At 43.0% G+C, this 72,089-nt stretch overlaps 1 protein-coding gene across 2 annotated transcripts; it reads left to right on the top strand.

Moving 5' to 3' along the window:
* Nucleotides 1-30,310: 30,310 nt before the first annotated feature.
* On the top strand, nucleotides 30,311-68,716 carry tox3 (TOX high mobility group box family member 3). Of its 2 annotated transcripts, none has more exons than XM_028956539.1 (7): nucleotides 30,311-31,096; nucleotides 51,609-51,674; nucleotides 57,865-58,116; nucleotides 63,966-64,229; nucleotides 64,613-64,843; nucleotides 65,748-65,828; nucleotides 66,115-68,716. In XM_028956539.1, exons 1-7 carry the CDS (start codon nucleotides 30,995-30,997, stop codon nucleotides 66,898-66,900), a joined length of 1,782 nt encoding a protein of 593 aa, XP_028812372.1. In that variant the 5' UTR covers nucleotides 30,311-30,994; the 3' UTR covers nucleotides 66,901-68,716. The 2 variants fall into 2 exon arrangements, with proteins under 2 accessions (XP_028812372.1, XP_028812373.1); XM_028956540.1 differs by having other exon boundaries at nucleotides 30,995-31,096; nucleotides 64,616-64,843; nucleotides 66,115-66,900.
* The last annotated feature ends 3,373 nt before the right edge of the window (nucleotides 68,717-72,089 follow it).

The raw sequence follows: 72,089 nt of genomic DNA, 5'->3' as shown, positions 1-72,089 counted from the left end.
TGGCTCAACTCTCTTTGATATGAAGTCTTATTGGAATAAAATAAATTCACTTTGAATAAGAAAAGGATAATACATAATGAGGTGCACATTAGAGGAATTTCATGAATGACACAGACCCACAAGAAGCTTACAGCATGTCCCTTGCCAAGAATAATGAAAAGGAAAGTACCATGTTTACCGAGACTTAGGTATATTTGTTATGTTATTATTATTTATTTTTTCCATGATGAATCAATGTATGAACCTTCACCTGTATATTTATCCTACAAAACATTTCTCATATAGTTTGTATTTATTGCAGGCGTACTAGTGAAGTAGATAAAAAACTGTGGACCAACTAAAGGAATCTTTAATTCATGTGTACTTGAGCAAATGAGACTAAATGAATCCATTTCATGGTTGCATAACCAGTCTCATTACTGCAATTACGGGGCCTTTTGGCCAAAACAACCACTGGACTCTTTTTATGAAAACACACTAAAATACCTTACAGATATAATGGAGCAAGTACCACAGAGTACAGCTGGCATGGCATGAGACAAAACAGATTCCTTGGCAGTCAGACACTACAAGCTTTTTAAAAGTTTTCCATTAGAAAATGCAATCTTGACCTCATAAGTTACCATTTATTGACTTTGTCTCTGAAGCAGGTCGCCAGGGCCATTTTCTTTGTCATATAAGCTAAATCAGAATCATGAATTATTATCAGCATTTCAAAGTTTTTCAATTGAAAGTCTGTTTTGGGGGAAAACAGTGCATATGGGATTACATTAAATAAACCATTCTCACTTTCTGTGCGTAAATTATGTTTGGGCTTTCTGCCTGTAACCAGGATGAATGCATGTTTAAATGAAACCCTGTGACAGTTCAGTTGTTAGGACATGTTTTTGAACAGAATTCCGATAATGTTCCAAGATGCTTGAAATAACATTCACTGAACCTGAAAAGTAATCTAGAGGTAAATGCTGGCCATGATTGATGTTTCCATTAAAATGTGTTGAAACAGTGTCAGAATAAATGGTGAAGGCTGTAACTGAAATGAGGTGTATGGAAGAAGAGTGACATCACTGGGGAATGTTTGAGTGCATAATTATTCATGCAAACATTTTACACAAATACATATCCGTGAAACTATAACAACAGCAAGCCATTTTTTTCTTGATCTAGCCAATTGTGGCATGAGAGAGTTAGCTGATGTACAGTACAGGCCAAAAGTTTGGACACATGTTCTCCTTCAACTACATTACTACCTCTTTAAGCTCATCGAGAGAATGCCAAGAGTGTGCAAAGCAGTAATCAGAGCAAAGGGCGGATATTTTGAAGGAACTAGAATATAAAACATGTTTTCAGTTATTTCACCTTTTTTTGTTAAGTACTTAACTCCACATGTCTTTATTCATAGTTTTGATGACTGTCTTACTCAACACAGCACTGTACAACAATGTCCCCTATTATGAAAATTTCACTTTGTGAGGATTATTTAATATTAATACGAGTTCCCCTAGCCTGTCTGGTTCATGACTTCCTGTTGTCGCCAAACATTGTGGATTGTGTTGATGTCATTTCCGTGAATGCCCGCTTACCTCTATTGGCCCCTCTCCTCCTCGTCCTGCCTCTCTCCTCCTCATTATCATTTAAAGCTACAGACACTGAAATGGAGCAAAACCTGTTTTTCAGCAAATACTGATATTGTTCAATACTACTGAGTCTGGACTAGAATGTAATTAAGAAAAAGCCTATGAGCTGAAATAAGATGTTTTTTTCTCCTATCCCTCCTATTCCATTCCCTCATGGTTAATTGAACAGAATAGTTTAGTGGGCCAATTAATTATGATGTGGAAAGATGATGTATGGTACTGACATAGCATTGTGCACAATAATAAGAGAGATTTATTTGCTAGCTCATTGCAGACCCCCCCTGTTAAATTAATACACTTTTTCAGATTCAAATTATAAAAGAAAATAGGGAGGAAATTGCCAGACCGACACACAAAGAATCAATGTTGTTCTTGTAGGGAAATTGTAAATGTAAAACGGCAGGAATGAATCATGCTAATGGCATGGCTGACACTCCAGCTCAATATTATGATTTCAAAACCCTCCAAAGATTGATTATATAACCTGCTCTTTATTTACTGCCTGGAAGGGAAATGTATAGTCCTCTGAAAGGCCTCAGAGAGTGTGAGAGAGAGAGAGAGAGAGAGAGAGAGAGAGAGAGAGAGCAAGAGAGAAGGGAGGAGGGGAATTAAAAGAAGAAAAAAAAAGTCAAATTAAACAAGCAAGTTAACATGTGGCAGATGGAGGAAGAGAGAGGGGAAAACTTCACTCAGATTGACTCGGAGTGCCTCTCCACACACAAGCCCCACCAGCTGAACAGGTGTGGAGCAGAGTGGTCACTGCGAGATCAGCTCCAGTACTTTTCTGCACAATGCCTGGATTTTTTTTTTTGGCATTAGCACGTGTAATTTATTTTAGCTGAAGGCTGATTGATGTTTGTCTGTGGTACGTAATGATCATTATGATCACACACGCACCTGCACTGTATTCGGTATTGTGGAGCAAGGAGCTGGAAAAAAGGGAAAGGTTGTTGGGTATGGGTGGGGTGCGCAGCAGATGCTGCTGTTGATGTGAAAAAAAGATACATTATCCCAGCATTGTATGTGCAACTGAGAGTACTACACTGCCTGAAGCTGGTTGGATCTCATGCTTTTTTTTTGCATTTTGCATTAATTGGCGCTCTGCACAACATATTGATGTTTGGATACACTATTAGTGTGCTCAATACAAGTATCAATACAGTAATCTTTGTAGCAATATTTAATTTCAAGAGAATTAGTCCTCAATGCTGCAAAGCTTAAAAAAAAGTAAGGTCGCTCTAAAGGGCTATAATGTTACCAATACTACAGTTCACTGTATTTCAGAGGAAACCACATTTGTATCAGCAAATAGATGGCAGTGTGGAACACTACATGACACTGATGCACAATCTTTTTTAGATTAAACAGTTTGTGTCCCACATTGCTTTTTCCTTTATTTGATCTCTATGGGTTATATGTTGGCGGCATTATCTAAGACATTATGCTAGATCTTTTCAAGAATGTCAGATTGACTAGTTCACATTCAGAAGTCTTTAATAAAAGTGCTCCAGGTTTGGTTTTTGATAGTGGACGTATTCCCAAGATGATTGTAACAGAGATTGTGTCTGTGAACAAGTTTTATTAGTATAGACATCACAGACAAACAAAGGAAGTGGGAGAAGATAGAATCATGCATCCAGCGTTGCCAGATTGGAGAGATTGGGATTTATGGAGAAATTGCTTGTTGAGAAAAGGTATTGAGGAACTAATTTCTGATGAAAGATGTTATAGAGTCGTGTTAATAGTTTTTACAGTTTTTTGTGTTTTTTTTTTTGCCTTTTAAGGCAATTTTAATAGCAAACAATATCATATCTGGCAACGCTGCATTCTAAGCTTTGTGCAGGCGACTTATTGGCAAAATGGGTTTATATTGTTCAAAATGAGGAAGTGTGCATGATAGCTGTCAGAACTCACCCTGGTCTCCTTCCGTTGTAAACTATTTTTATAAAAACATGTTTTGGCAAGGGCAACAGTAGTTTGTCTCTCTTATTCAATGAACAGATATCTAGCAAGTTCTTTTCTTTTTTTTCTCTCTACTTTTTAATCTATTTATTAATATAAATCCTGACGATGCCTTTGCCTTACATTATGGAACAAGCCCCATGCATAATGTCTGTTAGATTGCTCAAATGTAGGACTTGATGTGTTGTGTTACCCATCTGAATGAGAAGCTTATGTTATGCAGTTTAACACAAAAACACTGTGAAAAATGGTGAATGCGTTGATTGCTCTGTAGAATAAGGAAGCGTTTTTTCCCCCATCCCCCTCTCTCGTGCTGTCTTCAGTTACCTTCCCCACCCCCTGTGGCTGTCACTCAATCCTTAACAGTTAAAAGCACCTTGCTCGGGGTGCGCCAGCTTCATTCACTAACAGTGCAGGAGTGCTGCCAATTTTGCTCATTGTTACATAAATGAAACAAATCCCCTCTGTGCTGAAAAAGAGGTGGATATGGGAAGGATGATATTACTTCCCCGTGAAAAACCTCATCCAAACTCTGTGAGCTTGTAAAAAGATTTAGTTTTTTTTCCCCCCTGACTCTGTTTTCCAGATACTGCTGGGTGGCAGAAAGAAAATTCAATATAGATGTCAGTGACTTCCTAATTTCTCACAAAAGAAACTCGACACGAAATGAACGATATAATTCTAATGTAACAGTAAACACCAATTTATGAGAACCAGTTAACCACAGTTGGCTGCTGGGATTTTCTCATGGCGCAACCTAAACACTAGCCATAAGTAAACAGATGTGAAATTGGATTTTGAATGGACGCTTGTCAGCACTATTTAATGCTGCGACTCTGCTGATTGAAATATGATTATCGCCCACTCCTCCAGTGTGCTTCTCAGTGGCCAGAAATGTTCGGCGTGAGCGAAAGATGAGGTGCCCGTGATGTGTGTTTGACTCCATCTGTTCCCGATGCATAAAACATTAGTCGCAGTGTTGCGCTCAACTCTCCAGTGTGCTGTACAGTATGACAAGCATAATGGAGTCTGGTGTCGGGTATTCATCTTCACCTTGGAATGTAGAATATATAGCTTTTGTTGGAGAGCCTTAACAATTAATAGGAAATATTCTACAACATAGAAAATATGACAGTCTCAGCAACAGACTTCTTTGTAAATATGTTTCGTATAGCAGTGTAGGTTATACATAGGTTATACATAGGTTTTTACAGTACAGGCCAAAAGTTTGGACACACCTTCTCATTCAATGTGTTTTCTTTATTTTCATGACCATTTACATTGGTATATTATCACTGAAGGCATCAAAACTATGAATGAACACATGTGGTGTTATGTACTTAACAAAAAGTGGAGACCTGGCCTCCACAGTCACCGGACCTGAACGTAATGGCAGTGCTCTGAAAAAAAAAACAGCATTAGACAATCTGTACCACTGACAAGCTTTAAAACTAGACATAGCAATAGTGGGCTGGTTAATAAAAGGTCAATAAAAATGCATGGGTGTGTGGTTATTTTTTAGCTGGTCTAAGAAAAAAACTTTATACAATGACTTAGCTCCTATAAATCAGTTTCTGGAGGCTGGCCTGTGACTTTATTCACTGTATATTTGGTCACTTTTGTCAATGTGAACCATTGGCAAATCTTTTATTTGGCCAATGATTATGATGCATCATTTTTAATAAAGCAGAGTGGAGTGAAACCCTATAAAGCCCCACTATTACTGTCTGGTCCCAGACAGACATCAGGTTCATGTTCATTTGGATTGGGGAGGATTGTTTCATGTGAAGTCAGGGTCCATATGGGCATTTTCACAGAAGAGGAAGTAAAAATACGACAGCGACCCAAAAATAATATCACACCACCACCCCCTTTAATAAATAAAAGTAATAAAAAAATCATATTTGGCGCCATCTATTGGTGTTGCGTTTTTTTTAATTTGCTATTTGATACATTATTTGTGAATTGTGTTCTTACTGAACATGAATTTTTCATAGACAAATATTACCATTGCGAAATGGTTGCATTGTACAAAGCATAATGGAACTGAATATATGTGTTTTAAATATACTTCAGTTTTGTAATTGTTATAGTCTCCATTCCCTTTACATTTGCGGCTATGGAGAGCGAAGGGTTTCGATAGCAATCTTATCTGAGCAGCACACAGCTTGCCTTTCATCATGACTTTTGAGAGCAGCAGAAATGGTTTTGCAGTAAAATGCCATTTCAGTCATGGGCAAAAAAACAGATGAAGGAGAGAAAGGTGAATGATGGCGGTGAGACAGAGAGTGTTCGATTCGTGCTCTGCATGTGACTAGCATGGGGGCTTTAACACTGTGGTGTATTACATTTTTGGGCAGTCCCAGTATCCCCAAAACCCCCCATGGGCACTCGCTGGCCAGAGTTCACACAGTGATCCTCTGTCCAGAGCATATGTCTAGCAGGCTGGCCTGAAATTTGCCACTAGCGATACCCCCCGACACACACATACACAAACACACACATGGGCTATTGCATGTAAGCTCAAAGTACACACCAAGACATCGTGGGCACAACCTTCAAAATGGCGCTAAGTGCTGCGCTTGTTCGCTAGTGTGCAGTGACATGGTGTAAATAAACAGATAAAACAAGAAAAAAAGCTCCAGGTAGATATCCGTATCTAGAGGTTTTGACACCCAAAGTACAATTTTTAATGATGGCTTGCCAGCAGAATTTTAAAATGAGTTCTCATGCACGCTTCTCAGTCTGGATGACTTAAACCCACGTCCGTCGGTACATCTCATCATTAACAACCATGTTTCTTTCTTGCTTTTACTATCTATTTCTGCAAATTTTGAGGATGCCTCTGACCTTGCATTAGTGCACCAAGCCCCGTGCTTAGCACTAAGCGCTAGCAACTGTTTCAAAATAGTGCCCTTTGACAGTGTACCATAACTCCAGAACAAAAAACTGTTAGCCTGATGTTAATGAGCACTAACTAAAATATGGATGAGATGCGATTGTTGCGACGATAAGGTAATGATGCTGTTGATTAGCCGGATAATTGGGAAAAGGGAGAGGAGAGGCGCTAATATGAACACAACTCGGTTGTAATTTCATGCGTGGGGGAGATCAAAGAGTTGTCTTGTGTTAAAATGATTTAGATACAGTTGTCACCGGCAGCTGCTGGGCTAATCACATTGCTGCAGTTGTCAGCTGATGGCTCGTGATGAGCAGCCTTTTGCGAGCAAAAAAAAACGTTCTAAGATCCCCATTGTGATAAATGTTATTTATTGCTGTCGAGCGGCATTAATGTTTAATTTGGTGGTGGAAAATGGGCAGCGTCGACACACACCACCCCGCCATTCACGGTCAGTTAGGACAAAAGGGGAGCAGCCGCTGTACACCAGCCAGATGAACTTCATTGCTCTGAGTGAAAGAGAGGGGACGGATAATGGCTTTAATTTGCATGTGTTTTAAAAGGGTAATGAAGTAATATGATGTTTATCTTTTCTGAGGAGTTTAATTTCTGCTGGCCAGGACCCAGCGGCCTGAGATACAGTGCAGCATGGGACGGCGGAGGACAACACATCCACACACACACAAATAAAGAAATAATACAGCAACTGACGGGTTTTGAGAGTTTGGAGTGGGGGGTCTGCCTGGGTTGATTAGTCTGTGTGTGGAGGGTAAAGGAAGAAGGGGTGAGAATGGGGAGGTGGGCTTGCTCAATGATTTATTCATTAAGAGAGCTAACTAGCAGCAGGGCCTTGTTTGTTTGTTTGACCCCTAATTGTAAGTCTCTGAGACATCCACTCCCTCCAAAAAAAGTGTGTGTGTGTGTGTTTATATATATATATATATATATGTGTGTGTGTTTGTGTGTGTGTACATTTGATGATGTAAAAAGGGTAAAACCCTCTTTCATTAAGTAGCAGATTGTGTTTTTATTCAGGGCTCTGACCCTGGGTGCAGAAACATATTTGGAGATCCTCTAATAAAAACATCCAATCATGTTGGACTTGTTCATTCTTCTCGTTTTTCAAACCTAGTGGAAAACAGTAATGGCCAACCCTGTGGAATTTTTCTGTGTCCTTTCCACAAAGAAAAATTATCAAAAATGCATTAAATGAATATTGAAATCCCATTTGTCCCACTGAACCTTCAAATATTTGCTTTGATAATGAACAGGATCCTTTACTCGCTGCAGCACAGAGCCCTTACTCTTGTGCTGAAAGGAATTTCAATTTGAAACCCAATATGGGGTGTAATAGCAGAAGAACGAAGGCTTTTAAAATACTTTCTCTGTCAAAGTGCTTTTCCAGTCCTTTTGGTGAACACTGGTCTTTAAAATTACAGAAACATTTCTTTAACTCCCTCTTTTATTAGCAGAACTTGGACGAAATGTGCTGGTTAAGTTATGGTTGCGGTTCACATGCAGAGAAATGTGGGACTTTTTAAAAAGAAAGGCTGAACGTAATAACGGGTAGAGAAAAGCAACATTGTTGGCTTCTGTTGGCTTGTCGGCACAAAGGGACAAGGCTAATAATTATTCCAGATGATTGGAATTGTGCAGAACAATTGTGCACTTAAGATCATCTTTGGGATACATTGGTGCCTGAAGATGTCTACCAACTCTCCCGATAAAGGGATTTTGATATCATCGAAATAGTGTGGCCCATTTGTTACCAGGTTACCAGCTATCTCGCATCAGTAATTGAGAGAATGCAGCTCAAGTCCGAAGTGTATCAACAATATAAAATGTTGTTAGCCTTCCATCAAGCTGTCTCCGAAGGGAATTAATAGCTATCATTTGAGTAGAAAAGAGACCTGAGAGTGAGCTGAATGGGGTTTTAGTGACAGTGAGAGATGGACTCAGTTTATAATTATTAGTGCTGTGGTGTGTGTGTGTGTGAGTGTGTGTGTGAGAAGAGTGTATATTTTACCTATGTATTCATTTTACTCAGGACGATTGGAATGGAAAAGCAGGAATTAGATTCATGTTCACTAGAAGATAGATATCATTGGCAATCTGTGCAAGTGTGTGAGTTTGTGTGTTTTTTCTATGCAACTTCTCGAATTCGCACTGCAGCTTGACACAACATCCCAGACTGACCTTGGAGTCAGTGCATGACACGCACTTGGCATGTGTTAGGGTGTGTGTTGCCGATTCATGATAGACACACATTTCCCTGCTTGTCAACCAATTTGCTCAACCCACCCCACCCCACCCCACGACTCCACCCCTCCCGCCTCCATTACTCAGATCCTGAAATGGACAGAGTGTGGAAGGGCAGAATGGAGTCCGTGACATACATCCGATCCTGACACGAGACGCTCTGATTAAAACTCAACTGTCAACGTTCTCTCGCGCCAGCACGGACCTCAGCTGCCACGACATCTCACATGCGGTTTGATGCAATCCTGTAATGCTAGAAGAGGGCTGGTAGAGTTTTATTAGGTTCAGCACAAGAGCCCTCATGCCAAGAGAACTTGGCACGTGCGTGTATCTGTCTGCTGGTGATAGATAATAAAAGCATAGCAGCGTTTGGAAAAAATGTGAGGTTTCAGCCTAATAATACAGATCATTCTTTTGAAATATTTGTAGATAGCTTGGTAAAATATTTTATTAAGCGGATCACACATGAATTGATACTAAAGTGGAACAGTCTGAAAATGTTTTCATCACCTAAACAGAGGTCATGTTCCTTTGTAGAACCAAATGTTCTTCCGTGTAATGAGAGGAATTTGACTCCTTCCCACATTTAAATAGAATATTAGAGAACAGGAATCAAGCCCAAGTCATGAACGTCCGCTAACACCAAGGCCTGTGTACAAGGCAAAAAAAAAAATAAAGGACCGGCACTTTCCTTAACTGTACTATTTAAAAAACCGGTGAAATCGATGGCGTGTGAGTACGCGTGTGAACGTGCGTGCACTCGAGGCGTTAGGCAGTGTGTTATAATGGGAATTTCAGTCTTGTCCTTGCCTGGAAGCTGAACGACTCCAGTGCTCTGCTTGTGTGAGCTCTAATTACAGCCGAGATTAGAGCGGGCAAATTAAACCGCTACCAGCCACTGTTTGTAATTGCTACAAGCAAATGTTTGTAATTATGAACAGATTGCTTTACTGTCGATAATTAAAACAACAACAGAACTTACTTAATGACTGTCTGGAGATGGCACTCTCAAATTGACAAAGTAACCACAGATGATGATTTTGATGATTTTTTTTTTTTATTATTCAGTTGGTGTTGCTTGCTCTCTAGCAACAAAAATAGAATTATATGCAGTGATGTGAACATGCAGCAGCACCACAACGTTTGGACACACCTCACTGAATGTCCTTATGACATTCAGTGAAAATGAATGTCATCCTGCTAGACAGTGTGCTCTTGTACAATATTATCACACCATTCACTGTATTTCTGATTATAACGATCGCATTGCGTAACCAATAAGATAACCTTCATTTAATGTACGTACCTTGACATGAAAACAAGTGTTTGTGCTTTATCACAAAATATTCATGAAAATGATCATGACAGTTGTTCAAAACAATGAAATTGGTCTCACTTGCTCCCTCACTCACTCAATATCCATTACTGCCTGTTTCACACTCCAACACCTATGGGCAATTAAGAGTCGCCAATTCATCTAGTCTGCATGCCGTTGGGTGGTGGGAAGTAGAGGTGTGAGCCTTCACTGGTCTCACGATTCGATTCGATTACAATTATCAATGCCTCAATATCGATGCATCGCAATGCATGCCATGAATGTTCTACATAGTCACACATAGTCAAATATAAGAGTTTGTACATCTGTGTGAACGCTTTGTTTTTTCTACAATTTGCTACTGATGCAGATCAACTCTCCACCAAACATAAGAACTGAGCAGACTGGTCCAAGCTCCTGTGGTCCCTTTATTATTTCATTTGGTATTTGATAAAAGCAGTATCATTTGGTACTGTAATGTCCCTGTCTAATGTACGAGCAGTTACCAACATTTACATGGGCGTGGCAGAATAGGCATAATAAATAAAGAGAATGATGGAAACCCCAGCAGCACTGTGAGATTCTCTTTCTTCCTGCTGGCCCTCCTTTGTCTGCATGCTTCACCAGAGTTTCCTCACTATACACAGAACCTAACCCATTACAAAATGAAGCCATAAACGGCAGCAAAACGGCAGGTTCAGACATCCATGACATCAGGTGAGCACGGACTCAACACAGACCATTCTTTTGCTCACTAGAGAAAATGTAAAGCTGCTTTCAGAAAAAAAAAAAACGTTGCCTATGCGGTTTTTCTAATTTTCTAACGATAATGTTGTGTCGTAGATCTCTGGACACTCAGAGACTGTTAAGACCAGCTTTTCCTTCATTCCTGCTCTGTGTGTTTGTTTTGAGGTGGCAGAAAAAACACTGAAAATTCTGAAAATTCGAGGAAACGCTTGTTAACACAGGTTCATCATGCAAACGCCACACACACAAAGCTGGATCCCGGATTCAAACTCACAGTCATGTTTATTGCCCATGTTTATTGTCATGACAAAATGTTTTCTAATATTTATATGTGGACCAGTTGTATGCAAATGCTTGTTCTATTACACTTTTTAAAAAGACTAACACATCTGAGCAGGAATATTACATTTACAGAGGATCTTAAATACGTTTTTGTATTCAGTGTATTTCAGTGCTGCCACCTTGTTAAAGATACTCAAGGACCCTTAGCCTGCATGGACACCACAGCATTTTGCAGCAACTCGTCTGGGTTGCACTTATTTGGGTCACAATGACCATCAAAACACGTCAAACCACTTTGAGACCAATTTGTCAAAGAAAGAGGTTCTGACCTGACCTCCACAGAGTGATCCATCCTAAAGCCAATAGAGGTGGTTTGGGGCTTAGAAGAACTAGGAGTTGATGGAAAAGTAGCTGACAAGTGCTCAGCATAAAAGTGGAACCCCTTCAGCATCCATCAGGGCATGATGTCCAGTTTAGTTGGTAATCTAGATGTAGTTATATGCACATTTTATTATATTACATACATGCATTGTATAATGTATTTATTATTAATACTCTTTAAAGTTTCTTGTCTGTGGCTGGTTTTACAGCTCTTACACTGCAGGCCAGTGTCAAAAGACAATGACAATGGAGTTTGTAAAACAAAAGTAGAGAGGTTGGTATTATTAATGTAGGTTCTGCCTGCTCACTTTTAGCACCTACGCATGGCCACCCTTTTACCCTGCTGCTCGTACCGGTTATTGTGTTTCGAGTGGATCACTACATCCCGCATTTGATATTATTAGCTGTGTCTAAGCCACCACCTGCTGCTTGATATTTAATATTAGCCACATGTGATGCAGCCTGCACTCTAAGGTACGAGCTCAAAAGCTACATGTTTACTTGGAAGGCCCTACGTCCTCTTCCACGCAGCAAGCCTTTGCTGCAGAGTGAATGTTGAGGGCCGTTATTAAAACCCATTTCTGCCACAATCTCGTGAGACTTCCCATGGCTTTTGAGGTTTGGAGGAGATTATTCCCCAGGGGCAATGGGCAATGAGCCACAACAGAGGCCAGCTAGGAACCTCAGTTGCTATCTAAGACTCATTGCCGAGTGTTATTTATATGTACAGTTTATTTTGCATCATTCATAGAGGCCCACAGTTCTGTTGCTAAAGGGCTCTTGTCCAGAGTTTGCCCTGTAAGCTGATATGTTTGCTATCTATTACATGCATCATTTGGTAGTTAACAAATTAATAAAGAGTAGGGAAGAAAATCTTCTAGTCGCCGGGGGGGGGATTTGATGACTTGAACAGTGGATGTTGGTTATTATTATAGTTGTTGTTATTGTTACTGCGTTGAACAGGGAAAGATGTTCTGTCACAGGGCTCAAACTGCTGCAACGGATCTTCTGCTGAAGGTTATTGTCTCAATGTAGAAGTGTCTCCAGTCACTCCATGTATATAATTCCAAATGACAGGGATCAGTGTTCCTCTCCTCGCCGTAAACCCCTGTTTGTTATCTTGGCTGAAATCCGTCAGCATGACATGTTGTATAAAATGGCTCCTCCATGCTGGAGAGCGCGGCAGGGCGTGGCAGGAGCCGACCTGCGAGGCAGACCACCATTCGCCCCTATCCGCTGATCACATTCCATTTCCTCCCGTATTCATTATCCTTATTCTCGCACTGCTGTCTGTTTGATTTTTATGTTCTAATAAGGCAGTCTTGATGTGATAACAGATGGTGCTTCATTTTACCCGGGCCCCGTAGCAAGAATGCTGCGAGTTTTGTGATGTGTTTGATTTTATTAGAGATGAGATTTAACGCATACATGCTACATTACTGCGACGGCACTCCCATCCCTCATCTGCAGGAGAAAATGAAACTGTGATGAAATGTAATATAGTCCCCCTCAGGCGAAACTGGAGGGACTGGGAATTGCAGCACAATAAATCTAATGGATATTACTGCACTCAGCCCCCTCTCCATAGACACACATGCACGCGTGAACACATACACACACACGCGCACACATTCACACGTGCACACACACATTTTGTCCCTGTCAGAGATGAATTTACATTTGGTGCAAGAACCTGCTCTTGCGTCCATGAAATTCACTTATATTTACCATCAGATTCATTTTACATCTTCTTAATGGATTTCAATTACTAGGTCTGAACTTCAAAGCTAATGAAGTAGATTCCTTTCTTTGCCGCAGAATGCATTTTAAAAGCATGACAATTTGGAAACATGGGATAACATCTATAATTCATTATCTAAGCAATGTAAAATAAATTGCTTTTTTCCACAGTCAAGGTTGACAGAGTGAAGGAGGATGTTGTGCCAAGAACACATTGTATCTGTCAGTGGCTTTGTTCTAATTTCCTATTCAAAGTGGAATGCCCCTTTATTATTGGGGTGCTAGTGGTAAGGGTGTGATTAATTTCTACACCCATTCCTGTTATGTTGTTCAAGAAGCATGCTTTTCCAGAGCTCCTGCTAAACATAACAGAAAATATATAAAACATATCATCAAGAAGAACATCCTTAAATTAGTCTCAGAAATTTCAACCAATAAACCTATTTATAAAAAAAAAACACTCATAAAACCACGTTATCTTAATTAAAAATCCATTTCTAAAATGCGAAGATTCTGATTTGCACATGTTTATGGAAAGTTAATCGAATGTTTTCACCAATTCTACTATGTATAATTACCAGTTTAATTTTGTTCATTATCAAAATTGCTTTCTACTCCATCAAAAGTAATGACAGGTTGCTATTGCCAGACACAGAGCTACATGTCTCGATGGGTTAAAAGGTCTCTGGGATTTCAATGTGTCATAAGCTGTAAGGCTTCTACAAAACCGCAGCAGGGTCCTCTGAGAGGCGACAGCAAGGCATGCATAGAAAACGTACTATGATCAAAAACAGCGCAGAAACAAAGCTGCACCAATCTACGTGTGGTCCCCATGTTACGGAATAAAATCATTATTACAGAAAGTGTTGTTATTATTTTGGAGTGAACAGCGACAGTACTCTTTAGAGAATCCGATCTAAAGTCAAAGCACAAAGTGACCAGAGAGACTTTTTTCTTTTGATGGTTGCCTAACTCTCCTTATTATTGACCGGTGTGTTGTAATAAACCAGAATCTTTAAAAACGTCCCTGGCATCGTGGAAATAGAGATATTTATCTGTGGTCCAAGATGTTTCCATATTTTAATTGTCCACAATATTGACACAAGAGATCCTCGCAGGAACCAGCCAACCCACCAAAGCCAGTTTTGACCTCATGATTATGCACTGGATCAATTTGGTGCAATAAATTGGGTTTAAATTTGAACTGGCCATATTACAATAAATGAAAACTACAATCAACATGTCTGACCCACTATGTCTCTTGCAAGAACTAACAGGTCCGTGGGAGAAAGGATTCAGTCCCACTATACATCCTCTCAGTTAGAATGGTGTAGGCCAGACCTGTATTATATTTCCCTGAAAATGAAAGAGCTAAGTTACCGTTCTGTGGGTTTTTGTTTCCTCGCGGGGAGACGACATGGGTTTGAGTCAGTGACATACAAATGACAAGGGCACCACTGTTTATCTCTGGAGGACCCTCACAATGCCACTGTCTGCTATGTTGGAGTCAGGATGCCGTGATGAAACAGACAGCAAGCTCTTTGTGTGCCGTTTCAAAATGCATTTCTGAATCCATCTGTTTCGTTTCAGGATTATAACAGTAATTCCAGTCTACTATAAAACATCTGAGATATATCTGCTTGCTGTTCTGTTAGATGGATGGCACTACAGTACAGGAAGTATTTGTTAACATATTGCAACATGAAACCCTTTTTGATGTTAATAATTAATCAATCGACGTTTGCTTAACACACAGTGACATGCCTATGATGCAGAAGTCAACTGGTCTAGAGTATATATAGAACAGACCGACCCCGGCCCTGCTGTGGCTTAGTGAGATAAAACAGAGCTGTAGTATCAGATTCATTGGGAGTCAGCTGCAGAACCTGGGGTTACTGAAATTGATTCATGCAAAATTGAAGCCGACTTCACTGGTGCAGCATCATTTTCAGCTCTCTAAAAAATCTCTAATTTAGAAGGCTTGCATATTGCTGTTGTTTTTTTCCCTTTGCTTTTTCCCCAATTGCATGCTGTCAATTACCTGATTTATAGGTAGGTCACCGCTATGGCACAGTCTCCTGAATCAAATTGAGAGGGCAGAGAGTAGCACATGGCACCTCTGATACATGTGTTGTCAGACGCTTCTTTTCATCCATGAATCTTGAGTGTTGCCAAGGGAACAAAGGACATCAGAGGAAATGTTTGTTCCCTTAGGTTCATTCAGGGCTCCATAGGTGCCCTATTTACAGAAGGAAAATGCAGTGGAATTGACTAAACCATCTCTTCAGCCTGTAAGAAAATCATGTTTCTGCAGGCATTCGTTTTGTGTTGGCAACATATACTGTATATAATAGACAATACTGCTCCTAGTACAACAGATAGGTCACAGATTAAACAGAAAAAAAAACAACTGACAAAATGTATTAGTGTAGGACATGACAGGGTGATTTTTAACCAGTTTTATTTACTTCCATCATTAAATAAAGGAATATGCTTGAATATGCCTTCATTGGATGTTGCAGAATTTAGACACCCTTTTTTATTTAGGCACACTAAATCCAAAACAGTTCATTAAATGACACCTTTTAACCTGTACAAATTCAAACCTATTCTTGAAATAGAGTTTTTTTAAATGCAACGGTCTCACATACATACACAGATGTGCAACGTTCTACCTACATCTCAATTACAGTGTACTCCTCCGAAGTAGATGTGAATCACCAGTCAATTATTAAAGTGGAAGAATGGATCAATCCCTGCCTCTTTCTGAACACCCTCCGCACAGAAAAATAAAAGAGCACGTCTTATTGTCGTGCTTATTTTAACAAGGTAAATCTGTCCTTTCTTGAGATATCGAACTAATTAATGACACAGGCAATCAAACATATGCTTCATTTCTAAAGCCCTAGAGTTTGAGCATGTCCACATTTAAAATGTTCTGGCTCTCCACATGGGAACAAAGACCTCAACATGTTCCTGTTTATGGGATGCACGTTGCCATAGCAACACCATTTGGCAGACCTTTGTATGAAAAGTGTTCAATATCTGCTGGTTGAAGTGGCTTGGTCTTTGATCACTGTTCAAGACCAATACTGATGTGCAGAATTGGAGTCTGGGACAATGCTCAGATGACAAAAGCTCAGAGAAACCTCTTTTGGAGGGGGAAAGAGGAGAAAAAAATGTCCTTTTTCTAATGTTTGACAAAAGTCTTTCCTTTGGTGTCTGGCTCCATCTGATCTCTTGTGCACTTCAAATGAGATGATATTAGTTTGGCCGCACATTTGCATCACCAAATGCAAAATGATCATTCATGTTCAAATCAATGAAAAATGCCCAGACATGAAAACAAAGGGTTCAAAGTGACTGCTGTGGAATAAAGTGTGCTGTATGCCAAGAGATGACATGCATATCCACTTCGACTCAAAGGAATCATTTTCAAAAGCATTACCGTTTGATGCCCATGACATAATCAGTAGAGCTGTTTGATTATCGATCTGTTTTAATAAATGTGCATTAGCTCAGAAAATTAACTGGCTTCCCGATCAATTTTTCTTTTCAGCAGTAAACTATAAAGGAATTGCCAATTGGAGCTTAATGCCATTTGGGGGTTTGATGAGATTCTGTCTCTGAGCCAATAGAAATCATTACAACAAGGGCAGGTTTAACCCTTCTGTTACCAGTTCCCCCAGTATGTATATGGACATTTCTTTGTATATTTTGTTATCAAGCTCAATTTAGAACATTATTGATTCTGTAGTATGCTAAAATGTGAAAATATTAGATATTATAGTTCAATATAATACAACATAATCTTTACCAAAAATAAAGTGTGGAAAAGAGACGAACGATTAAGCATTAAGACCTCATTAAGCATTAGAACATAATCTGCACTTGCTGTTAGGTAAACAGCTATCTTGTGTGCAGAGAGAAAATTGCTCATGAATCCAGCATTTATTCAAACAGGGACATAGTTATTCAACTAGATTCTGATTGATTTAAGATCGTAATCATACAATGTGTTGTTAGCATCAGGGTAGCATTTTGTGTGTCTGCAGATCTCTATGGGTACGTGTCATGATGTGGGGAAATAAAACACCATTGATGGTGTTTTTAGCAGTGAATTGCAGTAGTGAGGGATGTAACAATTTCTACTGCACCCAGCCAGCCAGAAGATCTGTGTGTTCCCTCTATCTGACACTGCAGTGATCACAATTGTCAGTCATTTTCCTGAGGCAGTAGAAGCACATTCTGTGGGAATGATAGCTCTGTGTCCTACTGAAACAGAAGATAGAAGAGAAAATATACGAGCAAGAATAACATGTTAAAAGGATGCGCTAAGTAGATGCTGGAAGTCAGAAGCTATAGACATTTTGCGAACAAAACGAATAGAAATATTTACTACACTTGTATTACATGTTGTATAATCTGTGTTATTAAAACCGCTGCAGAAATGTAGATTTTAATGGCACTACTCCTATTGTCCTTTAATGCTAGAGACAGCAGGTTAGTGGGCTGAACTACATTAAAAGGAGGGAGAAAGTCTGACCCAAAACAAAAGCTTTCACAGCCCCTTTCACATTTTTCACCATAGAAATTCTGTGAATGTTCGCGCTTTCTGAAGGCCATGCTGACCACACAGTTTAGGGAAAATGGCTATTTAGCCAGCAGCTCCCTGGATCTTTATTGTCATCTTCATTGTGTCACGCTGACCCCATCGTTTTAAAAAAGGGCCACATCCCACACCTTAGGTTAATGCCTCATTAGCTTTGGCAACTGGCTGTGCGCAGAGGCGGGGCGGCAGCCTTGTGTCTCTTTAGGCCCTGCCTCCTACACCCATCTCCGGCACCGGGGACACGTTAACCAACTGTAACTTAAACACCGTCACCGGCCATTTCTCACACTCCCATCAAAGGGCCTGGGGGTTAAAGAGCACCATTGATTTATTTGAATGTATTCTCATGTGCTAACTTGCAAGAAAATCCCCTTCCCTGGAAAAGCTCTTTTTTTCAGGAACTAGTTCAGTGGTGAACCTGCGGGTGTGAGTGATTCAAACCTTTATTAATCAACAAAAAACACAATTTACTGCTTAAGTTGCAACAACGTTTAGCTTTCTGCTCATTCACACCCTATCTTATGTGAGAGGCCAAGGCTTAAAACTTTTGCTGCCTAATATATCGCATGCATCTAGACAACTAGGGCAAGACGTAGAGGGGGCTTCTGAGCCTCCATTAAGACGGAAAGGCACATTACTCATAGTGTCTTGTTAACCAGCGAAAAGTATGCAGAGGATTCATTGGTACAAGTTGTATAACAGATGTTGAATATAAAAGGGAATTTTTGATTGAATTCCTCTCCCCGATGCATGCGAGGGGCTGCCGATGCAGCAGCCCATCAATTACGGTACATTTCCATGGATACGTGCGTGTGTATTATTATATAACTGTGCTGTTCTGTTTCAATTTTTAATATGCCAAAATAAAGTTCTCATTTATACTGCTCCCCGGCTGCTCTGCTGAGTTAATCATTTTCGGTGTTGTTTGAATAGCTTTGAGCCAGTGCTGTGGAGGAAAACACACACACACACACACACACACACACTCTCTCTCTCTCCCTCCTTCCCTCTCCCTCTCTAGTTAATCCATCAGGATTTTCATTTGAGAGATATAACTACAGCACAGCTCTCCGCAAAGTCATAGAAAAAAAGGGGAGGGTAAAGGGTTGTCCTTGCGCGCTTGGTTTCGAGGGGGTGAAGGATTGCGGTTAGTTTTTCTTACGGTTCCACTTCCTTACGGTCAGGATGGGAGGATTACATGTTTCATGGCCGTGCCATTGATCTGAGTGTTTAAGGCAACAATCATGGCAGACGGGTTTCTTTCATGAGATCTTATGATTATGAAATGTTAGAGTATGCCGTTCCCTCAACTCAACTCCCGCGTCACAGGATTATGTATGTCTCCATTTAATTAAGACCTGTCAAGGGCTAAATCAAATAGAAACCCCAGAATTGACAACGGGCCAGATTTATTCACATGTTCATGATCATATATATTCTCCTCGCTGATGTGTATTGATTGGACTCTGATCCATTGGACCAGGCTGAGCAGCTTCTACAGGCCTCTTGCTGGGCTGACGCTCTGTAAAGTGGGGAATAAACTGCATAAACATTCTTGCATTAAACTGTTATTCTTAAAATAGATAATCTATAAAGTCACTGCAATTATTTAATTATTCATGTTCATTTAATATTGGTTGCCTTTCAGTTGCACAACGCTAATTATACCAAAGCATGAAAATGTGCTGCATTTTGCTGTGTGGTGATGGCCATGCGTAATCGTGGGATATGTGAATAATAGCAAGCACTTCCTGTTCTGCTTCAACTGCAGGATTTCTTTGGTTGTGGCTGAGATGTTGGCCTTGGTGTGCAACGTGTTGGTAAGTTCAACCGCAAATGGAACGCTGCACTAGTTATACTCCTGTCTCACCAAAAGCGTGAGGAAATTCGGAACGTTTCTACCACCAGGGGAATGCCATGGTTAACCTAGGTAGGTCACGGTCCCAGATCAGCGATCTGTTAAAGCAGGGTGCACAACAGCAGGGAAATCCCAGACTCTTCGGCGCACAGAAAGACTCATGCAGGCTTTTCAGAAGTTTCCAGGTAGAAGCAAAAACTGGCTGACTTGGCTCAGACACCATTTCGAAGATGTTTAAAGTTTTATTTGGTCAGTTGCTTTCTCATGATACCACACCGTGGGAAACATTTTTGGAGCCTTATCGTGTATTATAAAAGAAGGGTACATTAAAGTCCATGCGGTCCCTGTTCCCAAAACTATGCCTTCAGTGTAACGTCCACATAGTTGCTGCCAAATGCAAAATTGTAGATGGAAGAATGTGTAATGAGTAAGGAAAGATGTTATATTTTTAAATATGAGGTGTCAGTTATCATTTGGCAAAATGGCTGCATGTTCACAAACCTCATATTTGACTCTGCGAGTAAATCCACCCACCCCACGCTTAATCTCTCCATCTAAATAAAGCAGAAATCACAGAGATTTGATCTGAAAGGACTGCCCCACTAATCCCCCTTTTTTCTTTAAAAAAGAGAGGAAAAGGAAAATAATCATGCCTCCCTTGCCCTTTCTCTTGTTCTCTGTCTCTCTCTCTTTCTTTTTGCCCCAAATTTCAGTCATTTGTTGTGTGATTGGCACTGAAAACCAACTGAATGTGTGTTAAAAGGGAACTAAGGAAGCAGTGAGCGACCTGCCTCCCAGCCAGTGGGAAACAGGGTGGCTGTGAATATGCTGGAGGGAGCCACACTGGTACAGAGAGAGACCTGTCAGGCCACAGACAATGGACTCCATCGCGCCTGATACAGCCTGACATGTGAATGACATGGTGAATGGTTGCCATGGGAACAAATGTGTAGAATTTATGCATGCGTTTTTTTTTTCTTTTCCACTCTCTTCTTCTTCCTTCCCTTAAGCGGGAGAAATTTGACTAATGGTGTAGTGTCTAAACATTGTGCTGAACAGCACTACACAGAGGGAGTCTCTTTTCTCTGGATTTACCAAACATTATACTCCCGGCTAATGCATCACCACAGTTAGTGCTGCTGCGTATGACACACGGCGATTTAAGTAAACAGTGCTTTTGACCAATGGCAAAAGAACTTCCTCCACTGATTAGGATATTAACTATATCTTATCATGCATTTTTTATTATGTAGATAATGCTTGATCAGTATTTTAATAATTGGTTGTCATGTGACTCTGGGAATAGTAGTCAGAATGCAATTGGTCATTTTCTCAAATGATGCATTCATTTTTCTAGGACATTGTCCTACAGAGCAGGTTCCAGAGCACACATTTAGATGGTGTATATGAATATGGAGCTCTGTAGTATTCATCCTCACCAATTCCAATCCCCCCCCCCACACACACTCCTTCCCCCTTGACTGTGAGCTGAACCGGCCCCAGGGCAGATTATGTGCTGTGTCGTCCCCCACAAACCTGCTGATGAGGGAATAGAATCGACACTCCAAGAACCTTTGTGTGTGTGTGTGTGTGTGTGTGTGTGTGTCAGCACCCACAAAATAAAGCAACAATGGATCTGTCAGCTCTGCATACAATTCCCCCCCCCCCCCCCCCCCCCCAACTCCAATTTTGCTTTTTATTCCTGCATGATAGACTGCAATTTCCAATGCTTGATTACACTATTCAGAATGACTGTCGTGTGCTATTGAGACGGCGCAGGGGAGAGGCAAAAAATAAAAGAAGAAGAAAGATATAATATCATTTTTGTATAACAGATGGGTTACATGTGATTTAAAACCCAATCGTAATATCAGATGAAAATTCAAATTTCCTTTTCATACGTATCCGTGTTGCGTGTGTGAGTAATGATCACTCTTGCACGGTCCAACAGCTCAAATCCATCATGCTGTTTCACAGAACCTCGGCACATTTTACCACTAATTTCACCTTTTTAGGGAGCAGATCCAAACGTCCCTCTTACCTTGTCTCTGTAAATTGTTCGTCAGCTTTCTCTTAATTTCCCAACCCTTTTTTCCCGCCATTTTGCCATGATTTGTTTACATGCTTTGTTTGCCGCATTTGTTTAGCCGTGCAGAAGAACGTGCAGCGTTATCATAACTTATGGCCGTCGCTATTGTTTACATGAGGCAGAGATGGAGGGAGAGGCAGAGAGAACACGCCACTGAATGTCCCAAGCCATTAGAACAAGGGATATTTCTGGTTGACTGAGCAATTCATTCTCGACATGTCACATTGAATTTCTTCCATTATAAAACACTGCTGCCTTCTCCACTCTTAAAGCAGATTGCCTGCACCTATTTCACTCAGTGAAATATTGCCTCTCCCCTCCAACATCTTTTTTTTTTTTCATCCCTCTCCCTTTTCTAAAGTTTCAAAAAAAAAAAAAAAGAGTTTGTGTTTCTTATCCAATTAAACTCTAAAGGAGACGGAAAGCATGAACACGATTTCCTTTCAAGACGTGACGCATTGGACATGTTCAGTTGTGTGCTCACTTAGTTTGGTGGCAGATGTCCTGAGATTTGTCCTCACGTTCGTGATATCCAGAGACTGCGTTTTATTAGGGGGACAGGTATTCAGAGGAGACTAGCGCTCAGCGTTGCCTGATTAGGAGCTTTAGAATATGACGTTGCTTGTTGAGAATAAAACAATTCACAGTTCATAGTTTCAGCAGGTGAATAATTGCATTGTTCTGTGCATGGTTCTAGCAAAGACATCTAGCAACAGTGCTTGCACTACTTTGCGTGTGTGACATATTGACAGGAAGGGGTTTAAATCATCTATAATGAGGATGTAGGGTGCGTGACAGCAGTCAATCAACGCAGCGTGCTGCTCCCATTTTAAATATGATTCCATTTTGTCTGCTGCGTGACAGAAATAATGACACACTGACAAAAGTGTAGCTATTTTCTCCTCTTTAAGATATACATAAACTGTCAACTTATTTATCTGTACGTCCTGCGGACCTAGCTGATGCAACACTAGCGAACGTGCTCCACATGCTACGTCCGTTGTGAAATTGAAGTGATTGTAATTCACAGCACAGCACACGGTGCACACAACAGAATGTGTCCTCTGCTTTTAACCATCACCCTTGGTGAGCAGTGGGCAGCCATGACAGGCGCCCAGGGAGCAGTGTGTGGGGACGGTGCTTTGCTCAGTGGCACCTTGGCGGATTGGGATTCGAACCGGCAACCTTCTGATTACGGGGCCGCTTCCTGAACCGCTAGGCCTCCACTGCCCCTTGTAGCGCTTCTCTTCCATGAAGAGTTTGGTCCGGAAATCCTATTTACTCACGCTGTTGACTGTGTTTATGACCACTCCCACCCTCGTACTGTTTAAGCAGCCTAATTTCTCGAATGCTCCAGGTTAGTGATGGAGCATTACACATAATACAGATAATCCATCTGCTACTGTCACACCATTTGGGGCTTTGCCACTAAAGTCTGTATTTCTTTTTCCCAAAAGCCGCTTCCTGACGCATGGCATAAAGGGGTGGATTGCGTCTCCTGTGTCGCCGCGTCGTGTGATCTCCCCTCTCTCATCCCCAGCGGTGTCTCGCAGTTTGCTCCAGCACTTCACAGAGGGCCGTGCTACGAGCCAGGTTTTGCTCCGAGAACCCAGACAGCTCTGACAGCACCCGGCAACACGGATTTATGTTGCCCAGATAGAAACGGCAGAAAGAATGGCAATTATGTCAGCCTCAGAGAAACATGTGTCTGTGTGTGGCGATGGAAAGCTCCCCCTCTGCATTGTTATCACTTCCAATAAGCCGAACTGGGCTTGTGAGTAAATTGGGCATCTGCAGAGGAAGGCGAAAGAGAGGTGCGTCTCTTACTTCTGCCTTCCACTTCCCTCTCCGGCGCTCGCACTCTTTTCCAGTCTGTTGAATCTTACACCATTGTAGCAAATAGCTTGGAGGCTCTTGCCTGTGCAAGAAACCTGGAATTCTGAGGAAAGGCAGCGGATTGTGGGGAGACCTGACTGCGCTGATTGAGTTTTACAGTTACACAGGAAGCATCATGAAAAAAAAAGGCTGTGGGACGCTGAGTTTGTGTTCAAGAATAGCAGCTTTAAAATTTGAACTTAAAGGCTAACCACAAAGTGAAAATAAGAGACTGTAACTGGGACAGTGGAAAAGTTTTTTTAATTCAAATGAACAGCATGAGACGTTTGTTGCCAGGTTTGCATCATGTACACATAACACATTGTATTTTGCAAATTCAGATTCAATATTTCAAACAAGAAACCACTAGATTGGTTTGAAGCTTTGTAATTATATTGATTAAGATAATGGAGCACCAACAAGGTAAACAGTAGGAATGAAACTGAAGATCCAGGGACTGCCGAGCTGAACGCATCTGTGCCTGTCCCTGCACCGGAGGACATGGCCATCAAGGGGACAGGATGGCAGGACCCTGGCCTGGTGCCACTTTCCCCTCCTCTGTGTAAACTGGCCCGCCTCCCAGGTCCTTTCTCACACAGCTTATTATGGCACACGGGGAACCATGGCAACTCCTCTGACCACATGTGTCTGTGAAAACTACATTGCTGTTATTATTACCATCTCCAACAATCACCGGCTCTCCAGACCTATGCTTGATTCGAACAATTATATGCCAGGTCATGTGACAATTTACATTTACGCCCTTATCCAGAGCGACTCACAATCAGTAGCTATTTGTGGGTTCTCTACATGCCTTGCACTACATGCCTTGCTCTCAGTGTGATTAGCTAGTAGGACATTTGATGGACGTTTGATTTGTCCCCCCCTCTGTACCCATCTGCATCAATGCGTGACACATTTAAAATCTGTTTTACACTCCTGTTGCTATTTAATCCAGCAGGTGACAGCCAAGGGCCCAGCGCCATTTTCAGGCTCTGGTTAATGTATTTGAACACCTCCAAGCCAAGATTCCATTGTAGATAAAACGGTCTTATGCATAATGTCTTGCGCAGCAAACAAGTCAGCGTCTGCCTCTCAATGGCCGATAATAATGTAGGCAAACACTGAGCCATTTCCCTCTGTTTATGACACCTTTTCCCATTCCCCACTGTTAATGCTCTCTGTTTCACTTTACAGTTTCCATGTCACATTTCCTGTGTTATCAGATGATATTTCCATGACGCCCTGGGACTGGATCTGTTGTACTACAACTGGCAGTGGCCATTGTGGTGGCCCATGAAAGGCGTACACCTCATGGCTGCAATCTTGAGTGGTCAACAATGGACGGGCGCAGGGCCCTTCCTGTCCTTAAACTGTGCAAGAATCCCACCAATAGGAGCGATCCAGCAAGCTTGTATAACCAATGAGCAATTTGTAAGGCTCATGGCGAAACAGCAAACAGCCCTCAAGCTGTGCTATTGTGATTTCTTTTTTCTTCTTTTCCACTCCTTTTTCTCTCTCTCTCCTCTGTGGTGCATAAATATTTATGAGTCCACATCAAAACTCATGATATAACCATCAGAATATGGCCACCGACAGTCATTAGAGAGTAGTCACATCGAATCATAAGAACGGGCCAAGATGCCAAAAGTTGTCAGCATTATTATCACCATTAGTACTTTTACAAGAGCTTGGCTTTTCAGCCGAGACCCATCAAAGTTTCTCAAGTCACACATTCATTTTAACGCCATGAGTGAAGAATCTCTATGTGTGAAATGAAGACCGTCACCCCAGCAACCTTCATTAGAGAATCGCTTGACTTGTTATTTGGAAGAGGACAAAACTGTCTGTTCGTATTTTGCTGAGACTCTGTCTCCACAGAGCTCGATCCACGGCTGAATCGGGAGCCAGCGCGGACATTAAAAAATGTTACAGGACCAGACAGGGCGCTGATGATGGGTCACATGAAGACCAGTTCAATGTCAATTACAGGGCTTTTCGGGAGACGCCGCAAATGTGAGGCGTAGGAGAGAGTTTCAGTGTTTCAGCGCTGTGAACGTGTTTGACAGACAGCATAATAAGAGTCATACAGGTGTGATGTCGGCAAAAAATAATCTCATTTAACGTGTCAAAATAAGGCTGAGAGAAAATAAATACCGCTGCATATTGAGACGAGTTAATTGGCTGTAAACAGAAAGTCAGGATGATTTCTTATTGCAAGGTATGTTGGGAAATATAACCCCTGTTCCCATTACTTTATATTATTGTGTACTATTAAATATGACAACTGAAAAATATGAAAAATAGACCCATGGTTGAGATATTTGTATTTTTATTTGGACTTTATGGACCCATTTAATACTTTTTATGAATCATAGCTTGGCATTTTTGTGGCAAACAGGCTCACGGACAATTAGGCGTGTTTTCAGAAACTTGTTAAAATCCGCGGGTTTGACGCTTACCTCAGAGCTGCCATTGGCTCATATTAGATGAATAATTAATGGTGCCACTGTAAACAGGCTTCCCTGGGAAAGGTGGCATTAAAAGTCATCAATGGAAATGTGCCACCGCCTTCCAATGCACAAGGTCGGCATCCAGGTCAGCGCAGACACGCATAGCCAGATGCTCTGGGCTGTCACGAAAAAAACAAACTCACACAGGATTCTGTCAGGTACACAAAAATAGCCGAGGGCACGTGGAAAGATGAAATTAAGGCAGGTTTGGAAGATGAAGAAGAAGAAGAAGAAGAAAAAAAAAAAAAACACTGGAGCATGTAATGTAATTACTTTCCGGGTTTCACAGAATGTCAATCACCGTCATATCGCTGCATCGTTTAATGGGATATTGAAATATCCTCTTCCAGAAAGATGTGATGAAGGTGCTCGCTAATTGGTATGAATTATGAGCACTAAAATGACTAATTCTGCGGAGGACAGGTTTTAATTGAGAATAATATAATGTAGGATCCTGCAAATTTTTCAGAGCACCGTGGCGATTATTCATCCTCCTGTTGACATTTATGAAAGGTGCTGTGCGATTATATTATTGCTCACATTCGGGGGCCTGGACAGACGTTGCTGCAGCGTGTCCTGCGGCACGTTTCCATCATGTGTCGTTTTTACTCTTCATATTTCAATGCACGGGTATTTTAAAAATACATCAGTCAACACAAGGTGCAGTCACATTCACAAGATAAAGCTTTTCATTAGCTGCAGTCACACTCTGTGCAGTAGTACTGCTCCAGTCAAATGAAAAAAAAAAAAAAAAAAAGCTGAGGGAGGAAGAAATATTCAGTCCGTCTGTGCGGCGCTGAAAGAAATTATCGCCGTTGAAATACAACAAACACCATCTTCGGGCCTCATCATCTTTCCTGCACACAGAAGGCAGAGCAGATCTTGTGATTCAGCACCGGCTGCATTAGCCAAATATGTACAATGCGGTGCGGGGAGGGCAGGGGGAAGGTTATGGCTTTAATCTTTAATCTCGCTCATCATTACCAAGTAGTGTAATAGAGGCAACGGCCCCCAAGGGCACCACATAAAATGCAAACACAGCGTGCAGCGCCTCCAAATATCCTACAGGAGAGGCAGGAGAGATACTGAGACACACCAAGACTTCCCCGCGAACACATAGGCAGTTTAGGAAAATGTCATGTTTGCCTGGGATGAGGGTTTGAATGCATGCAACGTAGCATCAAAACACATCCCTGATGCAGTCAGGCCATTAGTTTGTCCTCCTGAGGCTCATTTCTCCACATAAGAAAGGCAAAAAAAATGGAACCATTTCAAAACAGCTCAAATAAAGGTGTCTGATTGGTCTGGATAAAGAATTACTCACTGTCATAATGGACTAGGCAAGCATCTCCATGGGGGTTGGGCTTTTTCATCCCCTCAAGTGAATAGCTAAGGACCTTTCAGGGGGACTATTGGCTGGTGGTCCCATCACCATCTTCACAGGAGGTTTATGGTTGAGTTCCCAGTGTCCTTTTCTTCTGAGGTTTCATGCCTTGACTGGTGGTTTAGCCATGGCTGTATCTGCTGCATGATGCAGCTTCATCATGGACGCAAGTGAACTGTGAACTGATGGCTGGCTGACGCACATCCCCCTCCTTAGTGGGCTGCTTGAGTGATGGCCTACATCATAACAGTTGCAGGCCTCATTATAGCCTCTCTCTTTTCCAAAATGTGTTTCCTCGTACGATACCATGCTGACTTCAACTTTCGCTTCACTGGTTGAGTATTTATGGACAATGCATATATTTGCATGCAATTAAGGGGCATTTATTATTTAACTATGAACTAGCTATATAATAATTTCTGCATTCTGTAATAAACAGAGTAAATATCATGTGTTTATTATTTTCCCCGTGTTTATTTACTGCAGCTCAGACCCTGTTGTTTTCTAATGGTACTAATGTGGCTCTCGGTTGCCAGAGCAGGTTCAGATTCCACCGGGAGCGCATCTATACGCTAAAAATAACTCTCACACACTCATGTCACTTGGGATAAAAGCCTCTGCTAAATGAGTAAATGTTTATATCAAGGTATGAGGGACATTATCAGCTTATGGTAGATACTGAATAAGAACAGGCGGCAGAGATAAGAGCGCAAGGACCCACATACCAGCCATGGGTGCACGGCATGCACAGATCCATCAGTGGCGCGGCGATGGAGAAGCCACCACATCCTTAATCTGAAAGGGGCATAAATAAAGATTATTAGGTTAATTAATTATTTTGCATTTTATTATTCTCTTTTTACCTCCGTATAATTACTCTGTGCTAATATAATTGAATTTGAACCCGTGCCAGCGGAGGATAATTTGTTTTCAGGTTACCAAATGGTGACAGTGTTGCCTGGCTGAGAGGAAATGACACATGGTAGCGAGACATAATTCATCGGGCCGCTACTCTGACACCAAACCAACAAAAGGAAATTAATTCGGCTCCCATGCCACACTGAAAAACAACATGAAATACAGGAATGAATGGCAACATCCAATCACCAAAAACAGAATAAAAAAAACAGCAGATTCGCACAAATCATATCCAATATGTCCAATAAGAAGCATGAATAGACTATAAAAAAAACTATAACATATAAATAAAAGAGAGCAAATATAGTTGCATTCACAATAGCATATTCTTGATGCAGTTTGTAAGAGATTTTCTTTTATCATGCAAGCACATGCAGCCTGTACACAAATGCCTTCGGTTAGCATGGCAAAATGTATTTGTTGGCTCCATTTGCGTCACAATCCAGTGCCATATGGAATCATGAACCATATACTTGCGGTTCACCACAAAGAAAGCACTGGAGCATTGGAGCAAGTACAAAATGCGGATTATCGCTTATCTCCCAGCCTGGCAACTGTGCTCTGGTTGGAATGCTCCTGCCTGCCTTTTTCTTTTTTATACCTCTTTCAGATTGTACACATGCAAAAATGCACGCTGTGATCCCGACAGTGCCGAGTGCTCATGCCACCTTACTTCTCTCACACCCACTCGTGCCAGAGTCTGCTCAAAACCAGCGACAGCAAATACATACGGCAGCCGGTTTAATAGTAAACCGAACTAATCAATCTAAGGCACGAGCACCGAACGTCCAAAATCTTGAGCTGACGACTTTGAACCTTCGTCTGCACGGATCCGAGCCGCATGCCTTCGGAATCCGATCCGTGGGGTAACCAGAGAAATCTCCGGGGAGGCCAAACAAAGCAGCGACAGTAAAGCATCCCTGTGGCTTCGCAACGTTGTAAACTGTTTGTAAATGCGCCCTCTGTACTTTTTAATTCCCCTGCCCCCTGCGGTCACATTAGGGAAGGCCGGCGAGTTGCCCGAACAGAAAGATTTTTTTAGTTTGTTTTGGCTGGCGGGACAGGCCCCCTTTTCTTTAAGCCCCTTTCGGCTACTGTACACACCGAACTACGCTGGATTTCCAGCGCAGCGCCGTAGCAACGATGTTTCAAGACACGTCGTGTTTTATTTTAAAACCCTGCGCTGTGTAATTAGGCCATGTCACTATTCTGCGTCCAGGAAAGCGTACGCTCCGGCCCAAATTACAGGCCGTGCATGAGCAGAATGCCTATGCAAAACGCATTATATTTAACTTTATTATGTCGTGGTGGCACCGGCTGGCCCAGCAGACTGTCTTTGCTTTTTCCAAGTTGTGAACAAATGTTCTGTGAGAGAAGTTAAGATCGCGCCGTAATAGCAGCATTATAACAGCATCATTATCGCGTGGGTTTCTTCGAGGAGAAAGTAGCCTCGATCAGGAGTAGGACCCAAAAAAAAAAAACCACTTTATATAACTTCACTTTTGCAGCTTTACATCATCGTGGAATGGGGCGCTCGCTTGTAAACTGGGGTGCTGCTCTGGCCGCACCCAACTGTTGCGCCCGTGAAATGTGTTCGATTTAACACGCCGGATGGAACGATGGAAGAAAGGAGCAGAGTTAACAGGTCTGCAGGAAAGTTGCGTCCGTGGGAAGCGCGGATGGGGAGGGGGTGGGGGGGGACGACGCACGCAAATTCCACCTGCGTTCTGCGCGCGCACTTTCCCAATCCAGCCGATTTGACGGAGACGAGACACGTGACCCCCAGCCGATAAACCGCGGAGGGTTCGCGGGATTGAAGACGCAGATCGTGCGCAGGACGGTGTGGGACCGGGCTGAATGGGGAGTGGCGATCGGTGCCCGGGGAGGAGTGGTCCTGCTTCTCCTCCTCATTACGCGTGAGGAGCGCACGGGGCGCGCTCTCGACGGGAGTCGCTCGCAAACTTTTATCCTGCTTTTTCTCATTTTTAAAAAAAAAAAAAAAATCCTTTCGCTGCTCTCGTTCCCATCGGAGGGTGATTTAAAAAGAGAGAAGGTGCGGGAATTAAATGCGATTCAGCGAAAACTTCTCCCGAGTAGCCGAGGCGTCCGGGAGCGGGCGCGGACAGGGGGACACTGGTTCCAGTATGGGAGTCGTGTGAGACGCTCCTCCGTGGACTGCGATCGCTCATCCCGACCGTGGGCTGACCGTGGAGCGGCTCTTTCGGCTTCTTCTTCTTCTTTTTGGTTGTTGTTGTTGTTCGTGTTGCTGCTGTTCTGCGCGGTCCAGGTCCTAGAACCCCGAACCCGGAGTAGCCGAATCCAGAAACCGGGCAGAGGAGTATAACCCCCCTCCCCCTCCCCCCCCCCAAAAAAACTTCTCCACAGCACCCCCACACCCCCCTCCCCCCTCTCCTCTCCCGTCCCGGCCGACGGTCCGATCCTGCAGCGCCTTTCGGATCGCGCGTGGAAACAGAAAGCGGGTCGGATTCGGATCGGCTGCGCCGCCGCTCGCTTCTTCCCGACATGGATGTACGATTTTACCCGTCCGCCGGGGGGAACGTTATTCCCGGAGACCCGGCGAGCCTGGATTTCTCCCACTGCCTGGGCTACTACAGCTACAACAAGGTGAGCCGACCGCCGGAGCTGCGAAGAACCAAATGAATATATATATGAAAATGAATACATATATATATAGGCATAGATATCTTTACGGATGCATTAAATGTTCCGATTGCATTCGGTTCCGTGGCGGAACTTTTCGCGTGGTTTGTCTCTCGCGCGTGCAGGTGTACTCCACGTTAAACCCGGAGTAGCGCACTTCCACCCATTTACCACGCAGTGCAACTTGTTACCGACAAGAAGGGGCTGATTACGTGCGCGTCTGGGTATATATATCAACATGCATATAAAGAAAATGTCCAGTTCACCCCCCCATGTGATCGTAAAATGACACTTCATCTAAGAGAGCCTTTCATAGCCTATGCATTTAAAATCGATAGTTGGAGGGGAGCTCGCAAACAAAGAGCTGTTCGATATGGCAGTTATCAGGCGGCCAGAGAATAACAGAGGTGCTTTTGATCGGAAAAAAAACGAGATTTAGACAATGATGTCTCCTCTTCTCCGGGCTGCAGCAGCGCAGGAAACGGCTCTGGGTGAAGATCGCAACTTGAGGGGACGCTTTTCGGTTCACGGTGCACGTTTCTTGTGGCACTCGCACCCATGGCCGCTGGGATTTTGGCTGATCAGGACGGACGTGGTGTGGTGCAGAGCTCTGGTTGTTGGACTTTTCAGTGACTTCAGTCAGGAAGTCTTTGTTGTCTGGACTAATCAGCTTTTCTGGCTTTTTCTCACCATCTCTCATCATTATTATGGGGAATTGACACCGGCCTGGACGAACTTGTCCCGCTCCCCAGCACATACCATTCCCCGTGTTTACGCTCCCAGGCCACGACGGCGGCCTGTAAACATGATTCAGCGCTGGAGTGATGTGGGAGATAAAGACAAAAAAAAAAAGGTCCTTGTTCCCAACGTGACGGCGAACCGGCTCGTGCTTCCACAAAGAGAGGACTGTCCGAGCCGGAGTCATGTCACGCAGCGTGCATTTGACTCGTTTATGCCATTGTGGCCGGACTAACGTAGTAATTATGTTGTACACCGTCCCGATGTCCTCCCCACAGTGCAGGGGCCTGACACCAGGGTGGGAGGCGTGTGTACATGTGCCATTGAAAACCCTGGTTCGAATCACGTTATTCGTTTCCGTTAGGCCTGTTGGCGTTGCACTTTGGATTTTGGCCCGTATAGACTACAGTTAGCAGATAGACGCGTAACACGAGTAGTTGCGCACGTATTGTGGAGTTATGTAATAACTCACAATAAAATGCATAACTCACAATAAAATGCAAGGAAGTGCGCAGATGAAGAGGGTTCAACGTGGCTCATTCGGTTCGACCCCGTGAAATGCCTCCCTTTTAGCCCCTGGACAGAGTTTGACAAATCATAAACATTCAATCCGTCTTGAAAGTTTTGGAGGAGGAAGTCATTTAATTTTAATGACAGTCACGGCGATGGGAGCCAGGGGAAACTTCCAAACATCAAAGTTCCTGTTAAATCTGCAGGAAAATCAAAAAAATGATTGGCACAAACGTAATTAGGTGCCAGAGTCCAGAGGAATAAATCTGACTGTTACCATTTGGCCAAAAAAAAAAAGAAAGAAAGATGGGTTCCAGTGCGGCCTCGGTGAGACGCCCAATATCCAGTGTCCCAGGATGCGAAGTTCATTTTCTTCTCCCCCGTGTGACCTTACCGTGAGATAAGGATCCTCGTAAGAAAGTTTGCCCTTCTAACTTAATGGCTTGTTTTGCGAGTTAAAGACATAAAACATTGAAAGTTCAAATGCGTTGGTGTGTGTGTGTGTTTTAAACTTGAGTGCAGTCTTAAATTATAGCAGAACTCAATTTATCTGGATAATGGCTGTGGTTTTTACTGGCTCTTTGGTTTATACAGAGAACATGTGGTAGTAGTCAAGACAATTTACAAGAGAATGGCTTCACTTCTGAAATACTTGAAGGAATACTTGCACACATTCACTTCAGACGCGCTGCAGCCCGGCCTTTATTACCGGGCTGAAATGGAATATTTTCTACCTCTCTGTCTGTTGCTTTTCTTTCTTTTTTTTATTTTTTCCTGAAATACTATCAAAGGATGTACGGGGGACGTGTTTCTTTTTTTCCTTCTCGCTCCCTCTGCCCGCCCTGGTTTTACTTTATGGACGTTAAATAAATAAAAGGCTCTTGAGCTCGGACCTTCCTTTACGGCTGCATTTATTCTCCGCTGTTAGATTAACTGGAAGTGTTATAGTGGGCCGGATTCAATCAGGCCGGTGGTCCGAATGCTTTTAGGCTTTTAAGAGCCGCCCAGTCTCTCTCTCTCTCTCTCTCTTTCTTTTTTTTTATTAATCAGGCGCTGCAAAGCGATATAGGCCGGATTCACCCGATCTTCAGCGTGGCCCGTGGTGGTGGTGTGGGGTCGGGGTCTTACAGGTGGCCGTCCGGCCGGCTCCCACGACTGCGCCGTCTCTGACCGCCGTGAATTCGCTTATGCAACCGCGAGGACGCTTGTCTTTGTTGAACAGGTTCTCCATGACAACCTCGCTGGACTTTGTGTCAGGAAGTGTTCCCCGCTGCCGATTTGTCGTAGCAGATGGCGCCTGTTAAAAATGCGACAAATTGCCGCCGGTAACTCCACTCTTTTGTACCGCTAATGAATAAGCTAATATGAGTGAAGGAAGTTGGTTTCCTCAAATGTTTGGTGTCAGTGCGGAGATGTTGGTATTAAAAAAAAAAAAAAAAAAAAACCCACTCCTCTTTATTGTTGGGGGCTTTTGTGGAGGGTGTAATGTGTCAAAACGGAGAGTCTGCAGCTGTGATCATGGGGGAATTCGGAGAGGGAGGACAAAGGGCCGGTTGTGAAGAGTTTTTGCGATGCCATTGTTTCACGCCCCGGCATGGTTAACAAAGCAGCAAAGGAAACGAGGAGGAGACATCAGAAACGTTCAATTACAGTCTCTCTTCTTTTTTTTTTTACCAAAAAAAAAAAAACGAACCCCCCCCCCCCCTTTTTTTTTTCTCTCGAGACCCCTCCCCCAGCTCCCCGGCACCGGCCCTTCTCTCTCTCTCTCTCTCTCTCTCTCTCTCTCTCTCTCTTTTTTGGTGGAGGGTGGAACGAAGGGGTCAAAGTCCTCTTCAAACACGGCGCCGTGTGTGCCGTGTCGACAGTGTGCGCAGCTGGTGCCGTTTCATCACGCACGTTCTACACCCCCTCAAACGCCGCTTTAAACGGGGTACCCCCCACCCACCAGAACCCCTTTTCTTCTTCAAGTCGCAGCGAATGCCCATGTTGTGTGTGGTTTTTTTTTTTATTTGACCGATGGTTGGGATTATACAGGATGGACTCTCTCTGTTGGATTTGGATTTTTTTTTTTTTTTTTTTTGACTGACTCATGCCAGGGCGCTTGTGTGTTTTGTCCACGCCCCAGAACATCCTGTATCGTGATAAGTTCCATGACAACTGTCAAACAAGTCCGGATTCGGCCGTGGAAGCTCTCGGCATTCGGAGCTCCCAAAAAAGGAAGGACTGGCCGCCGCTGTTATGCTCAGTGACAGTGAACAGATACTGTCAACCTTTTAAAAAGGACGCCTTTCACGGGACTGACAGTACTCCACTAAATTGGACCTTCACCCACAGTCACGATGCCGAGACGCAGTAAAAACACAGTAAAGTCGGATGAAGTGCCGCTCGCTGCTGTCCGTATTGATCGGCCCGCCCCAGCGTGGGCCCGGCTCCTTTTGTTGAACCGGGTCTGTAATGTGATTGTCCTGTCAGGACACGGGAGTCATTCTTTAGCGTCCCCCCCCCCCCGCAGCCGCTCAGGCACATTTCTCGGCTGGGCCGCGAGAGATAGCCTCGCGCTATAGCCTTCCGCGGCCAAGGTCGTTTTTTTTTTGTGCACGGCCCAGTTTCATCGATAAGAGTAACACAGTCCTCCCGGACGTTGGTGCGTAGCGTGTGTACGGCGCGGACGTGGGTGTGTGTCCCGCCCTGCGAGACGATTTGAGCGTCGTTGCGAGGTGCTGAATATGTTAATCCCGGGATGACACAGGCCATTACCCAGATCAAAGCTCATAAATGGACCGGCGCCTGTCCGGTTGGCCCGGTTGACGCCGGCCCGTGCCGAGCTGCTCATAGTTGAAGTGCCTTTCGCGGCGCCTGCATCTGAACCGAAGATAAGAGGGGGCATCGGGGGCGAGGGGCCAGTGTCTCACCTGGGGTCGGGTTACAGTCATTTATCAGGGCGCACAATCGCCCAGTCAGTGCGGCGTTAATCACGTACAAACTGTCGCGCGTCCGTGTGTGTAGGTCACGAGGCAAACGAAAAATGTGCCACTTGGGAGAGACGGCGAGGCGAAGATGTGTGCACGTGCTCATGGTTTCTCTTTCATGATGTCCGCCATGCCCTACTGAATCTACGGTCAAAAAATGGCCTTTTGATTCATCTGTTTCGGGGGCAAAAATAAAAAATTAAAACAGCTCTGCGGTAATAGCTTTCTTAGTCACGGTGACCTTTTGCACAACATTTGACTTAAAATGAATCTCGACAAAAAAAAAAAAAAAAGGCAATCTTACAGCAGCAGGGTCTGCAGTGATATCAACCTTTACTCACACAGAGAATGAGAATTGCCTTTATAAATTAAACATTAGTATTCGTGATGGAGAGATCATCTGACCTGATCTTACAGTTCAACTGTGTGTGTGTGTGTGTGTGTGTGTGTGTGTGTGTGTGTGTGTGTGTGTGTGTGTGTGTGTGTGTGTGTGTGTGTGTGTGTGTGTGTGTGTGTGTATATATATATATATATATATATATATATATATATATATATATATATAAAAGAACACAGTTCACCTCTGCATATCACTCCAAAATGTAATGATGAGCCACATTCAGAAATAATTAACCCAAAAGGGTTAAACCATGTTGTTGTGAGTCTCCAGCCCCGGTGCATTGTGGGTATGACAATGCAGCAGGCTGTGCCTTCATAAAAATCTTAATGGCCTGAAAGAGTGGAATTTTATTGTTCTCTTCAGGATGTAACCGGAGCTTTAACAGCTTTCATTAAGAGAACGAGCAGATAATGGAAACTCACTCTTGCTCGCAGGTAACAGAATCAAGTTTTGACTGAATCTTCACTCGGCGAGTTTAGGGATTTTATTTTATTGTAATTCATTTTATTTCATGGTTTTTGGGGGGACCTGAGTCAGAAAATGCTTGTCTTGTTACTGGCATGGCTTGTACCTTGTTTCGTGTCTGTGACCCGTAAGTCTTAACAAGCCTCTTCTTTATTTCATGCATTAGTTATTGTGTTTTGCCGTTCATCTGCAAATGAGCATGACGCTGATCCGAGTCTCTCGTTAGCGGGGTAACGTTCTGTACCGAAACGACCAACTGGCGATAATGCGCCAGATGAAAGAGAATCGCACTGCTCTGATTATTCTATTAGGTCTTTGTTAGGTCGGCTGTAGCCGTGCTACACATTCCCATAATGCTCTGGGCCACCAGGTTGTCCTTTAGGGAGTGACAATGGCAGCAGGTGTGCAAATATTCATAAGGCTCGCTGAGCAAAGAGCCAAGATAATGGGGGTAAATACGAGGCCTATTTGAATGTTCAAACAGAGGCCATATTGAAATGAATCATGGCGGCGACAATTTAGTGTTTCTCAATAATAGTGCTGCTTTGTGTTTCAACTGTCTCCCTGTTATTGATGAGGCGGACTGAAATGGTCCTCATTTATTGGGCTTTGTCATTAATAATCCGCTCATGTTTCATGTTGATCAGTCCTCATCCTGCCATTCGGTGAGGTTTCCCCTACCAGAGAGGAGCTCCTGTAGCAGCTGGAGTGAGTGGAATGGAAATTGGTTAGTCATGTGTGTTTGCCATTAGCCTGAGAGGTCGCGTATGCCATTAGGTTTCACTTGCTCTTCCCTCATCATATATGTACATATTTGTCCAAGTGGGTTCAAGTCGAAAAAAAAAAAGACAAACTAAAAAGCAAAAGCAGTTGTGCTGAAGTGTTAACAGTTCACCATTTAAAGTCATTTTTGCCCTATAAAGTTTTATAGTCTTCACAAACGTTAATCAATGGGAAAAGCATCATCACACTCTACCAGATTTTAATTTGATCTTTAATGGAAGTGCGTTAGGGTGATAAGAGTAAAGTCCCTGGAATTTGCCGTAATTTACATTATATTAAATGTTAGATCTGTCGCATAAAGGCAGAGGCAGCTGCTGCTTTCAGCATTTTTTTTGGTTTGTTTTCCTACATGTTGAGTTTCACTTCATCTGAAAAAAAAAAAAAAAAAAAAAAAACTCATTATAATGCTCTCTGTTTACCTCCCGAATGGCATGCATGCATTCCCTTTCTCTAATAAACGCTCTACTTTTCCAAATCCGGTCTCTCGTCTGCCTGAAGGTAAACAGGCTGCGGATCTATTCTTCAGGCCCTTGGTCACATGGGCAGGCCAAGCTGCAAAATCATGCCTGGCAGAACCATCCAGAGCAAATAATCACCTGACCTGCGTACGGGTCAGGTACGGGCCTGTCAAGCCAAGCCTTTTTTCTTACGAAGCCTTTTTTCTTATTAGTGCACTTTAATAAACTGGTCAATTATAATTAAGAACCTGATTATTAAGGCATAAAAGTGTCGCAAGATTATGTTTTCTTTACCCATTTTGCCTCCATGCATTACATTTGGACATGTCTATTCATTTTTTTTCAAAACATTAATTCAAAACGTGCCAATGCGCAGTGGGGGGAAAATAGAGAACCAGATTCATTCTCCCTGATCCACCTCACATATGGTTCCTCTCACAGCTGGCTCAGCGCTGATATTCATTTCATACGCATATTAAAACTGGAGAGTGGTCTCTTTGCAGGCGGCTCCCAAAAATGGTACAGTGATTGCTTCATTCCTAATGTGATTTTTTTTTTATTGGCCTCAGAAGCATCTTTAACCCCCCCCCCCCCCCCAAAAAAAAAAAAAAAAAAAAAAAAAAAAGAGAAGCAATTCCGCCCTTTTCCTCCGGCCGTAATTGAACGTTGCGTTTAGGACGTCCTAATAAAGGTCCAATTAGAGCCTCTCTGCAGCTGGCTTCCATCTGGGCTCTTAACTGTTGTATTGATGTTGAGGGAGGAGACCCCCAAAGTCACCCCACAGTCGCCTGCGCCCCGTCTTTTATTCCACTTCGTTTCAAACTCTTCTGATGAGAGACTACAGCAAAAAGTGCAACGCAAGAGTCCGGCCACTGTTTCCAAACTGGTCTTCGCCGACTCTGCGCCCTATTTGCATCTCTCCCTTGAAGGATCCAGCCTGGCACGCGCCCGCTTTGCGGAGACGGGGAGATGAGGAGTGGAACGGGTTGGCTTTTATAGGGCATTCCTCCAGAGACGGCCAGTGACAAGTGCTTAGATTTCCTTTACTATAAAACTGATCTAGTTTCACTGCCAGTTGACAATAAGCCACCATTTTTCATTCTCCGCGTCCCTGTAACATGCGGAGCTCCCTTCTTTTCTTCTTCCCCTTTTTCAGGGAAGCGATATCTTTTTTCGAAGATATCACAGGCAGCTGATTAAAGCATTAGTTCAGATTTATCCAAGGTTAACTGTCCATAATGAAACACTGAACATGATGACACGCTGCCTGCTTTCATGGAAGCTTGTGGCCAGGGCTGTGCTGACCTTCACAAGTCACGCGAGCTAATCGGAGCGAACCCTCAGCACCTCGGTGCTTTTCAGGAACACTTGCACCGCTGCTGCTGTGTTTTGGCTGGGGATGATGGGTATGTGCTCTCAGGCCGTGGTTTTGGCCAATTTGAGGTGACAATATGTTTGATATACGTGATTCATTCCGGGGCCAAAGCCTACCCCGACAGCGTTCGCTTCGTTCGAGGAAGGGTCAGCGGTGCGCCCGGGCCTCGCCCCTCTGGAGTTGTGCTCCGAAGCGCCCGTCTGCCGCCGCGGAGGTCACCGTCGCGAACAGCAGCCCATCTGTAATCCTTGGACAGTAGCTCGGATCATGTGCTCTGTGGTATTTCCAAGGCCCCTGCAGCTCAATGGGGTATTGTTTCAGAGCCATTACACTGCAAGAGCTACCTAATAAACCACCCTCATGAACACACTCATCCCCTCCTGTTTCCTTGGCCCAGATGTTAAATCACAGAGGGATTAAACAGCCCTGTTTACTCAGGCATGGTGCACGGGCTCCAACCTCAGGCACAGCAACCTCTGCGAGGTTTGTGCAAGTAAGACCAGAAGCACTATTGACCGAACAAAATAACCTAAAGAATAAATCACAAAAAAAAAGACAAAAAGCTAAATTATATAGGTTCTGCAAGAAAAAGACATAAAAAAGCTCTTGGAGAATAAAGTTAAGCCACATGTATAAAGATTACAGGGCACGACTCTTTACTTTTTGTGGTGTTGTGTCTGGGAGCAAAGAAGGATGAGAACAAAAATGGGACTTGACCAGCACTTACGGTTACAGTTTGTTCGCTTATGCTCTGCTTTGATGGAGTTTAGTATCTTCTCTCCATAGAACGTTCGAAGCTCATGCACCTCTTATTATCCATACTTCATAAAAATATTTGCCCACATTTTTAGCAAGTTTATCAAAATATAATAATTAAGTTCGGTACAATGTTGAGTTGTTCTCTATAAACTGGATGATTTCATAAGCCACATGAATGACAGGTCATTCCGGCCAATCGAAAGCTATAGCGACTCGCAGAGCGTCGCTGTCTTTATTTCGCAAGCGTATCTGTTAGGTCCAGAGACGTGGTTTTCGCGGTTAGTAGAGCAGACATTATCGTATTAAACGAGCATATGCTCCCCCTGCTTTTTTTTTTTTTGCCCGGTTCATAATTTGGTTTAACTTGTTTACTCGGGCAGATGATGGGGTCTGCTGCGCTTCACCAGGAGCGTGGGCCGGCCGCGGGACGGTGTTCGGGGTGATGTCGCGGTCCAGTCGGATTGAGGGCTAATTAGCGCTTTAAAAGCCCATCAGCTTCGTGTGATTACCGCTAGCGATTTTTGAAAGCCGGCTCGCCTGAGTCTTGCTGGGGGGAAGTGATCTATATAAGCCCCCTTCCGCTCTCGTTCTTTAACCGAAATGTTATTAGTTAATTAACAAATATGACCACATTTCCTCATCCACATTTTTACAATATAAGACCCCATCGTGTTAACCGAAGCCTCCAGCAGGAACAACAAAGCAATACGCGAAATCAATGGTTCTTTATTTGCCAATCTGGACCCCCTGGGAGAAAAGCACAGTACTTAATTAAAATCTAGAAGGCTCTCTTTGTATGTGTAGGTGAGCAGACGATGAATAACAATTTCGCTTCGTGCCCCGGAGCGTCGGCTGTATGTTTTGGAACGTGGGAACATTTTTTTTTCTCCCCCCCATTCAGAGTTTCAATCTGAAAAGGGGCCATTCGGTGTTGACTTTTGGTGGTTTCAGTTTAGCTACTACTGCTATTACTGGCGTGAACTCCCACCCCGACGAGGGCCAGAATATTCACTTCAGACCGACACGTGTGGGATTACGTGGCCCACGACGCCATTTATACTGTTTTTCTTTACACAGGCCAGCTAATGGTGGTGTATTTTTATTTCAGACATGAATATTCAATGCAACTAAAACCCAGAATTAAACCTCTGATCTGTTAGAACCCGTTCGCTAGTGAAGACCAACATTATCCCTGTTTTTAGGGTCATTTCCGGGGTCTGATGTTAATGACCTCTTCAATTAGGCCTGGACTAGTGGGCTCCGTGTCCACGTCCCCGTCCAAATGACTGAATGATCACAGAAACGAGTTGACGGGGTGATGGCCGAGCCGGAGAACCGGTGGAGAAATAGCCCGTGGACTGGCTGACGTGCCACGCATGTACTTGCCATTCCTGACAGACCAGCAGTGACCGCTGGCGCGTCGGGCCCCTCGACAGGGAGCGAGTCGGGGGCTGCGGGCAAGATTCGGATAAAGTCATTTCAATGGGGATGGCCTGTAGTGGTGATGAAATTCTTGAAAACCTTCTCTTTTCCCTCCACTCGTTAGCGAGCGGCTCTCGTACGGGAGCCCATAAAAAAGAATAATACATTAAAGGAGACACTTGTAGTTATCAGCAGAAAACAGGGGCGAAATAAGAAGCCGCTCAATTATGGCGTGCCGGAGACACATCCAAGGGCGGCCTATCCTACAGCCAGTCAGTCACGCGGGCTGCCGAGGAAGAACGTCCAGATGCTGTGTTTTATATATTTATTTTAAAGATGCGGTTTTCGCGCTGTTGCCTACACCTGCTTCATGATATTTATGCTAGCGGGAACCATGGCGGACAATTCGCTTGATTGAAAAAAAAAAAAAAAAAAGTGGAGAGCTGACAGTCAATTTGCCGGGGTTAATTGCTTCAGTTTTTTTTTTCTTCTTCTTCTTCTTTTGGGTGGAGTTTAATTCCACGTACGTGTCCGTCGGATCCAGCGCTTTGTCTCAAAGTAAATTGCCGTTGCAGGATTTCATTGAAGCGGTCTTCTGACGCGCGCCATCACTCCACGCGGTTCCGGCCCGTTTCCAGACTGACATGCCACTCTTCGTGGTTGATTGTCTAACCCTTGCTAAAGCTCCGAGGAGATCTGGCCTAACGGTGCTAAAGGATAAACACCCGCCCCCCAGCAGACCCTTACCGTGACGGAGATGTGAAGATGCAGGTCAAACGTGGACCTAATGAAGACGAATGGAGGGAATGGCGCTTACATGAGCCCGGGTTGTAGAACGCGTGGTGGTGGACGGCGTGGCACCCTCTCATTTATTGTGGTGCAGTAACTCACAGCTTGGTTCCCATTTGCCCTAAAATAGAGGTCATGGCTTAAATACAGCATGTCAGTGACCTTTTTTCTTGTTCTTTCCCCTTAAAAATGGGATAAATGTCTACTGAGGCACTGTCTGTGCCGCTTGCGGTGGTCCAAAGGTGTGTGTGTGTGTGAGTTTCGTATACGTTTTATATACCAGTGAAGGACAGATATGACAAAGGGCGTATACACCCATTTCCTTTTAATATAGATTATCCTTTCATGCTGTCAAACCCATTTCTATGCAGGGTGCAGATAAAGCAAACAAGATTTTATGGGCTCCAGAAGTGTTTGGCAGGGGGACATTTTTACTGCATCTGTGACGTTTAAGTGGGAAAGTTGGTGAAATATTCATGTCCTGGTTTGCGGTTCTAATGTGTAATTGAGGAACTGGCTTCATGATTTAATGTGATTGGCACATACTTGTGTGCTCAGCTATTTGTTTTTCTCGGAGAAATCCACATTTGGATGCGTTTCGGCCCGGTTAGCGGTTTTGATATTTTCACCATTTAAAAATGGCAGGACAAAAAAAAACAAACAAACAAAAAAAAAAAAACGGAGAAATGTCCTTTCTTTATAGTTTATTTTCAATGCTTTGGTCTCTAAGATGAGATTTTCTTTTCCTCAAAAGAAACATGGCCCAAGTCCAGTAATTCTAAAGACTCTTCTTTTTTTCCCAGGTGCCTTTGATCTCAGCACTGTCACCCTACATAGGAGGAATGGAATAATTTTTCAGCATATCTGAATAAATCCTCAGTACGCCTTTGTTCCCCAGCTCTCTGAATGTCACTGTAATGATGGGGAATGAATGAGGGAGATGAGTTATTGTAATTATTCAACATTGGTATCATAATCTTCACCTTCTTTTGAAATGTAAAATGTTTCAAACGACATTTTGGGTGTAAATAGTAAAAAAAAAAAAACGGCAAAAGCAGTGCACTTACCAATGATTGTTCTTGTCAAAAAAAAGCAACACACACACACTCACGCACAGCATCTGTTAGAAAGAGGTAAGTCTATTCTGGTGTTCCCTATGTCCTGTTGTTCGAGAATGCCAGTCAGGCTGATGAATGGTAGGTAATTGCCAGAGATTGGATGCTTGGAATAGTTAATTATCTGTAATGTTTAGGTAAGAGATCAGAAGCTGTCTGCTTCTGCTTTTTTTTTTTTTGTACCCACAGCTGTCCCTGCATTTGGAAAAGCTGCCTTGCATAAATGACACGTGTGCTCATGCCCATGCCACTTCCTCCGTACGTACTTCAAAAAAACGAAAGGAAAAACACGTCGGGTTGTGTGTTGGAGCCTAAAGAAAACACCCCTCATACATGCATTAGAATAATTTAAGCTAATTTGCTCCGGTCGTCCTGTTAATCTCCGGCGACCTGTTGATCGGCAGTTTCCAGACACATTTCTGGAGAGCGGCCCAGCAGTGTTTGCAGCAGGACCTCTGTCAGTAGCGCCATGTAACACAGGCGCAGATTGGAATGTGGCGCGGCTCTGGGAAGGGAGCCAGGATTTAAATTAGACAATAACCTCTGCTCCCTTCTTCTGCCGTTCCTCTCCAGCTGTAGGCACATCCATTTGTTTAATACAGTCAGCCCTGTAGTGTGTAATAGACTGATATACGAGTCAACGCTCAGCATTTTGCGTTGCTCAGATTTACAGAGGCTGGACAACCGCTCGAGCTGTATGCGCTTATCAAACTGAAAATGCATGGAAAGGGAGCGCTGACCTGCCAACAAGTAGAGGAAACAGATCCCATTTAGCAGGCCAGGAGGTAACACGTAATCAGCCGTAATTGAATTAATTTTCCATGTGGAGTAAAATAGTATATGTAAATATGTAATATTATATAAAGTATTCATTGTGAAGGTATTTGTCTATATTTTCTTTGGATGAAGAAATACTATAAAGCACAGGTCAAAGCACAGGTCACTGAAATCCCTGATTGCGGGCTAAATCAAGTCATACACGTATGGTCAAACATGGCAACTAGCAAGCAGAAATATCTAGCATGCGAAATATCTTATCTAGGCAAAGATGAGGTACAGCCATTAGAGCACTGGACACAGAAGAAATCAATCAAAATGTTGCTTGCATTTCTTTTTGCATGTTTATGTAACTCATTACTGCATGAAAAAAACCTGTTGTGTTGTCCTAGAGGGTCACATCATTTCCTGGGTCAGTTCCCAGACAAGGGTCAAAGATCATGTCCCAAAAGTGATCTAACTACTTTGAAACAAAATCTGAAATGAGTCTATTATGCTGTTATTTTTGTTATTTATATATATATATATATATATATATATATATACATTAGGATATATAAAGAGATATATAACTCTAACCCTTAGGATGTATTAAGATGTAAAGATATCCTATATAATTAGGATATATAAAGATGTCCTAATTTGCATTCACATTGATTCGTATGCTGTTGAATTATAATTTGAACATCATTTTCCTAGAGGACAAGAAGGCCCGTGCCTTTTGCCATTGTGGGAACTCCACTACTCCATGTTTCTGAAGCCTTCTCTTATGACTAAGCCCCTTTGTGGCAGAGTTCCAATGGCTTTGTACCCAGCCAGATCAAAGATGAAACTCCAATCAGCCTGGGCTTTCTCTCAGGATTTGCTCTGAGGAGCACAGCCGTGACTCCATCCTTTGGACGGTTTTAGGGGCAAAGCGGGGGAAGTTTTGTCGTTAATCTACAGTAGTAGACAAGATGCTGTGGACATGCAAGAAAGCCGGGCCAATTAGACATTTGCAACAGATCAGCCGTTTGGTCGCCCAAAATCATGCCTGTGGTTGTAGGTATTGTGCAGATTTTCAGCATCTGGCTCCGTACGCCTACTTCAAAGTCTTCATCACACAGAGGTATATGACAGTGTAACAGCATGGCTGCATGCTGGCCAGTATGATTATTATTATTAGTGCTGTATTGTGACGTTACTTTTTTTTGGTTTCCAATGTGCAGTATGCTTTTTGACCATGAGTACGGAAAGCTCTGCTGAAGACATCCAATCCTTTTTTAACTCTTTTTTTTTCTTTTTTGCACATTCACGTTTGAAATATATGTTGTCTTACACAGTGTTGCTATGCAAGATTTTTATGAATTTTGTTATAATATGATTATCTGTTATTGCACCATCCTTACTGCAATCCCTCACCCCAAAACTCATTTTGTGGGTGTGGTGAAAAGGGAGCATTTGATACAATTTCTTTATTTTTTTGCTATTTCACAGCTATTCTGCTAAATCTGATGGTGTTAGGAGTCGGTGTGAGTGGTGAGAATTGCAGGGCAACATGTGAGCACGTCAATGGCGTTCTTCGCGTTGTGAAAGGCAGAGGGTTGCATTTTTCAGCCTTTTTAAAGGCTGTAACTGTAATGGTTCTGAATACCCCCCCCCCCCCCCCCCCCCCCCCCCCAACAGCAGGCTCCCCCGACACAATGCAGCACCAGTGCGTTTAAAAAGTGAAGACAATCAGGAGCTGTGCCGAATGATTCCAGGTTTCTGTCCTGCTGAAGAGTTTTAATCATTCGCCTTGGACAGTTTGAATGAGAACGATAGCGAGGGAGAGAAAGAAAGAGTTCTGCACTTTCGTGCCGGTCTCAGCGGTCCCGAGACTAGCGCTCCGAGGTTTTGGGAAGTGAGTGAGGGGTGCTGGGGTGTAATGATTTTAGCTTTAAACTGAATTTTTACCAATCGATTGTGTCTGCAGATCAGAACACAGCTTCGTAGCCGGCTGTGCGAACATGCTGTGCTACAGAGCCTGTTTACAAATTGACTATCATACTGTGTGTGTGTGTGTGTGTGTGTGTTCTGGGTTTCAATAGCTCCTGTGATAGCACCGGGGCAGCTGTCAGGAGTTTACAGCAAATTGGGTTGTAAATGAGCATACATTTGGTGAGAAGTGCCCAAGGAATTGAAAGATAGCTCCCTCCGAGCTGGCATTTACCCATGCTGCAACGGGGCGGGCTATTTGTAGTTTCATCCATTTCATCCGACGACAACTTAGACTTTATGCCATATATCTGAGCGAACGGACGAGTGAGCGGCACAACGCTGTGGGCTGCTTCTGGTTGACATCGCAGACCTCTGCTGCTTATTCTTGGAGGAAGGAGCGGAGAGCACGTAAAACCAGAGCGCCGTGGGTCCCGGGCTCCGCTGTAGTGTGGCTTGTCAGCAGCCATGAGCGATCCCGACTGCAGTGTCAGGCGCCTGTAGCAGCATGTCCGCCATGCGTATGAACTGCCACCGCGTAACTGTGTTTAACTAAATGTTAGACTTCAAAAGAATTCTTTATTTAGTGTTACTGCTGGCCAGCTTGCGTCATATAGCATTGCACGGCATTATCAATATGCGATATTTGTTTTATTGTGAATTTACCAATGGGACAATGCCCCTGATGAATTACTAAAGTAGTGACAGTTATAAATTACTATAAAATAACTATGATGTGATAATAAATAACTCCTATCACAAGTGCTGCCTATGTGAACGTTTATATCTCAACATGTTGATATGTTGTCAGTGTATTGAATTACCTAATTTTATATTTGGATTTGAACCACAAGATGTCATGTCTACAGTATAAAATGTGTTTTAGTGCACAATCAGGCTTTTAGGCTTTAAAAAAGGGGCCTCAAAAGCACTGAAAGTGTGCAAGATGTGTGTTATTATTATATAAAGAGCATTTTCACTGTGCAGTACAGCAGGCCATCTTTCATGCATTACTTTCCTTCTGATGTTTAAAGCCTTTAAAGCTTTATCTCAGTGCTGAACGCGGCATGTTCTGTGGTCAGTGTATTAACTTGTGTTAACTCAGTTGGTGTTAGTTGGCAATGTGAGTATAAAACATGTTGCGTAAATGTGCAATTTTCTTTAGTACACGGACAAGCTGAACTGGCCCTTATTGTTCACTATTTCCAGGTCAACAAATCCCTGTCTGGCATAAATCCAGTTTGGCATAAGTCCTACATAATTATTGTCAGATAAGACTGATTTATGATGGCCAGAGTATTATGTGCATGTCTCTTCTGAGATGAAATGTTGTCTTTCTTTTAATAACCGGTCAAATATGAGAAAAAATGAATGCTTTTTAATATTTTTTGCACATATTGCATTCCGTCCTATTAGTGTGTTAACGGGTATGCAGGCTTAACGTGTCCATCCGATGTTTACTGATACTATCAGTCTGGCCTCTCCCTCATATTCAAGGGTGTGCTGGGGTCACACTTGTGTAATATTGTTTGCGCCCTAAGGTTGAAATAATTTTGTATGTTATAATAGCTGCCATGCGGCTTATTTCCCTTCGGGCCCATTCTCATAATAATATGCTTGTGTTATGGTTATGAGGTCCTGTCTGGTTGAAGTATAAATATTGAAACGAAACCAGCATCAATCATGAACTGGAGTATGACATACAAAATGATTCTGACCCATCTGCCTCATGCGAGCTAGTGCTGTCACTACACGACTTATTCTCATGATGAGATTCTTCTGGCCTTCATAGCTTTACTACATCACTGAATCTTAATGTTGTATATTATAATTGAAACATAACTGCATTGAGAATGCATTGTTTTTTTTATTGTTATCATATAAATACACGTATTTGGATCTAGGCCTGGGGATGTAGTCAAAATGTTATCACAATGAACAAAATCAGTTTAAAATCAGTTAATATCAAATTTCAGATTTCCAAATGTGAGGTAGAGCTTTCAGAATCAGTATCAAAATAGGTCAACGTCAGTATCAGTACATTTAGCAGATAATGATGAACATGTTGTTTTATTGGTAGTAATGGTGCATGTGACAACCTTGATTGAGAACCAATACATTTATGTAATATTTATAATCATGAAATGATGTTCTACAACATTTCACTCCCAATTTTTTTTTGCTTTAATTGAATGTGTGCAATTGTTTTATAAGGAAACAGCCATCCTTTGTAGCTATCATAAAAACTGTTTCTGGGAGAAAATCTGAGAAAATATTCTCTGTTTATACCCCCAGAATGGTTTTCTTCTTTTTTTTTTTTTAAGCACATTTTTGCGTGACCTGAACCTAAATCAAAGCCGAAGTCTGGCCAATAGGCCTTTTGATTTTCAAATGGTTTTCACAACACTGAGGCACGAGCTGAAACGCGCTTTGTTTTTGAACCGACGTCTCCATGGCTCTCATCAGCCAAACAGAGAGGTTAACGGAGTGCATACACACTCCCGAGATGAAAGGAGCCCCAGAATGAAAGCAAGATTACTTTTTTCCACATAATTTTATCATTTAGCCTGGAAAATGCTCATGCGCAGTAGGCGTTTCTCCACAATCGAATTTCCTGGTCTTGCTTCCTGCAGCAGGTACGAGGGCGCATGTTGGCCAGCGGTGCACGCACCTCCCCGTCCACGGAGCATCTCCGAACATAAAAGCCTCCTGTCCTATTTAAAAGCGCTCTGCTCAGCACTCTGAGCCTGTTATCTTCTACCTGATTCCTCACCAGGAGAGAGAGAGAGAGAGAGAGAGAGAGGGCACCACTCATTTTCCCAGGCATGCATGCTGAGCTAATGCACTGTGTCAGTAAGGCCTGCATGGCTGCTGCACCTATGATGCCAACGCTAATGCTGAGTTAGAGATCAGACCCCAACCCCGCAACAGACCCGCCCAGGCCTGATTTCAGTGTGCTTGTTTTATTCCGTTTCTACCCCCCCCCCCCCCCCCCCCCCCCTCGCTAACGAGGCGGCAGCAGCGATATCCCGGCTCATCTCATCTTTTTAATTACAGAGAGCTCATTGTCTGCGCTGACCCATTTTAGAGCAGCCACTGCCGTCAGCTGCACAGACCTTCCAATCACACTTAATTTCATTTGGCGTTTGGCTCAGATGGGCCAATCGTGAGCACAAACCGTTCAGAAATGAACTGAAAATAACCACAGACGGGCACTTTTCCTGTTGGTGTCCCTTTCCAATCAAGACAGTTTTTTTTTTTGGTCCTCATCTTGTGTCATGGCTTAGCTGCTGATCAAGGTTGATGTCAGTAAAAAAAAAAATAATAAAGCAGCGGGAGCTTTAGCAAAAAAAGTTGACTAAGGCTACGATTGGCGATTGGTACGGGCCACCCTTGACCCCCCCAGCTAGCTCCCAGCTGCCCCCTCTTTGTAGCTGGGTGTTTGATATTGTAAGCATTTGTTCCCTGATGGAGATCAGTTAATATTCATGAGAGCGAGGACTGCCATGTGCTAGGAACATGAGGCCAGGCTGAACACGGCAGGTAATTGGATTGTGGAGGGCTGGATGTTGGTCAGTGTTAATGAACAAAAGCCCAGAGCCCGGCGGCGGGACCCTGCTCCTCTTTCATGTGTTCTCTACAAAATGTGTTGATGTTATCATTCGGAACAAAATGAAGAATTCAGAATTCAGGGCCTCGAGGCTCGGAGACAGTGGTTGCAAAACCAAAGTGATATTGCGCATAATACGAGAAAAATGTATTATCGCCTCTGTCCAGACACATCACACCATTTATTCAGGGAAGTTATTTATGGGGTAGCACCAGCCTACCTCAGAGCCGCGCATTCATACCTTGCACTGCGCCTCAGGTTCTCCGAGCCTCCCGTACTGCTCGACTGGTCCCTCCACCGCTGGAGGTACGAGGAAGACCCTCATATAGACTCTTCTCTGTCTCGGGCCCTCGGTGGTGGAATGAACTTCCTCTCGAGGTCAGAACAGCACAGTCATATTTCAAATGGCAGCTTAAGACCTTCCTCTTTAGAGAATACTTTGACTAGCTTGTAACTTTCTTATAGTCTGACTTATGCAAGAAAAAATAAAACAGAGTGAAATAAAATGTTTGAATTCATGGTTTGAGTCTTAGCGAACCAGAACTGATTACTTCATTAATGGTAAGTCGCTCTGGATAAGGGCATCTGCCAAATGCCATAAATGTAAATGTAAGTCGTGTGACCTGTAAATGCAGTTTTTCCAAAATATGCATGACATACCACATCATGTGCGTATATAAAAAATATGTAGTGTTGAAGTTAAGGGTTTTGAATGTATGTGTTAGTGGAACCGTACCTAGAGAGAGAGAGAGAGAGAGAGAGAGAGGGTTTGACAGCTATTTTTGTTTACCAGTCTAAAGTCTTATTCACATCCAGAGGAACACAGAGGGAGGACGGAGATGATGTGGAACATCGGCTCAACCTTCCCTGTGTTTAAAGAGCGAGGGACATCTCACAGACTCCAATTTGCAATCTACAAAGAAAAAAAAAAGGGGTGGGAGAAGGGATAGCACTCGACAGATAAGCACCCCCCCTTCCCCGTAAGGTTAATTACTACCCAGCTACTTCACAGAGCGAACGGCCGAGCGTCGCTGAGGTGCCACAGGGGTTGGTGTGTGTGTGTGTCGGGATACAGGCTCTCCAGCAGACAGATGTTGCTCTGCTGAGGTTATCTGCCCTGTGAGGCGTAGGTAGGCCCCAGCTCGGAGCTCTGTCCCGGTTTCGGGGTGGGGGGGGGGGTTATGAGTCCAGGTAAAGGGGCCGGTGTAACCACCTGCTCTGCCAGCTGGCAGCGGGCTTGTGGCTGTTGCCCGTCGTAGCGTTACGCTGTTAACACCGCCACCAATTCCGCCGCTCATTCTCTCTCTCTCTCTCTCTCTCTCTCTCTCTCCAGGGCATAGACTAATTAATGGATACCATTCGCAGTTGATTAGTCGCAGTTCCTTCGGTAATTACATTCGCATACTAACCACTCAGAAGAAAAGGAGAAGAGAGGAAAAAAAAAACAAAGGGGTGGGAAAAAAATAAAATTAATGCACTTCTCATTCTGCTCTGATCTTAATTTGTTTCTGCTATTGTTTGGACCCAGGAAAGATAAGAGATTTTTTTTTCAAACGCATGTTGCTTTTGCATCCATAATGTCTTTACTTTGTAATAAATACACAATAGGAGATTAGTTTAGTAGGACTTGGAAATTTGAAGGAGTGTCTTCAAATGGAAGAAAAAAAAAAAATGGAGATGCAAAATGCCAACATTCTCCTTCCACTCTCCCCTCCGTCCTGCCGTTTATGTTCCTCGGTCACAGAGAGGGGCATTGTGCTCCAGGGCCCAGCTGCTGGACCATAATTCTTCATTCTGTGTCCCATTGTTCTTACCTGTCAGTGCATTTGTGTCTCAGAAGAAAGGAAGTGGCTGCCATTCTGCCAGCAGGGTTGTGTGTGGGTTTACCAAAAAAAAAAAAAAAGTGTGTGGAGGTAGAGGCCGGTGGTTAGGGGTTCTATCCCGAGAAGATCATGCTTTTCCTCTACTACTCGCTCAAGCTCGTTTTTAACCCCACTTGTGCCAAAGCCAAAACAGCCTGTGATCCAGTGACACTCCCCCCATCGTGGTTTTGTTCCTCGGCCACATCGTCCCCTTGGGTTACTTGAAGTTAATAACCTGCCGCTGCATCATGATACTTTGCATTGTGATGCAAACCCATCCTTAATTGCCATCCCATAAGGCATGAATAGCAGGCCTAGATTCTCATTACCTTGCAGTGAATTGGCCGCTGCTCTCATCCGTCTCTTTTGGTGACAATAGAGTAATGCGGTGGCGCTTTCTCGCGTGAGCAGAGCCAGGGGTGAAGCCAACGTGTAAACGTGGTTGCATAGACTGGAGGTTCTAACATCTGCTCTGTTTTCTCTTGCAGTTCGGGAACAACAACAACTACATGAACATGGCAGAGGCCAACGGCGCTCTGCTCGCGGGTAGTGACGTGAGTATCTTCTTATTTTTCGTGTAATTTGTCCACGTCGCCGATGCTGCTCTGTACGTTTTGTTTGGAACCTGAATCAGGGGCCCGCATTTGATGGGGTCAAGAAACCTCGGGCAGACAGCAGGACATGGAGCGATGCTAGCAGTGTGGGTGTATAGAAATGCAGACAGGAGGAATGTCAGCAGCGGCCCTTTGTCGGCGAGACATAAGGCCCATCGCCATGCTCCGCCATCTGCTCTCCTTTCTAACATGATGACATGTCACCGTGTCACAGGAACGAAAAAAGAAAAAAAAAACTTGTATATTTCATATTATTTTCATATGTAAAAACAAAAATAGAAACAGAAAGAAAATAAAAAGCTGAGTCATTGGATGCATCTCTGTGAGCTTCATGCTAAGCTAGGTATTAGCTATTTAGCATTGCGCTACGCCGTTATTCCGCGCGAGCCTGCGCTTTTTTGTTTTACACAATACTCACTCAGAGTTGTCACATAAAGCTACACGGAATGTTAGGAGAGTATTATCTTCAGTTCATGTTCACTTTCTCTGCAGTAATGTCATGGATTTTGAAAAGCGGTGTGAAACATTTATCTTGACAGCATACGACAAGCCAAGGTGATGTCCTAGAAGGTTCCTCTGTAAACACCTGTTTTCAAGCCTTTTTTTTTTTTGGAGCAGATGATCAAGGAACCTAAGCAGATGCAAGTGCCATTTGCTTTTTTAGCAAAAAAAAAAAAAGAAAGTCAAATCTTTTTCATTTTTCGCCAGCAGTGACACGTCAAATGCCATCTCGCCTCATTAGTGATGATTCTGAATAATAAATGTGTTCTGTAAATAACTGCTTAGATACATGTAAGATAAAATGGAACAAGGATTCTCTCTCTCGCCCTCCCTGAGGTCATGTCCTCCTGAGGTTGGAATGAATTATGATCCAACTGTGTTCAAAATAGACTTGTTTGCTCCCCATCGGCCTCTGCCTCTGCTCTGTCATTGAGGCTGGAATTGCGACAGAAACACAGGCCTTCATCATTCCATCTCATCTCTGCTTCGGGTGGCCTGGCCCGTATGGTACCCTTTAAAAAAGATGATCTTCGAAGGTGCCATCGAATGGGTTTAATTCAAGCCCTTTAGTGGCCTGGAACCAACGCGGAGAAACCTGCCAGAGTGTGGAGCACACGTCAAATTTCCCTTCCTCTTCCAAAGCATTTCCAATGCAAATCTCAAGTGGACAGGCCCATGGCTCCCGTGAAGCCGAACCTGACGGGGGAATTTTACCCATATTAGCTTCAACTGGCTGCATCTTGGAGATCCAGGCCATTATAGAGAGGATGGTGCTGAGGGCGAGCCAGCCCGGCCTGTTCAGATACCATGCAGGCCCAGCTGTGAGGGCCCCTTGTGTCAGGGTGGGGGGTTGGTAGAGTTCCATGGAGTAGGCCCCCCTCTCATTTGCATTTTATCAAAAGGAACAACTGTTTCCACTGCCATGGTGCAGATGGCATTGCACTGTAGCACACATTTTGAAATATTATAAGTGCAACAGCGGTGCACAGGGTTTTTTTTTCCCAAATGAAAGTCAGAGGATGAAAGTGAGTGTGAAGTATTGTAACCTGAGCCGAAGTGATGTTAAAGAATTCCACTCATACTCCTGTAATTTTACAAAGAAATGAGTTTTCTCTCTGCTGCAACGCTGTATTAATCTGCTTAATGTGTCAGCCTGAGGCTGTGGGTGCAGCGGACAGAGGGAAAGCCTCTCTACTCGCGCCCAGCCAAAATATATCTGACACTGTGATAAACGAGCAGGTCTGGCGGCGACTGCATTCTAAAAAAAGCAAGAGAAAAAAGAACTGTGTTGATGTAGTCATTGTTTCCCCTTTAAAAGACATCAGAGAACATACACCTTTGTCTAATTTTAAATCCACTGGCAACGGACCATTAACGGTAGGCATCAAGTGGCAGAATCATTTGTTTACTCGTTGCTTTTTTTTTTTTTTCAGAATAGGGCAGAGAATAAAGCGAAATGCTTTAGCATTAGATGGAATGTTTGGATGTTTAGTTTATGTGTATCATATATCGCTGTCTTACGCACTCGGACTAGCCGATAAGATGACCTTGGCCTTCCTGCCTAAGTGTACATTGAGCTGAAGAGGCTGGCTGCTGACAGCTCTCAGAGAGGAAAATGATACACGGAGATTGAGTTCCGCGAGTATCGCTTGTCTCACGCAATCAAATTAGACACGTGTAACCAGTTATAAATATGTTGAAATGGATTTGCGATGGCACCGATTTGCAGTATTTTGATTCCTGGACCCCATGATGTTGTCATTTGAGCAGAGTCGCGTTCCACTCACCGAGATTAGAAGCTTAGCCTCAATATCTTGGCTATTGATCTTGGTGCCCATTATATACTGTAATTGCATGGTGCTCCTTCTAACAAGTTCAGTTATTGCATTGTTGAATTGGATTACGAAGTTTTATTGTGAAACTGAAGGTATTGCTTCAAAATCTTTTACAGCACTTTCTTTTGATAGAGTGGAAAGAGATATTTGTGTTCTGGGTTTAATGCAATATCTTGCTGTACGGTGGAAAAGAATCATATGACCAAAACACTGATTTACTGGCCTGTAATTGACACAGACAACAGGTTAAGACATCAATCGTTTATTTTTCACTGTCTTAAGCCGGGATACACTGCATTGTTTTGGGCCATTCCAGATGAAAGATGACAATCCTGAAAGCATTGTGGCTATATCTTTTGTTGTTGGTCCTAAACAATAGTACAAAAATGTTCAAAGACAACTGTTATCACACCCTTGCAGCCAAAGATAGCCTGCAGTCTTCTAGGGTGACCATCTCTATGACCTACTGCATATCCAGTAAAAATGAAACATGAATATGCTCAAAATCCAAATAAAACAGAAGCAAAATGACGTGATGGAGGTACATTAGAATAGCAGCAAAGAAGAAATGCTTGTGGAGTTCATATTCCCTTTCTCTCTGCCACCTCTTTTACACACACACACACACACACACACACACACACACATAAAATAGGATGATTTCCAATTCATTATTAGGTCCTGATTATCTTTTGTTCCTCTATTCATTCTTGCATTGTAGCCTGTGTATCAAAAGATGTCTTAACCAAGCTTAAAGGTCCCCTGACATAAAAATTTAACTTTGTATGATTTTTTAATATTAATATGAGTTAATTAATACTGTATTAATATTTGTTCGTGGCTAGAAATGGCAATAGCTGTAAAGAGTGCTTTGGCCATTCTGCCTCACCATTAAGAGAGCGGCAGCTCAGACGGCCGGTTCTGGAATTTGTCCCCTTATGTCATCAAAATGGAAATAATTTTAGTCTGGAAATCACTTCCTGTCTGCGGCAGAACATTGTGGTTTGTGAATGGTCTTGATGAAGTCAACACCCCCCCCAACTTCTATAGGCCGCTCTCCTCCTCATCCCACCTCTCTCCTCCTCATTAGCATTTAAAGCTACAGACACCGAAACTATATGTACTGGCAACTACATGTCCCTTATTGTGAGACTGGCTCAAAGTCGCTGTAATTCTGCACCAAGGCTGAATTTTGGAAAAAGACTTCATATACAGTATTAGGGGACCAATAAGACCGAAATAAAAGCAAAAAAAACATGTCAGGGGACCTTTAATAGATCCATGTTGCACCGCATAATATGCCGAAGGCTTAACAGATAAACTAGGCTGCTTTATGGGAAGTAGCCAAGGTTAACTGCTCGATTACTTTTCTCTAAACCTGACTATGTTAAATGATGAGTTTCCAAGGCTCATAAACAAAAGGTCCAAACCTTCAAAACAGTGTACATTTTTAGAAAAAACAGACTTGTTTTTTGGGGAAAACTTGCCATGGAAGGTATGATGATGATATCCCCTTGACGCAAGCTTCACTGAGTGCTTGAAAAATGAGCTTCAGTAACCTTATTAACTTAATCCCAATTGAACATCTGTGGAACATTTTTGAGTGACACCAAAACACCAAGTGAGGGAATATCTTTTGGAAGAATGGTGTCAATCCCTCCAGTCTAGTTATTCTGCTTTGCCAGTACACTTTGTGGTGGTTTCACTGTGATTTGCTCCAAGATCCAACATCTGGTCTGGTACTTGATCGCACCGAAGCTTTCCAAATAATTCAAGAGGCTAATCAAGTTGCTGACGTGAATGAAAGAAGATGGTGCATCTCTTAATCTGGGATCAGAATCTCCCCTTTTCCACTCAGCCTACCCCCTCACCCAAGCTGTTCCTGGTTCAGACTTTATATGAAGTGACACCAGGCAGGGCAAGTTCTGCAGACCCGCCTCGGCAGCACCAGGCGATCCCGGTCTGGCACCTCATCCCAGTGGAGGAGACCAGCGCTGACAGCTGACACTTTCCATATCCCAGACGAGCCCTGACTTCACGTCTCAATTTACGTTCCCTGTGCAGATGTTAATTTGTATCATCGTTAACAGCGGGAGGGGAGGTACAACTGCAACTGTTCCTGATAGCGATCGCGCTTCCCTGTCTTCTCCACTCTCTTCTGGCCTTCTTCCTCCAACCGACCCTCCTGCCATAAACCCGTCGGACTGCTCTGTTCTTTTGGGGGCAGGGCTTTGTGGAAAAGGTCACAGCCACGTTTGTTATGCTCTGATTTGAAGTGGAAGGGGCTCACCTCAGATCACCTTGGTACCGCTGCATGATGTACTGGATCTTCTGAGCCAGGCTAATGTTCCACTCTTCTTATTACTCCGTTTGTAGATGACAGGGAACATGCTTCCATAGCAGGTCCAATTTCTTGAAAAAGGTTACAGAGTTAAACGAATGAATGTGATTTTTGTTTATATTGAGAGAGTGACACTCGGTGCCGATCGGCCTCGGGCCACCTCCATGAGATGCTGTGTGTGTTTTGGTTTGTGCCCAAAGAGCTCTATGTCTTAGCAAGTTGCTGAAAGCTGTTGTGGTGTGAGGGAAAAAGATGGTTTTGGGAGCCGGCAGTTTAATGGGTAGAAAACGGTTCTAAAGTCAAGAGCGGATGGTTTCTGTTTCAAGTGCTGCTAATTTATCCCGCGACCTGAGGGCCCACGGGTGGAGTGGCGATGAACAATCCACAGCTCCAGCAGAAACTGGGCCTCAACAGTAAAAAAGTTAAACACTGGTAGGGGGAACCATAAAAAAAGTTAGAAGAGATTAGAAATAATAAAAAAAAAATATGTCCGTATTAGCTGCCGCCACTGTTGGAATTCATCAGGCCTCGTCAGGGAGGCAGCTCTGAGTAGGCAATGAATTAGTTTCAAGTGTCTCTGTGCTAAAGCAAGCAATGGGAATATTAATACACTCTAATCAAGAGCCACACTGGCATTTTGCCTCTTCTGCTTCATCCATATTTCCTAGCTTATGCTAGTGAGAGAAAGAGAGAGATGATTCAGCCCTCGGGCTCCTCTGGTGAAGAGATATGTGGATTAATGGTGGTCTAACACTGACCCGTGGGACAAAGGATGTGTTCATGCCACACTCTGGAGGAGGTATAAGCAAGTCTTGTGCTTCTACACCTATAACACTCAGTGATGTGCCTAATACTCCAGATAAGAAAAAAAGCAATGCATGGTGATTATTACTTTTATTATAATTATGATTCTTGTTCGTCATTGTCTGGTTGCTGTTGCTCGTGGAGTCTCGTGGAATTTTGCAGTTGGAGACAAGACGAGAGTAGGTGAGCGGTCCCCATCTCATAGCAGCTAAATAAGTAAATTAAGTGTGACCGAAAGCTTTAATTCGACAGCATAGGGATTAGCGTGTTTGATGAGCAGATTTAAGGGTGCAAGCGAGGGGAACAAAGAGAAACACTTCTGGCTAAGAGTAATAATCGGGGAAAACGTTCTTTAAACCCGTGCATGTGCATTTTCTCCGCACGGCATCTTCCAACTCTCAGATTAAAGACTTTTATCATATTTCCCTTCTCTTGTGATGTTGAGCTGATATTTGAGAGTTTAGAAATTTTTTTTTTCAATGTCCTTATTCAAAAAGGACATTTTTGTTGAAGAGTCAAGCAGCGGCTTCTTCAGTCTGTGATAATCCTGATGAAGAAAGGTGTGGGTCGTCACAGGATCAACCCCAGACGTCTGTGCTATGAATAATCTCATTTGTGATTTTTTGCCCCTTTTCTTCTGTCCCCATAGACATTCCACACCCCCAGCCTTGGAGATGAGGAGTTCGAGATCCCCCCTATCACCCCTCCTCCAGAGACAGAGCCCAGCCTGGGTCTGTCAGAAGGAGACTCGTCCTTCCCCAGTTTGCCCGAACCTCCAACCCAGCACAGAGGACCGTTCACTCCCCAGTTCCCTCCTCAGAGCCTGGACCTGCCCTCCATCACCATCTCCCGCAACCTGATGGACCAAGAAGTGGGCTCTATCAACAGCAGCTTGCCTGTGGTGAGCTAATTCCCATGCTTTAAAATTACAGCTTGTAAAAATTAAAAAGCAAAAAAAAAAATCAACACGTGTAAAATTTTTGCTGTGGGGTTGCGAGCCGTGCACTTTCTATCCCCGTGCGTTGTTTGTGCTGCTTCCAGATACATGGCTTGTATCTGCAGTCACACCAAGCGTTATGCCACTGTTTTTTCAGCCCGCTGACTGCATTTACACAGTATTGTCCAGGCAGCGGAATAATACCTACAACACATCCCCCCCGCCAGTACCCAGTACTGTTCCTACCATTACAACCCCATCCTCCGACTTCATGAAGGCATTTCCGATGTAACCTTTCATAGCAGTGACCCGCATGCCAAGTAATCACTTACGTCGTAACGATAATGTCGTATGATATAGAAATTTTACGGTTATTGATTTAAAAGGAGAAAGCTTCCCTAAATGCCACAGACTCATAAATGCATCGAAGAGAAAAGAGGAAAATGTCACAGCCTGACTAGCTGCATTAAAAGCACTATTACAGGAATAGAAGAACTGTCCAAAAAATAAAAAAATAAAATACATGCTGCTTGAAGTTAATTTTTGCCTGGACACTGACATTGAATACACTGAAATGAACAGTGTGCACAAATTTAATCGTATTTAAACAGGTCTCAGAATTGTCCGCTAACATATGGTAACTTGCACTCATATTATGGATATTTATTTACATTCCATTATGGGATAAGCACTATTAGGTTTTATAGACTTTTTTTTTTTTGTTCTTCCATGCTGCTAGCATGTAAAATAATTGCAGCTTTTAAAATATCTGTCCCGGAAGCCTTTTGCCTAAAGAATTTTCATTTCATGGTCAGTTAAGCTTTCTACATCTGGAATAAACGGAAACCTTGACACAATTACAGTCCTGACTGTTCTCACAACTTGGTGGAGGATTAGATTTGATTCCTCAAACATTATTCCTCCTTTAACTCCATTTGCATGGCTCATGACTCTGATTGTGTGGGGACTCTATTAAAAGTCTGGGCCGAATGTGGACTCTTTGCTCTTTGCCTTGTGGCATTGTGGCAGCTGTGCGGCACACACTTTATCAGCCATCGCACATTGTGCTTTGGAATTGCTCTTTTTTTCCCGTTTTATTCATTTCATGAGCAAATGGGATTGATCCCCAAAAGTATTAAACCGAGAGACAATGGGTGAACAATCCTATTGATTTTTTGTTATTGGCTTAGCTGTAAACGGAAAAAGGCAAGGACAAGGATGGGGTAAGTAATACACCCGGTGCACTGTTCCACTTTTTATTTTTTGTGAAATCTCCAGTATCACATCTTGCAAATAGCTCCATAATAATGCAATGTTTTGAGATATTTCGAGTTTTTTTTTTTTTTTTACAAAAGGCCTCTGGTGTTGGTGGAGATTGCAAATGTTTGCAATTCCATATGTAATTCGATCTCTGCTACAAACCTATTATGTTATAGAGAAAAAGAGTGTACCTGGCCTTTTTGTTCTTTCTTTCTTTCATTTGCTCTCTGTGTAGCTGCATTGCCAAGTGATTCGCTAATTCCTTTCCCCTAATGCCCTGCGTATGTCTCACAAATTGGCCACAGATGCTGTGGCTCTACAAAGTAAAATACACTTCTCAGCTGTAGAGACGTCTGGCAAGCCCCCGAATCTGAAGTCATTATTTATTTAATCTGCCGCCCTAACAAGCTCCTGACTCTCATTTTTGTCACCCAGCGTGAGCTCCTCTGCTTCCTTGATTCGCTTTTCGCTTGCGCCCCATCGCTATTGTTGGTAACACTGCCAGGATCGCTGCAGATTGATTCTCTGTCATGCTGCTCGTACCGCGGTACACAGAGAAAACATGGCACTGATTCACTCGCAACATGTCTCCCCCCTTCTTTGTGCAGAGACTGGGATTAGTGATGGAAAAAAAAAAAGCTGGATCATGGAACATATGGCACATGGAACACGGAGCCATGAGCAGAAACCAAACATGAACATTACACGTTGTTTAAAGTCTCCGATTAGATCTTGGAGTACGCCGGTGGCGGGGAGCGCAAGTCTCTTGGCTCGCAGGGTGATTGTTGACATGCGGTGATTGTCATCATAACAGAGCCACGGAGCCAGCGCTGTCACCGCTTTGTAGCTGTCTTCGCGAAAATCCCATTACATCGCGCTTTTGTGTGCCGGTGGCCGCTCATTGGCTAATGGTCTATTATTGTTTGTCGGATTATATGCCGTGCACTCTTATTTTCTTCCAGGTTGCCTGTAAGTGGCACAAAAGTGACAGGTCACGGGCTGCTGTACCTGGAATAAAATGGAAAATATGAGCAGCATTGCAGAAACCATGTTTTTTTTTTTTTTTTTTACACCTCTGTTATCTCCCTTCCAAGATGAGTAGCACTGACTTCAGTTGTACATCAATTTCAGAAAGTGGATCCCCAGCACCACAACCACCTCCAACCCCTCCTCTGAGTTTCTCTCTCTCTCTCTCTCTCTCTCTCTCTCTCTGTCGTTCTATCAGACAGCTATTGTGACATATTGGGTCAGTCAGAAATGAGAGATATTCATGCAGGCATGCAATACGTGTAATGAAGTCTCAGCCTGACCTTCTGTGTGATTGATTCTGTAATTTAGTTTTCTCAGGCAGTGCTCGAAATGAAATGAAATCATGTTGAACAAGTTTTAAATACCCACAGTGCACCGGGAGAGGCTGGGGGGAGGGGCGGTGCAAGCCGGTGAGGCAGAAGCGGATAAAAGGGGGTGGGGGTTGTGGGTGGTTGCTACCCACATGGTCAGGTCGAGGAAGGTGTGGAGAGAGCAGAATTGGAGAAATGGGGAGTTACGGTACAGTATGTTTATATGTAGCAGGAAATGTGAGGTGTGAGCATGAGAGGAGGAGAGAAGGGGGAAAAAAAATATCTTCATGCTATTATGGCCTTTGCCAGCATTGAAAATTCTATTCCTCCTTATTTGGCTTATGTAACGAGTTTAACAGGTAGCAGTAAATGGCACAGAAGGGGGGAAAAAAATAATAAAATGCTGTTCTAGTTTAAAAGCACACTAAAGAAATATGTGCAGGGGACTGATAAACTATCTTTAATAGGACTGACCTTTCATGCTGGCGAAAGCTACTGGGGGGATTCATCCTTATAATTACCATATAGATGATTTTACCTCTCTGCTGCAATAGAACATTTCCAAGAGGCCTGTCGCTGATTGAATGGAAATTGAACTTGTTAACATTCTTTTCAGCCTGTTACAGCTCACACAGTGGTGCCTTTAATAAATTCCCCACCAGCGCCTAAATTTCCCCTCCGATATCTTTAAGAACAGACCCGGGGCCCTTTTTCATTGACATCACCTTTTAGATTTTTATCCCAACCCCCCCCTCCATTTTTTTTGGAGTGAGTAATATTACATTTTTATTCCAGCTGTTATGTTTATGAGCCGGCACGTTGTGGAGAGGACCTGCCTATTGTTGAGGGTTTATTGCTTCCCTCGGCAGCTTTTTGATATCGGGTGGAGGAGAGTATTTGAAGTTGAGACAAGCAGTCATCTATCAAACATGCCAGTGTGTCAGGGTGACAGGGTTTGTTGTGTAGCTCTGCTCGCTTCTAAACCTTTTAAGGGGCGCGTACTGTATGTAGTGTATCAGTGCCTACATTTCCATCATAAAGCCCAGGAAGTGTTTTCCATGGAGGCAAAGAAGACACCACAGAATACTTAAACAGAAAACGAGAGGACAGAGGTGTGGAGGGAGGTGTGTTTGGGTCGGCCACATCTGGCCTCTTTAGACTGGCGATAAGGGCTTACTTACAGATTTATGACAACTATCAAACCATCTATTTAGATGTTTGCTCCGACTCCGATGTTCCAATCAAAATGCAAATGGAAAGCAGACGGGGGGACATAAATAAACAGATCTTTTACCGCCAGACACCGTGGCTGAGGATGACGTCCCGGTCCCCACTAGACCTTCAACGTCTGCATGCACTTTGGTTAAGACTAATGTTTTCATTTTATGTATTATTTTTTTCATTCAGCATTGGTTTTGGAGCCATTATTATCACAATATTAATTCTAATGGCAATTTTGCAAAGTCCTTTTCTAATTCTGTCATGCTATGTGGCCTGTCATCGGATGGACTCCATAAAACAAGCAGCCCCATTTAAGATAATTAAAAAACCAAGAGCGAGCCACAGTGCCTCAGAAAGCCATCAGCGTAGCTCGTTTGAAAAACCAACCAAAGAGATTATGTAGACAGCTTTTTTTTTCTACAGGGGGGAGAAAACTACATTTTACTTAATTTGCACAATGTGTCATTGCTCTTAGCGGAATGGCACCGCTGGGAATGTGCAGAAGTGGTATTATACAGATGGCCAGTGCTAATGAGCACAGTGTGTGCATCTTTGATGCTCGCGACGAGCCGAGCCCCGTGTGAGAGCTCTCTCGTGCTCTCTGTAATGGGAATGATGATGAGACTATCAAATCAAGCATAGCGTTTCAGAAGTGGAGAGAAGTCAATCTCAGTCACTCACGGGTAATGGATTCCACGCGCTTTAATCAAAGTCATTGATACGGAATGTGTCGTCGCAGAGATTGCTGTCTGTTTGCGGGACTCTTCCATTGCCACTTGCTGAAACATTGAAATCATATTTGCCTTTGCAGATTGCACCCACGATAAGTCATATATTCGGCATGTAAGGGCAAAAGAAAAGGCTGCAAATCCAATATGTTTTGTCTGGGAAGGGTGTTGGAAATATTGTTTTCTTTTTCTTTTTCTTTTTTTTTTTCAAGGAAGGGAGTTCATGAGGTCTTTTCAATATTGCCAGGTGCGTGGCTTTATGATGTGTTGACATTGGGAGAGATTGAGTTTGTGCTGGTGAATACCAGATGGACGTGCTGAGGGAGAACAAATCCCCCCCCCCCCCCCTTTTTTTTTTTTTTTTTTATTGGGTTATTTTTTGCAATTCTTTGTTGGTGCCTCAGCCCTCCTGATTGGTCTGAGCTGCGCCGGAGTGACAGGCCCTGTAATTTCCCTCTCAATCAATGCAAACACTTCTCCGCAAAGAGCTTTTCCACACCAAAACGGTTTATCATGACATTAGAGTCAAGATGGAGAAGGAGAAAATGTCTAATTTCTCCCTGCTGAGGTTTTGCTATATACACTGTATATATGATGAGACTTGCTGTTAGAAACTGGAATAGATTTTTTTTCGCTTTGCTCTGTAGAATAACCAGTGCAGATCACAAGTCAGTTTCTACAAAAAGAATATTCTCAGTTGTGCATTATTTTATTATGCCACAGGCTTACAAAATATGCAAGGCAATTGTAAGTTTATAAGTAAACTGTAAAGAGATGTCAATCAATTGAATCCATTTTTTGCAGTGCATTACTTGCAATGCATTACATTTTGATTAAACATGAAACAAGACTAGAGCGGGCTATAATACAAATTGCATTGTTTTCTCAGTAGTTATATTGAGAAAAAAAAAAATGCTTCCAAATACGCAGTGAGTCATGGGTCACAACAGATTCTGTGTGTTTAAATGTTTTCAACTGGTGCCACCTGATTTTTACTCTCTGTTGCTGAAAAAAAGATGCATGCGCATTGCGCACAGACTGCAAATGCATCTCCATTTAAAAAAAATGTAAATGCCCATTAAACGATGCAGCATCTGAATGGGCCTAAAATATCCATTCAAGAAGTAAACAAAACAGTTAAATTTACATCAGATATGTAGATTTATAGTAGTTAATTGAGACAAACCTATAGAGTGTGATGCTTAAATGTGCAATAAGACAGATATAGATATGGTGCTGTAATTTCATATTTTGTTTGATGCAGAACATTGGACAAGCTCACCTGCGCCAGTATAATCCCAACCCTGCTATGGTTATGAGGTCCATCATCAACATGAACAACCCGAATGGCATGATGTCAAGAAACCAGCTGACTACCATCAACCAATCCCAGCTCAGCGCTCAGCTAGGCTTGAACATGACAGGGCCGAACATTGCCCACACGTCCCCATCTCCACCTGCCAGCAAGTCAGCCACACCTTCACCATCAAGCTCCATCAATGAAGATGACGCTGACGAAGGCAACCGGGTAAGTGGCCTCATCTTCCAGCCTTTGCATTCGCTAGATGTTCATCTACTCATTCATAGTTTACACGCCTCCCCATGAATCTCAGTTTCACATTCAATGAATGGCTTCCAGTTACACAACAACAGTCTCATGATTGTTCATTTTTTGATGAAATGGCAGAGTGCCCCTGAAAGGTCAGACCCTCTGAATATTATTAGCTGAATCACTCCGGCCTTTGTCTGTGGGTTTAGAAATATTTTAAATAGAGCCATTGTGGAGACAGCCCTGTTTACTGAACTCAACATGCATCTCTTACAAAAGGGAGGTTTGTAAAATACATTGCTGTTTGTCAGATGTCCACTACAAGATATTAACATGAATACACTGACTTTTTTTTTTTGTAGCAGATGATTGGAGAAAAGCGCCCAGCTCCAGATGCTGGCAAGAAGCCTAAGACACCCAAGAAGAAGAAAAAGAAGGACCCAAATGAGCCCCAGAAGCCTGTTTCCGCATATGCCCTGTTCTTCAGGGATACTCAAGCTGCTATTAAAGGACAGAATCCCAATGCCACATTTGGAGAAGTCTCCAAAATAGTGGCCTCCATGTGGGATGGACTGGGAGAGGAACAGAAGCAGGTACCATCACTCTCAAAGAGCCTTGGCTCTCAAACTGTGGTACACACTAATGCTTAATAATGAATCTCAGATTGTTGTAAAACATTTCACTGCTGCTCTTTGCAGTACAGTTAAGTGAAAGTGAAGTAATTGTGAAATACTGAAGCTCAGCACACGGTGACACAATGAAATGTGTCCTCTGCTTTTAACCATCACTCTTGGTGGGCAGTGGGCAGCCATGACAGGCACCCGGGGAGCAGTGTGCAGGGACGGTACTTTGCTCAGTGACACCTTGGCGAATTGGGATTCGAACCGGCAACCTTCTGATTACGGGGGGGGTGCTTCCTTAACCGCTAGGCCAGCAATGCCCCGCTAGGCCACCACTGCCCCCCAGCAGTTAATATCTTCGCTTGGTGTTTGTCTGACTGTACTGACAGTGGATGACGATCAATAAAAATCAACAATATTTGTAGTAGAAATAAAAGTGTCTCCTGGCTAAATAGGCCTATGTTACTTCATTTATAATGTCATAATTGTGGTATTTTCTGAAGTGGTACTCAGTGTGAGAACCACTACATTAGACACATTTCTAGTTTGTTATGGTTTTCAGACGTGGTACTCACAGAAGAAATTTTAAGAACGATTGAACTGTAGCCATTGTAGGTATTTTACCCATACTAAGACCAATAAAAAAAAAAGTTATTTTGGCCTCTTCACTTTGTTTTAACAAATTTGTTGAAAACCAGCCTTGTACAGCTGGGTGAGATGAATGCTAGATTGCCCAGATTTCTTAAATTGCCTCAAAATTATGTCCCTATTTAAACCTTTTTTTTTTTTGCAAGGCTGAGGCTTCTAGGTGTTCTGTGCAGCGCGATGTGCTGTTAATTACCTGTTTTTCACACCTTAACTTTTTTCTCCTTCGAAGGTCTACAAAAGCAAAACAGAAGCTGCCAAAAAGGAATATTTAAAAGCCCTCGCTGCATACCGCGCCAGCCTGGTCTCAAAGGTGAGATTCTTGCCATCACTCTTCACTGTGGAAGTGCAATAATAACAAGCAGTAAATGCATTTAATGAACCTAAATTATCGATTCTCATTCTGTAACATGGCTCATTAACTCGCAGCGCCTTCGAGGTACTCAGCGACATTTAGAAATGTGTAATGTCTTCACTGATATTTACATTTCCCAAATTAATCTGTGCACCTTGCATAGTTTCACATTAATATTTCAATTTGTTTCTTCTGTTTGTTTACAGTAAATGCCAATTTTGCCTTTTCCCTCTCATTCTCCTAGGCGGCAGCAGAGTCTGCAGAAGCCCAGACCATCCGCTCGGTCCAGCAGACCTTGGCCTCCACAAGCCTGTCTCCAGCACTGGTGATGCCCTCTCCTCTGTCCCAGCACCCCTCCATGTCAGCAGCATCTCAGGCTCTTCAGCAGGCCCTGCCCAGAGCCATTGCCCCTAAACCACTGCAGATGAGGGTGGGTGGAAACCAAATAGTCACTTCAGTGACAGTGGCCCACCAGAACATGCCTTCTGGCCTGCCCTCGCAGCTGCTGGGGCAGATGGGAGGTGGAGGCGGGGCTATGGGAGGCGGGCCTCAGGGAGGAGCCGTCTCACAGATGAGCCCGCCCATGTCGTCGGTGCAGCAGCACACGGCCCTGCAGCAAATGCAGCAGCAGCAGCAGATGCAGCAGCACCTGCAGCACCACCAGATGCAGCAGCAGCAGATGCACCACCAGCAGATCCAGCAGCAGATGCAGCAGCAACATTTCCAACATCATCTCCAGCAGCAGCTGCAGCAGCATCACATGCAGCAACAGCAGCAGCAGCAGCAGCAAATGCAGCTCCAGCACATGCAGATGCAGCAGTTGCACCAGCAGCAGATGCAGCATCTCCAGCAGCAGCAGCAGCAGCAGCAGCAGCAGCAGCAGCAGCAGTCCCAGTGTTCCCCAGCACAGCACTCCCCCAGCAATCCCCACTCCACCTCTCTGGGAAGCCCCACGCCGGCCACTCCTCAGCCCCACCCCTCTCAGATCCAGGCCCATGCCCAGGTCCTGTCCCAAGTCAGCATCTACTGAGCCACATCTACACAATCCTGTTCCGGAAAGTGGGAATAGAAAATAAAAGCATCATTCAAAGTTGCTTTTTCTAAGTTGCACTTAAGAAGTGTGTAAGAATTAGAATGTTTTACAAAGAACTGTCCTTTGTTCTAGATGGATATTTGGATGGGTGTTAAAAAAGTGGAGGGTGGGGGGCAAAGTACCCCAAGCTGGATTTTGCTATAAAATAGGCTGTGCTGCTGGAAGGCTGGTTGCGAGTGCCCAATTATTGTTTGTATGTAAAGTCAATCTTTACTGTCTCTCTCAGTGGTGGGTTAAAAAAAAAACTGTCTCTTGGGCATTTCAGTGGACGGGAGAATGCCTTTTCTTTGTTCTTTTAATTTAACCACACAAAGCTTTATTTATGAGGTTGGCGTTGTCACTCCCTGCCCAAAACGAGAGAAGCTTCTATGTGCGGAGCTCTCCTCTGTGGAACACTGTTGAATTTAAAGGGGAACACCTGAATCACACGCAGGTAGAACACTGGTGGTCATCGTGTCCTCTGCGGCCAGTATGTTGTCCTTCACACTTGTCTTTGAAGACCTGTCCGACAGTTGCCTGAGGGGACACTCCAGACTTTACCACAGACTTGTATCTGAGCAAATTCACTCCACCTCATCAAGCCTTTGAGGGACAGCACAGAAGCAAAGTGTGAAATGCTGTTTTTTTTTGGCTAGAGAAACAGACCTGGACCATTTCAATCATTATTTTGTCTCGAGACTGTACCTGTGACCTGCTGTACTGTACATGTTCAGAAGGGAGGGGGGATCACCAATCCTCTAACCCATTTGCCCAAATGTATGTAAATGGCGCTCCAAAAAACAACAAAAAAAAACAAAACAAAAAATCCTCCTTTATGTATTTGTCTTTACCTCAGATGTTTAATGAACTTAAGTTATGTTTCTATTTGTTTTCGTTTTGTGTAAAAAAGCGCTTATTTTATTGGGGACGAAAACAAAATGACAGTTTTAGGTTCATGGTTTCATGATTGATGTATTTTTACACAATTCCTTGATACCGCATAAAAAGTAACATTCTGTTGCATTTTGTTGCACTGTCACAGCCAACAGAAAACAATAAATGGAGGTATTTTGTGCCAGCTCTAATGGAATCTGTAAAAAGAGAGAGAAAAAGATGTAAATTTTTCATATCACCTGTTGTAAAGTTTTAATATGTGAGGCTTTAATTAAAACATTGGTAAAACGACCTGTGGATTGCTATATCACATAGTGCATTTCTGCTCTTTTATACTTTTTTATGAGTTATAGCAGCTATTCATTTGTTTGTATTTTGCTTACAGATAAAATTCAACTGCTTTTGAAACCTATCCATAGAATAAATGCATTTCAGAATGGAAATTCTGTTTCAAGCTCTTCATAGGCAGATTTATTTAAATTTCGCTTTGTCATGAAATAAGATACCAGAGACATTCCACTACTAATATGGTATTAGCCATAATTTTTGTATGGAGTATTATATATTTCTTTGTGTCTCATTGTTTGCAACAATAATAACAATCAGAAGTATTTATTTCAAAGAATCGGTTAATTTCTAAGGTTATATTAGCCATAATTTTTGTATGAAGTATTTCATCTTGTCTCCATGTTGCCCATTTAAAAATAAAACAATAAAAAAAAAATCAGTACTTAGTACTCAGATCATTTCAACACAGCAGAAAAGAAAAGATTTGTATGTTTTCTATGGAGCAGTTATATGAATCATTGCCAGGATCCATGTTGCCATTACTATAGTATGTACTGTTTCTCGGTGATTAAAAATGAACTACCATTGTAAATTGTGTGTGTATGTGTGTGTGTGTGCGTGTAAAAGAAAAAAAATTTGAGACTTGACAGGGTCAGCATATATCTTGCTACTTGTCTCAATAAGTCCCATTCTCACTGACCAGTGACTGATTTTGACTCTTTCTCACTGAATGTCTGAATTGCTGCATTTCTGAGATGAGCACTGGGGAGGTGGGGCTCGGAAAGGAGGGGGTTTTGTGCTGGTAGATGGGAGAGGGGAGGACGGCAAACACTAATTATCATAAATCCACAATAAGCATGTGGAGCTGCTGGACCCACAGTGGGGTTCTGGGCCGTGCAGATGTGGAAATAAAATTAAGACTGAGAGAACACTGGAGGATCTGAGTGGACAAATGAACGAAGCCAACGCCCACGCATGTTTCAGACTTGCTTGACAGGATTTTCAAACTCTTATTTTGCACTCGGTTGGCTTGTTTCAACTGCATTTGGAATGCGGGGTGAGGGTCAGCACTGCTGAAATGACTGACTCTTCAGCTTAGCGCGGCAGCGGCACCCAATTTCTCCCTCCGTGATTAATTGCAGCATCTGTCCTATCAGGAGTTGTAGTGAAAAGGTCCACTGGAAAACTGCAAATAAGTGCTGGCAGCAGTCTTAAAGCGCTTATGATGAAATGAAAATTAAAAACAGCAAGCGCCATGCATGACCTGAATCTCAATGGGGAGGAGGGGGGAAGCAGAGAATGTAAGAGTGGTGTCCATGACAACCAAACACATGCTTTAAAAACACACAGTAATGAGGCTCTGGGAAATGGTTGTTATTATTCCTAACAGATTCATGGTGGAGGACATCAATAATGCATGGGGCTCCTTGTTATTCCATAACCCCTTAGCACTGTGGTCACCGTGTGTACAAGTATCTCACAGCAAGGGTTGTAGTTCGGCAACACTTCAATAAAAAAGCTTACTAATTTGTGCTTACTAAGGACCTATACACATACAACACATATTAGCATAATTTCTTTGTAAGGTTATTGTTAAAATGAACACAGGAATCATTGTGACGTACTTTTAAATATTTAATGCATTAAAACAAATTAACAAATAATACAGCCACGTTGTACTTCCTGTGTGTGTCTGACCTATGACACGAATGTGAAATTCATCCCAGCCAGAGACAATCTCTACATAAAGATGGAGGTGGACAGTGAAGGAGATTTTTTTTGGTTGATTCGGATGACCCATCTTTTGCATTCACGTTTACACAAGCACTACGTTTACACATTACAGTTTACACGAGCACAGGCTGAAAATGCTTAAACGTACAGAGTGCCTGTTTTTCGGTTGTAATTAATTGCAAAATCTCTGATTAATTTGTTAATAAACTGACAGTTGTGTCACTGATGTGATATAAAGGCCAATAACAACCAGGGCTATTGTTGCTTGGCGCACAGAGTTCAAGTGTTGCTCAAGACACAGAAGACAGATGTGGAGGCTTTGCGGCTTGATAATTTCATGAATGATTTGGGTCTCATGTATTCCCGCTCATTGCACACATACAAAGCAATCTCAACAATGGCCCTGCTGCTGCTGCTGACCTATAAGCCTACTCCGCGGCCACTGGCATGGCTGTGACAGCTTCAGGGATGAGGGTAAGCCATATTGTCCAACCACTGTTAGAGACGTGTCCTTCAGAATAGATACATGTGGCCCTTGACCTGACAAATAACACCTGGCTTCTTGGGAGCAGAGAGCTCACCAGTCTAGGTTCGAAGGCTTTGTGTTGAAGTTGGAGACCTGCTGAGCTCAGCCTGGTGGCAGCAATTGTTTGCAATACTCCTGACCTCTTGACCAGTATAGAACAATGTGTCTTTAGCGATACAATTATTGGCAATTATTGGCAAAAAGACAAACAAACCAACTAACCAAAGTCAGTTCACATTAACTTCAGTATTATCATACAAAAATGTATTTTTTATGGCATTTTTCCATTTAGAATTTGCCTTTACATGCCCTCAGTTGCTGGGAATTGTGTAACAATATGAAGTGCATAACAGCAATGTTCAATTCATCCTGTTTGTCACAAGATACAGTTGGCAGTAAAAAAGAAAGCAATCTCTGAACTACTTAAACTGAACTTTGAAAGTGTCTTCGAAGCATCTACAGTCTTCTGTATATGAATAAGAAACCAATGCAGCTGATATTAAGGAACTAGCCCTGTGACCTTCTCCATTAATAGGTTGGGAATTCAGGGTTCTAGCTTCAAAGGCACAAGGTTTAAACCATGCACCTTCCTAATAATGTGACGTTTCTCTCAAGATCTCATAAGATGTTCTGTAGTATCTGACACCAAGATCCTGTAAGATGCGTGTAAAGGCACAGTAGTTAACAAATTTGATAGAGAACATTGTCAAACATTGTCACACTGCTACTGAAATGCTTCTTTCTTGTAGTCCATTCAGCAACAATCTGTTTTGCAGTCTGTCCTTTTGATCTAAAATACATAATACAAGAGGTCAGTTCACAGTCTTCCTTTCTGGTCTATGTGATGCTCACATGGCAATTGATGAGCTTTCAGAGGTGGACAAGGAATATGTTCTCTACCGTCACCTTCTGTTAAACTTTAAAGGTACTTTACTGGTACTCTTTCTACATTATGGGATCAGATGGGCTGGCTTTTTCTGGTCCATCTGGTCCTATCGGGATAGGTTGGGTCAGTAGCCACTGCAGTGACCACTGCATCTTGGAAACACACCTCAAGAACTGCCATATTTGAAAGACTCTCTCCAAAGTGGCAAGCATCACAGTTTGACAGTTGTTCAGGTTGCTCAGATGGATTTTCAACCTGCTGCCTAGTTAATCTCTCCCTGAAAGGGACCATTGTAAGGATGTGTTATTTACTTCACCCATCAGTGGTTTTAATGTTGTGGCTGTTCAGTGTGTGTGTGTCATTAATGCACAACAGATACCTAAGTAAAAAGCCAAAATCTGATCATTTCCATTTGACTACAGTTATTAAATACTAGAGATCTTTTTATCTTTGGTTTTATGCATGTTTATTCAAAAACATATGATATTTGTATATATTTATGAATTTACAGGAAGCAGAGTTTGTATAGATTTAGTTATGGCATTAACAGCCACTTATCATTACATTAAAAGCACATTAAGGATGCCTTAATGACATAATGTATTATGTGCTGTTACAAATGCAATCTTTGTATGGTATATGGTATGCAATCTTCATACGATATGTACAATTTAGATTCCTTAGGTTCCTTAATTACAAACGCTCCTTCAGCAAGAGCAAAAAAAAAAACATATTTTACTCCAAAAGAGATGTCTCAAATCTGATTATCTTGCCTTGGATGGATTGGCAACATATTTTCCGCAGCAAACCAACAGTGTT

This window comes from Denticeps clupeoides, chromosome 16 (assembly GCF_900700375.1).
Source record: "Denticeps clupeoides chromosome 16, fDenClu1.1, whole genome shotgun sequence".
Taxonomy (NCBI): Eukaryota; Metazoa; Chordata; class Actinopteri; order Clupeiformes; family Denticipitidae; genus Denticeps; species Denticeps clupeoides.
This window is presented reverse-complemented; position numbering and strand designations above follow the sequence as displayed.

Coding starts and splice junctions, on each gene's coding strand:
- tox3 (XM_028956539.1), top strand. CDS start 30,995: ATGGATGTACGATTTTACCCGTCCGCCGGGGGGAACGTTATTCCCGGA. Junction 51,675..57,864: donor CTCTGCTCGCGGGTAGTGAC/GTGAGTATCTTC, acceptor CTGTCCCCATAG/ACATTCCACACCCCCAGCCT. Junction 64,230..64,612: donor ACGCTGACGAAGGCAACCGG/GTAAGTGGCCTC, acceptor TTTTTTTTGTAG/CAGATGATTGGAGAAAAGCG.